Source organism: Macrotis lagotis, chromosome 4, assembly GCF_037893015.1.
Source record: "Macrotis lagotis isolate mMagLag1 chromosome 4, bilby.v1.9.chrom.fasta, whole genome shotgun sequence".
Taxonomy (NCBI): Eukaryota; Metazoa; Chordata; class Mammalia; order Peramelemorphia; family Peramelidae; genus Macrotis; species Macrotis lagotis.
The window spans coordinates 182481410-182553233 of NC_133661.1; the positions used below are offsets into that span (position 1 = coordinate 182481410).

At 40.8% G+C, this 71824-nt stretch overlaps 2 protein-coding genes across 4 annotated transcripts; both read left to right on the top strand.

Moving 5' to 3' along the window:
• Window positions 1–10580: 10580 nt before the first annotated feature.
• C4H14orf93 (chromosome 4 C14orf93 homolog) lies at window positions 10581–38400 on the top strand. 3 transcript variants are annotated; one of them, XM_074234885.1, is made up of 8 exons: window positions 10585–10633; window positions 11077–11219; window positions 28931–29967; window positions 32111–32428; window positions 34760–34821; window positions 35140–35243; window positions 36037–36149; window positions 36762–38400. In XM_074234885.1, exons 3-8 carry the CDS (start codon window positions 29368–29370, stop codon window positions 37176–37178), a joined length of 1614 nt encoding a protein of 537 aa, XP_074090986.1. In that variant the 5' UTR covers window positions 10585–10633; window positions 11077–11219; window positions 28931–29367; the 3' UTR covers window positions 37179–38400. The 3 variants fall into 3 exon arrangements, with proteins under 3 accessions (XP_074090985.1, XP_074090986.1, XP_074090987.1); XM_074234886.1 differs by having other exon boundaries at window positions 10594–10724; XM_074234884.1 differs by lacking the exon at window positions 11077–11219 and having other exon boundaries at window positions 10581–10633; window positions 28900–29967.
• A 2302-nt stretch (window positions 38401–40702) lies between these two features.
• On the top strand, window positions 40703–56659 carry AJUBA (ajuba LIM protein). Its single transcript, XM_074234887.1, has 8 exons — window positions 40703–41948; window positions 44988–45089; window positions 47116–47183; window positions 47361–47423; window positions 48715–48845; window positions 48940–48991; window positions 49775–49843; window positions 50331–56659. The coding sequence occupies exons 1-8, from the start codon at window positions 40949–40951 to the stop codon at window positions 50454–50456; spliced, it is 1611 nt and encodes a 536-aa protein (XP_074090988.1). The 5' UTR covers window positions 40703–40948; the 3' UTR covers window positions 50457–56659.
• The last annotated feature ends 15165 nt before the right edge of the window (window positions 56660–71824 follow it).

Sequence of the window (71824 nt, forward strand, 5' to 3'; positions counted from 1 at the left end):
CACTTGCCTTCTCTCTCATGAATTTGATGAAATAATTGATTTTTTTGTTTTAGTTCCTCTTATTCTACCAATGAAGATAGGCACCTTTTCTGCCACTCACACATTCCTTAAGAGTTGATGGGGATGCTGAAAATGCCTTGCCCTGGGTTCAATTCAACAGCCAATATTGTCAAAGGTTAAACTTGAATCAAGGTCTTCCTGATTTTGAGGCCTACTCTGTCCACCATAAATTATTTTAAAATACTTTTGTTACATCAGTTACTATGCATTTTGATGTTTTTCTGGGACCTCAGGACTTTTTGACATTGTTTGGGACTTTTGATTGAGGAAGTTATTATTTAATTTGAGTAGCTAACATGTTAACATTAGAGAAACCTTGAGAAATACAGTCCATTCATAGAACAAATATTTGTTTTGTTTTGTTTTTTCATTTTATTTCTTTTTTTCACAATTACACTCCTCCTGCCATGAGAACATGTAACAGGAGTTAGCAGAGCCACCCAGCACCTCCAGAGCTCAGCCCATAGAGGGTAAGGGGGTGGGGGAGCCTGCAGAAATATTTCTGCTCTCCCTGGGGCAGAACTCAGCAGTTTGCCCACACACAGATCCAGGTTGCAGTTTGGGCTTCTACACTACCACATTTTGAGTTCCACATTTTTCTATCATCCTATCTTCTCTCCCCTTTCCTTATGGGAACAAAAAATCTGAAATAAGTTGTATATGTACTATCATGTTTAGTAAATTTCCATATTAGTCATGTTGTGAAAAAGGAATTAGAACTAAGAGGGGGGAAAAACCATGAGAAAGAAAATTTTAACAACTGAATATAGTATGCTTTGCTCTGCATTCAGATGTCATAGTTTTCTCTCTGGATGTGAATGGCATTGTCCATAACAAGTCTCTCAGGATTGTCCTTGATCACTGAGCTACTGAGAGAAGCTGTGTCCATCATAGTTGATCAAGTCATGTTATTTTTAATATGTACAATGCACCCCTGGTTCTGTTCATTTCATTCAACATCACTTCATGAAGTCTTTCCAGGATTTTCTGAAGTCTGGTCACTCATGGTTTCTTTTTTTTTTTTTTTAAGATTTTATTTATTTTGAATTTTACAATTTTCTCCCTAATCTTACTTCCCTTCCCCACCCCCCACAGAAGGCAATTTGCCAGTCTTTACATTGTTTCCACACTCATGATTTATTTTTTTTAGGTTTTTGCAAGGCTATGGGGTTAAGTGGCTTGCCCAAGGCCTCACAGCTAGGTAATTATTAAGTGTCTGAGGCCGGATTTGAACTCAGGTACTCTGACTCCAGGGCTCGTGCTCTATTCACTACGGCCACCTAGCCACCCCCACACTCATGATTTCTTACAGAACAATAGTACTCCATAACATTCATAATACCATAATTTGTTCAACCATTTCCCAATTGACAGGTATGCCCTCAATTTTCAACTCTTTGTCACTATAAATATTTTTGTATATGTATGTCTTTTTGGCTTTTTTTATGATCTCTTTGGATGTGGATTCCTGGATCAAAGGATATGAACAGTTTAATTGCCCTTTGGACATAATTCCAAATTGCTCTTCAGAAAGGTTGGATCAGTTCACTTATCAAAAATGATTTGAAATAGTTTTTAAGACTATAGATAGTTTTAATGTCTTCATCTGAAAACTACATGTTCACATCCTTTGAGCATTTATTAATTGAGGAATGACTTGTATTCTCATAAATTTGATTCAGTTTTCTCTATATTTTAGAAATGAATCCTTTATCAGAAACATTAGTTTAGGGGGCAGAGCCAAGATGGTGGTGTAAAGGCAGGAATTCCTGGAAATTCATTCCCTGAAAGCCATCAAATTATGACTCTAGGCAAAATCTAGAGAGGTGGAACCCACAGAAAGACTGAGTGATACAATTTCCTAGTCTAAGAAAGCTTAGAAGACCTCCTGGACAGGTCTGTTCCACTGGACAGGGGTTTGGAAAAAAAACACAGTACAGCCACAGTGCAGCAGAGCCCTCCTAGATGCCTGGATCCATGGCAGAGGGAGCAGTTTAATCATTGGGAACAGCCAGAAGGGGTGATGAGAGAATTCTTCTGGGCCAGAATGAGTGTAGAGCAGAGCACTGGCCTCAGAGCAGCCCTGCTGTGAGAATCTGCAGTGGGAATCAGCAGAGCCACCCAGCACGTCCAGAGCTCTCAGCCCATAGATGGTGAGGGGGTGGGGGAGCCTGCAGAAATTTCTCTGCTCTCCCTGGGGCAGGACTCAGCTGTTTGCTCACACTCAGATCCAGGTTGCACTTTGGGCTTCCACATTACCATAACTGAGCAGGGACCATCCTCAGTTCCAGGGCAGAGGGTGGGCCTGAAGCCTCTTATAAGACCTTAGAGGAATTAAAGTCTCTGTGGATTGTCCCAAAATCCCCCCAAACCTTGGAAGTGCAGTAAATCAGTCATAGGTTGAGGAAATGAGCAAACAGAAAAAGAAGAATCTGACCAGAGAATGATTTTGATCCCCTGGAAGACCACAACACATACTCAGAAGATGACAAAATCAAAGCTTCTGTACCCAAAACCTCCAAAAGAAATGAAAATGGGCTCAGGCTATGGATGAGCTCAAAAAAGACTTTGAAAAGCAATTAAAGGAGGTGGCTAGGTGGTGCAGTGGATAAAGCACTGGCCCAGGAGTCAGGAGTACCTGGGTTCACATCCGGTCTCAGACACTTAATAATTACCTAGCTGTATGGCCTTGGGCAAGCTACTTAACCCCATTTGCCTTGCAAAAAAACAACACCTAAAAAAAAGCAATTAAGGGAGGTGGAGGAAAACTTGAAAGGAGAAATGAGAGCAATGCAGATAAATCATGAAAATGAAGTCAGCAACTTGGTGAAAGAAATGTAAAAAAAAATACTGAAGAAAATAATATTTTCACCGGCCCTGGAGTCAGGAGTACCTGGGTTCACATCTGGTCTCAGACACTGAATAATTACCTAGCTGTATGGCCTTGGGCAAGCCACTTAACCCCATTTGCCTCACAAAAAAACCTAAAAAAAAATAATATGTTAAAAACCAGTTTAGGCCAAATGGAAAAAGCAACACAAAAGGAGAAGAATGCCTTAAAAAAACAGAATTGGACAGCTGGAAAAGAAAATGAAAAAGCTCTCTGAAGAAAATTACTCCTTCAAATGTAGAATGGAGCTAAAGGAAGCTGATGACTTTGCAAGAACCCAGGAAGAAATAAAACTACCAAAAAAATCCCCCAAATTAGAAGAAAATGTGAAATATCTCATTGGAAAAGCAACTGACTTTGAAAACAGATCCAGAAGAGATAATTTATAAATTATTTGGCTACCTGAAAGTCATGACCAGGAAAAGAGCCTAGACTTCATTTTTCAAGATATAATACTAATAACATATAATTATTAATAATTTGCAATAATAAATTGCCCTGAGATCCTAGAAGCAGAGGGTAAAATGGAAATTGAGGGAATTCACCAATCACATCCTGAAAGAGATCCCAAAAGAAAAACTTCCAGGAATATTATAGCCAAACTCCAAAACTCCCAATCCAAAGAGAAAATACTAAAAGATGCCAGAAACAAATAATTCAGCTACTGTGGCTCTATAGTCAGGATTATACAAGATCTTGCAGCATCTCCATTGAAGGCTTGTAGGGCTTGGAATATGATATTCTGGAAGGCAAAAGATCTTGGTTTACAACCTTCATTTATGCTACCCAGCAAAAATTTCATCCTTTCAGGGGAAATGGGACTTTCAAACTTTCCTATTGAAACAACTAGAGTTGAACACAAAGTTTGATCTCCAAGTACAGGACTCTAGTGAACCATAGAGGAGGTGGATGAGAAGGACTAATTATGAGGAATTTAATGATGTTGTACTGTTTGTATTCCTGCATGGGAAGAAGATACTGATAACTCATGTGAACTTTCTCATTCATAAGAACAGTTAGAAGGAGCAGAGCATATTATAGATAAGGCACAGGAAGGAGCTGAATATAATGGTATAATACAGTAAAAAGATGGAAACAATGAGTGATAAAGGAAAGTACTAGGAGGAAGGGAAAGGAGAGAAAGAAGGGGCTAAGATATTTCACACAGGAGTCAAGAGGAAGCTTTTACAATGGAGTGGAACAGGGGAAGGCAAGGGGGGAAAGAGTGAGCCTTCATTCTTATCAGAAATGGCTCAGATAGGAGTATGGAGATAATTGCTATATTACAGCATATTGATAATTGATCTGCCTGACATCAGGTATGATAAAATAGACAATATGCCAGTGAAGCCATTTAGCCCTATGGGCTTTGATGTAAAATGCTGCAGATAGAGTAAGTAACCTTTGAAAGAATGACCCTAGTCTCAACTGGGGTAGGATTCTTTTAAAGGAACCCCTCATTGTACCTGGCTCATTGAAAAATATTGTCTGTATGACTTCATAAGGGAACAGGTCCTCGTGTCTCTCTCTACTCTGTAATAGCAAATTGCCATGATCATTCCAGGTGCATCATAATTAAGTATGAGACATAATGCTTATTGGTATATTTTTTAACTGCTTCAAAAGAGAGATCCATTCTTCAACTAGAATTTTTGTTCATTCTAAACATGGCCAAAGTAAAATAGAAAATTTTCTTGCAAATTGCTTTTTGGACATGTGCAGTTTTAAAATGCTTTTTCAGTGCATTTGTTTATACTATTTTTGAGCTTTTGTTTACAACTTACGTGGCATCCATCAATGAATCTGTGTTGTATTGGAGCCCATGTTCTTATAAAAGGTATTTTGATACTGGCTTAGGATCATAAAGTATAATCCTTGCCCCTTATAGACCTTCTAGATTTTTCCTAATTATTGGACCTCTATTAAATAGCCTTCTCTGTTACAATATCTCTGGTTCTTGTTTTCTCAATTTTTTTCCCTTGAGCTTTGTTTCTTTTAGCTGTATAGCTCCAAGATCAGCCTCTGCAGGATGCCAACCAGCTGTGCCAGCCAATCATTCTCTGGATCCTGCCTTAATGAGGTCCTTGCTGTAATACATTCATCTCCAAATGGACTCTGAAAGGCCTGGAAGAGTCTGGGTCCCAAATAATTTTGAGGTGGGGAATGATGCAGGGGAAAGTTGAAAAGAATTGTGAATGTAGAAATTGGATGGAGATGTAAATTAACTACCACCTACTACTCTTGAGATGTAAATTGTCTTAGAAGTAAGAGAATTATGATTGTAAGGAACAATTTTTAATCTCCTCAAATTGGGTGGAGATCCCCATTATCATTGATTCATTGTTTAATGTAAAATTTGTATCCTGATCTCCTTAGGCTTTACCCTCTATCTAATTATGGGTCCAGTAGAGGGGAAGGGAGTTCACCTTTTGCCCTCTGGATGAGAAGCAAACTTAGTTGGACTCCAACTCAGGGCTGCAGAGTTCTCTGACCTGTGGTCCAGCCCACGCTGCTTGCTTGGCTGTTCTTTTATCTCTCTCTCTCTCTCTCTCTCTCTCTCTCTCTCTCTCTCTCTCTCTCTCTCTCTCTCTCTCCCTCCCTTCCCGTGTCGTGTAACCTTTTTGATAAATTTTTGTTTTATTTCCAAAAAAAAAAAAAGAAATGTCTCAGAGAGGAAATAACATACACTTAATAGAGTTTAGAAATCTGTCTTACCCTAGAGAAAAATGAGAAGAAAGGGATGGGATAAGGGGGAATGGGGGGAGGGAAGGGGGGAATAGGTGATAGAAGAGAGGGAAGATCATGGGTGAGGGTACTCAGATACCACACACTTCTGAACAGGGACAGGGTGAAAGGAGAGAGAGAATGAAATAGATGAGAGTGGGAAGGAATAGAGTGGAGGGAAATACAGCTAGTGATAGCACTTGTGGGAAAGAAAGATATTGAAGCAACTTCTTTGGTGGACTTAAGATAAAGAAGGCAACTCATCCCAGAGACAGAGCTGTTGGAATCTGAACACAGACATAAGTACCTTTTTTTTTTTCCTCTCTCACTATTCTTGAGGTTTCTCATCCTTTTTTTGGGGGGAGAGGGGTGTTTATGCTTACTCTCTCAAGATTATTGTAATAATATAAAATAATTGTTTCCCAACTTTCTATATTCCTTCTAATCTTGGTTGCATTGGTTTTATTTGTACAAAATGTTTTTAATTTAAAGTAATCAAAATTATCCATTCCGCAATTTATAATGTTCTCTATCTTCTTTAGTCATAAACTCCTCCCCTCTCCATAAGTCTGACAGATATCATCCTTTATGTTTAAATCCTGTACCCTTTTTGATCTTATCTTGGTATGGCATGTGAGATGGTGGTCTATGACTAGTCTTTGCCATACAACTTTCTAGTTTTCCCAGTTGTTTTTGTCAAATAATGAGTTCTTAACCCAGAAGCTAGTCTTTGGATTTATCAAATAGTAGATTATTATAGTTATTTATTACTGTTTCTTTTGTAACAAATCTATTTCACTGATCAATTTCTCTATTTCCTAACTAGTACCAGACAGTTTAGATGATTACCTCTTTAGATCTGACTAGACTTCTTCTTTTGCATTTTTTCATTAATTCCCTTGATATTCTTGACCTTTTCTTCCTCCAGATGAAATTTTTGTTACTATTTTTCTAGCTCTCTGAAATAATTTTTTGGTAGGAACAAATGTTTATTAAGTGTACGTTGTGTCCAAAATACTGTGATACATGACGGGAAATTTAAAAAAATTTAGATAAGATATGTTGTTCCCTGTCTTCAAGAAGCTTTTAAGCCCATCCCCCTGATTTCAGGAAAGACTTTATTTAAATCTAGAATAGCTATTTAAACCTTTCCTATTCTTAAACATTTTAAAGGAAAGAGATCCCTCAACTTTTCATTGGATGCTACTGGTATTTAACTGCTCTTTGATATCAGAAGTTCTTAATTTTACTTAACCTAATCTTCTACAGAAATTTGAGTTCTTATCATCAACTTTCCTCAATAGATAGTCTTTCTTATCTTCCTTCTTTGCTTTCTTCTTTTCTTAGAAACCTGTCACTTTCTCCCTTTTCTCTGCAATACCCTTCACTAGAACACTATTCTCTTACACTTCCCATTTCTCCAAATTTCAGTTTTCTCATCAAATTTCCTCTCCCTTGTCTCTGGGGCATACTCCTCAACAGGCTCTGGGATTCCCCCTTCACTAAAATTTCAAAAATACTCTCAATGTCTGATATTGAGAGACTATCAGACCCAGTCTTAATCTAAGTAAGTTACATTTCACTGTAAAGGGAAGTCCTTTGGGATTGTATTAAACAGAAGCAGCTTAAAATGAATAAACCTAGTTTTTCAAAGTCAACTAAGCAGCTTTTCCTTCCTCAAGAAATCATCAGTGAAGCCTAACATTTGAAATCTCAGACGTTGTGGAATAGATATCCAGTAATTTTAAAAGGTGGAATAAGAGTATTTTCTGTGATATTCTCATTATCTTACAGGACGAAAGAGCATTGCTCAAACTTTCTACTAAAGATTTCCCTTGGGTTCTGTCCAACTCTGAGATTTCAAAGGAGGGAAAAAACTAGGATAAGAAATAGCTTTGCAAACTTAAACTGTGACTTCTGCTGTCATGGGACTATAATTAAATTACATCCTAGGGATCCTTGAAATGGGGCTTATAGACATTCTCTCTCCTAGTCACCAGAGCGAAGACAAAGCTTTTCTTAGTATATGGTGTATGAACTCATAACAAGAAAAAGGACAAGTGAACAGCACAGCAAGGTATAACTAATTTTAATTTCTTTCTTTTTCTCTTTTCACCTTAACATTTCTTTATGCCTTACTACTGTCATTGTATAATAAATTTCTAAACTATATTCCTTATTTAAAAAAAAAGGCTCATTTTCTTTTGTCAGGACCCTTAATTTGTCACCTTAATTACTCAGAAAGACAATGATCAGGATGCTGGAAGACTTGTCCTGCCCTCATGATGCTAAAAGTACAGAAAGACATAACAATTCACCAGCTAAGTAGTGTATAAGGATGATAGACTCTGAGGAGAAATTGGGCAATTTAAGATTGTACAACCTTCATTATTGGCTCATCAGGAAGGTTAATGAGTTCCCCATCCTTTGTTTTGGGATATATACGTATACATATATACATATATATATACACGTATATACATATATCTATATATTCCTCTCTGTCCAAATTAGGTTGTGGTCATCTTGGACCTATTGGTTCACAGTAAATCCTCAAGAATAAAACTTTATGTCTAATCTGCCATTTATTTTAACCCTATATAGTTTTAGCTCTTATTCTAAGTCATATTAAAAAATACAGAAAGTCTACAAATTTTGGAAATAGAGAAAATATAAATGCCACTTAAGTTTTAGATAAAAAATAGGATATGTATAAATTTTATAACATGGACTAGGGTTACTGTCACATTAAAAACAAAACAAAGCAAAACAATAAAATTCATACACTCAGCTAGATCTAATTGAGCTGGATGAATAGATTTTTCTGGACTTTCTTAACATTTCATAATATAAGAAAGTTTATAAGAATCTACATATCTGGACTAGGAAGGAATGAAAGCTAATATAGAAGGATGAAGTTTGCTTTCCTCCTTTATATACCCCAGGGATTTTGAATATAGTTTGGGACTTTAGGTTGAGAAAACAATTATTTAATCAACAAGGATTTATTGATCACTTTACTATATGTGCCCAGTATTATGTTAGGAACTTTGGGAGAATGAAAAAAAATTAAATCAAATAAATATCTGTTGAGAAAAGCAGAAGTAACACATGAAATAACCAGAATAACATCCAGGAATAAGTACTTTATGTACAGATTAAGTGTAATATTTGTTCAGAGAAGGAATAGCTCAGTATGGGTTGGAGTAGCAGGAGAAACTAGGATATGAACTGGACCTTAAAGGACAAGTGGGATTTAGATTAGTAGAATACAGACCTCTTCTAAGAAGGCATATACAATAAATTCGGGAGACAATGAAACATCTTCATTAAGTATACAGGCATTCTTTGTTTTATTTGGCTTTGCTTTATTGAGCTTCACAGAAAATTGCCCTTTTTACAAATTGAAGGTTTGAAGCAACACTACATTGAGCAAATCTATTGGCACCATTTTTCCTACAACATGTGCTTTTGCCATGTCCGTGTGTCACATTTTGGTAATTCTCACAGTATTACAATTTTCATCATTATTATATCTGTCATGTTAATCTATGATCAATGATCTTTGGTGTGATTATCGTAATGTTTTTGGGCATCACAAACTGTGCCCATATAAAATAGTGAACTTAATTGATAAATATGTGTGTTCATATGGTTCCAGAAAGAACTGTTTTCCTGTTTCTCTCTCTCTCTCTCTCTCATTCCCTGAGACACAATATTGAAATTAGACCAATTAATAAACCTGCAATGGCCTCTAAGAGTTCAAGTGAATGGAAGAATCAATCCATGTGGCAAATTTCATTGTCTTATGTTAAGCAATTACCATGGCTACATCAACCTTCAGCTATCACCCCTCTGATCAGTCAGCAGCCATTAACATTGATGAAAGACATTTCACCAGCAAAAAGATTATGAGTCTCTAAAGGCTCAAATGATGTTAGCATTTTTATCTCGAAAGAATTTTTTTCATTAATTTATCATTTAATATAAATGCTGACAGAAAGCAGATAAGAACTTGAAGACACTTTCATATATTTACAAACCAAAAGGTGAATCACCTTGAAAAGGTTTTTTTAAAAAGTATTTTTTTCCAAATAATACTAGTACATACTTAATAGACTATAGTATGCTCTGAGAAATAAATAAAGCTTGTGTGACTTGCTTTATTGCAGTATTTGCCTTATGAATCTTCATCTGGAACCAAACCTGCAATATCCCCAAGGTATGCCTAAATTAGGAAATTAGACTAGATAGGGTCAAGTCAAAGCAATAGATCTTGCATTTAATAGGCAATACAGTCATTATAAGTCCTTTTGGAATGACTAAGAATAGAGAATTCTGAGAACAGGCCCAGCTTCAGAGGATTTTGCAACATTGCCTAGATAAAAAAAAAATATGATCAAGTATATTATCTCCATTTTGTAATTTAAAATTTTGTGGCATAGAGGTGAGGCAAGATCATGCAATTAAACCTGCAATGGATGCGAACATTCAACTGATCTTCCTACTCAATACCTGGTCATAGCTCAATTTAAATGGTCAACCAGTTTAGTGGGATTGGAGACTGGAAGAGCTCCAGTGGATTAGTTGGTGACTGAGGCCTACATATTTCTGATAAAGAAAAATAAAGTTTTGGTTTTTTTTTAAAGTAGGTGAAGTGAAGGAGAGAAAGGAATGGATTTGGGGGGGGGGGGGTCTGAGAGGAGAGGAGAGTGGTGCGGGGAGGGGCTGGCAGGGCCAGGCAGCACGCAGGCGGAGGTGGCCCCTAAAGGAGCCCTCTCTAGGAATGCAGCTCCCGGCTGGTGCGTGTGCTTGCTGGCGGAGAGCCCCGGCTCACCACCCCGCCGTCCAATCGGGGCTCTGCAGAGGGGGAGGAGGGAGGCGGGGCTTGCTGGCTCTGGGCTCCGCGAGTCCTCCTTTTTGCACACACACGAATACAAAGAGCCATACGACCTTCGGGTATCCTTTTTCCATTTTTTTTCCCTCCTTAATCTTGTGTGTGTGTATTCAAAATTAAAAAGAAAAAATAGAAAGTTTTGGCAATGCTGGGGTGAGGAAATTGTTGTTAGGGGGAATTTTCTCTTTTCCCCATTTCTGTTTCTTTCTCTCTTTCCTTCTCTCTTATTCTTCTCTTTCCTGGTGAAGGCTTTAAATATACCAGTAAGTTGAGAGAAACAGGACTACCATGTACAACTGTTTGCAGTCAAATTTGGAGGCATTTTTTTTTCCCTCTTAAATTATCACACCTTAGGACAGGTTTTTGGGTTGTTTTTTTTCCTGAAGGGAAGAAAAAAATTTAGTTAAATGTGTATGTATATATATTATATGATACTATATCATATAATATATATCTATATAATATGTATAAAGTCTACTGAAAATTATCTCAATTTCCATCCCAGGTGAAATCAGATCTGAGATTCCCTAACTTCCAAAGCTGTTTGGTGTGCATCTTTCACACTCCCCAGACCCCTAAGAAGCAAAATTAAGAGACAATTGTCCAAGGCCAACAGGTCAAAAATACGGGGATATTTTTATATCACAAGTGAGTACCCTTTCCTTATCCCTTGAGAAAAGATGAGGTGACTTTGGATCTTTATCTGCTGCATATATGTTTTCTTTAGAACATTTGTTTCTCTGTGTCTTCTTGGAGCAAGAATATTTTGAGATTGTGTTCTTGTATATATGTGTTCAGTCTCTGTGTGTGTGTGTGTGTGTGTGTGTGCTGCATAGGAAAGAGTTTATTTTCAGAAGTGTCCATCTTTTGATTTTCTGTGTACAAATTGACTCCACTGTTGTCCATGTTGTGCTTCCAAGATCCACAAGGGTATTTCAAGTAGGCAAGTATGGCTAAGAAATTGTATGCTTTGTAAACATAGACCCTTCTGTGAATTGAAGCTTCTTAAATTGTTTTCATGTGAATATTATGTCTTCTCTTTCAGTTTTCTAAGAGGTCTGATTGGTGAGGAAATAAGTGGGGGGAAAGGGAAGGTACCCAATGATTCAATGGTATTAATCAAGTAATCTAGTATGTGGTTCAAAACCTTCTTTAAGGAACTCTTCTGCCTTTAGAGAAGTTTTTCCTTTTATTATTTCTTGTTTTGAAATGTACAGCTGTGTATACTTTGGCCTTTGTGTGTGGTTTGGTTGGTGTGTTATGAAGAGAAGTACCCTCTGGGTGATTTAACAAAACGGTCGTTTATAGTTCAGGAATTTAGTTTGAAAGACTCTGCAGTTGGCAGAGTTTCAGAAAAATAATCCAGGCAAGTCCAATTCTCAAAAAATTCTCATATGATGGAAGGAAGAGCCAAAGGCAACATAATGGGAGGGGTAAGAATTGCATTTTAGTTATGGTGTCATATTTTTAGATTGAAAATTCTTTCTATGTTGAGTATTCCCAGTGAGAAATATGTGAATTTGGAAGGGACTGGCAAATCAGAGTTATATTGCTAAGATGGAAACTAGACACAGCATCCTAGATATCACAAGGGCCTGAACCACATCACTGTGTTAGAAAAGAGGGGCATTTTAAAGCTAAAAATTATCTTTGCTTCTAATAAAAGCAGTTAAAAAGTCCCCTTGAGTTGGAGACTTCACATGCCTGAGAGGAGAAACTCTATCTCCTCCGGGTGATGAAGACAAAATTGAAATGTCACGAGTGCAGGAGAGCCGGTAGGCAAAACCAGACAAGCATACGGGTCAGCTCTCATCACAATGAATAAGATTTCCAAGCCCTTACTAATGGCTTCATTAATATTTAATACAAGTCCCCGGGAACCCTTGAGAATCTGGAAAAGTCCCTGGCATTTATGATGGAATTTGACCCGTATGACTTTCCCCAACTTCATTTGCCCACACTCTCTTAGGGGGCCTATCCGCATTTGACATTGACCCTGCCACGTGCGTGTTTTTGAGAAGCAGACCAGGGCCTTAGCTTGGGCCTGAGCCTGGCCCCCCGGGCACCGCCCGCGGCTCTCCTCGTTAGCGCCAGGCCCGGGAGGGCATCCAAGGGCTGGGGGACCTAGCCGCTTGTGGCCCTTCGCTCCCACGTCGGGTTAGCTTTGCCCGGCTCTGCGGCCCCGGGCGCTGGCCACCGCAGGGGCAGGCTCCCCCGAGGCTGCCCGGCCCGAGGCCAGGCTGACTGTGTGGGGAGGCCAGGGTGCCCAGGGGGCTCTTTGTGCCCTTTGTTAGGGAATTCTCAGGGAGCGGCGTGATCGCCTCCGTCCAGGGACCCAAGGGATCTGGTTGCATTCCGCCGGGCGTTATTAATGGTGTTCTCCCAACATCACCTCCCCCCTCCGCTGTCTGGGGAGCTGTGGAGGCCATGAGCGCTTCAAGATGGCGCCGGTGGCCATGAAAAAGTCGTCGGCCCGTCGCGTCCCTCCCTGAAGAGGCCCCCTCCCCCCCAGGCCCCTTTGAATGACTGCAAAGCGCAGCCAATCGAGTCCCTTTCCTGCCTCCCTCCTTCCCTCCCCCGCGGCCGCAGCCCCCTAACAGCCAACCTGCGGGAGACGAAGGGCGGGGCTTTCCCGCGTGCGCGCCGAGGTACACGAGCCGGCGGCGGCCGCGCGCGGCCAGGGCCCGCCCCCTTCCTTCGCCTCGCGGGCCCGGCGCGCGCCTGGCTCCGCGTGCCCGCGCGCGGCTCTCCGCGGCACACGCCGTGGAACACTGCGGGAGCGCGAGCGGCCCGAGGCCCTCGCGGTGGGCGCCGGGGCCCGGACTGCAGGCCGGCCGCCGCGGCGCCACCTCCCTGCCCCGGGCCGGCTAGCGCGCCTCTGACAGTCCGGCGTCTCCACCCCCGGAGGCGCCGTGGGCCGGGAGCAGTTCCCTCTAATAAACCAAAGCCAGGCCCATCCGGAGAAAAATCCGGAACAAAATTAGTGTTTGAGCAAATCCTGATTTTTTTTTTTTGGCAGAATGGGGGAGAGGAGAAAATACTCATGCGTTGTATTGTAGCCTGGTTAAAAATGCTCAAAAAAAATTGCTGGTTGGCAAAGACATCTTTCAATCCTTTCTCCCTCCCTTATCTTCCTCAGTTTCCCGGGTTTTCTTTATATCTTTATCCTAATCCCAACTAGGAAGTTGACTTTTTTCAATAATTTCAATCCGGTAAACATAAAAGACATTGCAGTCACTGTGAAAAGCGCTGAAGACAGAAAAAGAGGCAGAAAAAAAATAATTTTTAAGCATTTGTACAATGTAGAAAGCATTTTGCAGTAAATACGTGGTCATCCGCTGGTGATGTTAGCGTCTCCCCTCCGACAGTAAATGCCCCTTGTAATCTAGTGAGTCGTTTTGCACCTGTAAATGGAGCAGCAGCAGGAGCTCAAAAAAAGTCTGTAGACTAAAATGCCTTTTTGCTTATTTTTAATAAGGTTTGAAGTAGAAATGATCTCAGCGCATTTAAGAAAATCCTTTGCCAGCTTGACCCTGAATGACTAAAGGATCTGAGATATATTATCGTGGCTTGAAAACTTTTATTTTTCATAGTTTGGAGGTGAAATCATTCGTGCAGAAAATGCAGACTCAAACTGGGGGAAAAAGTGAAGGAGCTGCCAAGAGTGTGATATATTTAGTTCTAATACTAAACATGTGACTGGTGGAAACGTATGGTTAAGGTTAGGGGCAGTCACAGCCTGAATCACCTAAAAAAGATGAATTTTTATCTAAAATACTAGTTGCGAGAAAATATAAAAACAACATTGAAACATATATTGAGTTGTTAATGCTGATCTGCATCAGTGAAGGGAGTTTACTCTAGGGAATTCCCTATCCTGATGAAATCACAGGCTCAGATTTAAAAAAAAAGAAATAATACTGTCCATATTTAGGAGCTGAAGCTCTGAAATTCATAGGTTGGAAAGAGAATTGGACTAGAAGTCAGAAGACCTATAGTCTTGACTGCCATTTCCTAATTTTATTAACTTGGAATTTAACCTCAGTTTCTCAACTATAAAAAGGGAAAAGTAATATATTTCACTTAATTAACAAGGTTATTGTTGTAACAAGGTTGTTGTGGCACAATTTATGCAGTGGTGTCTTCAAAATTTTAAGATGATGTGCAAATAGGAAGTATTATAGTAAAAGATCTTTTCCAAAACATCTACACTAAAGACAAAAATGTGACTTCAGGGTGATCAGTTTTCTGAATTCACTCTTTTTTTTCTTAAAAACAAATTATGTCTTCTAAGAGAACTATTGGCCTTAAATAATCTATAAAATCAATAAGTGCAGAAATTAGCATTTAAATGTTAATTAAGGAATCCAGACTTTATATGTCAATAACTAGCATTGTCTTATTGAACACACTATGGGTGATAAAATGTGAGTGACTTGACTATGCTACAAAAGTTACACCTACACACAAACATGTCATAAATTTTATATATAAATATATATATCATACATGTACATAAATATACACACAATAATCAGCAGCTGGGTGAATAAAGTGCCAGGCCTGTAGTCAGGAAAATGTCTCTCATAGATTAAGTCTGGCCTTATACTAACTATGTGACCTTGGACAAGTCACTCAACTCTGTCTAGATTCCTCATCTGTAAAATGATCTAGAGAAGGAAATAACAAACCATTCTAGTATCTTTACCAAGAAAATCCCAAATGGAATCACATAGTATTGGGCATGACTGAAAAACAACAGACCTACTGAACTAAGATTTGCAAGGAACTTTACATATATTATCTTATTGTATCCTCTCAACAACCCTGGGAGATACATGTTATTATTCTCGAATTTACAGATGAGAAAAATTAAGAGTGAGAGAGTTTAAGTTCTTTTAGCTTGTGAGTTTCCGAGGCAAGCTTTCTGACCACTACACCATCTATTTCCTCAAACATAAATAAATGTACACACACACACACACACACACACACACACACACACACACACAATCTCCTAAGCATATCCATTGGTCCACCAATGCAAGTAGCATCCATGTAAGATGTGACATCCATAGTCCCTTGGCTTTGCTTTTCTTCTCTCTCTCTGCTTCATGTACCCTAACTGCCCTTGCATCTGCAGCAGATCAATGGTGTTTTTTACAGAACAGAGAGAAGTAGTGACTGACCTTATCTCAAAATGGCAATATGGCTAGTTTTTGCGATTTGGGGAGAGTGGGGATTCAAAATTACATCTGAAACTATAGCTCCTGAGCTCCTAATAGTGTACTTCCCATTTATAGAGTATCAATAACAATGTCTTCATTGACTCAAACATAAAACATTTACTAAACTATAAGACAACAACAATAATAACATTAATTCAACTGAAACCAAAACAATAATAAGACATCATGGTTACTGGGAAGTCCAAAAAAGGGGGGGAGGGGGACAGGAATAATCAAAACATCACAAATCCACTCATATACTTTGTTCCCTGTTCCACCAATACATGCAAGTTCTATGGGGGAAGTGAGCATGCATTTTGGAAACCTAGGAATATATAAATAGGGAATCTTCTGCCTGGGATAAGCTGTAACTGTGGACTTCACATGGACTTTTGCTCTCTTTTATCCCTAGAAACCATCTGTGTCACACAAAACCACTTCAGCAAGTTGCTACCCTTCTGGTCCTCCCTATTTTCTAAGCCAAGAAACTTCTGCTCTCAAGCTGATGAAGCAATTGACAATTCCATTTTTGTCCAACAGCCTCCCTTAGCAGGGGACTGAGGAGTTTAACATTTTTTAAATAAAAAACTAGATCAATATTGAACTTGTTCAGTAACAAGCCATTTCCTTAAGCCAGGCAACTGCAAAGTTGACTCTCTGGGCAATGCAGACAAGCCCAACTAGTTTTTCGGTCCATAAGATTCTGCTTTCTCCAGTTAGCCTCTAGCAAAGCAGTCTTTCTAATAAACACAGCTCACAGCAAAAACAGATGCCAAACCTGTCTCTCTTCATTTCTCCCCCATCCTGAGGAGCCCTAGAGAGCAGCCGGGCATCCTGTAGAGGTTTTAGACTTTAGGTGGCACTAGGGAGCAATAAGCAAGACATCGACCCGAAGTTGGGATTTAGCCTTCCAACCTCTCCAAAGCAGTCTCCCTCCAAAATACTGAATAGTCAGCTTTCTCAGCTGGAAGCAGTTTCCTCTCGTAGTCTTAAGTTTTCTATCCTTGATTTCTTGTAACTCTGTCTATTTTGAGTTTCCCCCATCTTCAACTTCTATAATCTTCCATTGCCTCATAACGAGTTACTTTATGAGGTAAATCAAGACATTCACCTTTCCATTACTACTTTTTTTTTTGCAAGGCAGTGGAGTTAAGTGACTTGCTCAAGGTCCCACAACCAGGTAATAAGTGTCAGAGGTCAGAGTTAAACTCAGGTCCTCCTGACTCAAAGGCTGGTGCTCTAGCAACTGCTCCACCTAGTTACCCCTCTGTCACTTATATAATCTTCCTAGAGTTTCCAAACAAGTTATTTGATTTAGTTTCTCAGTTAAAAATTTCAAAAGTCTAAAAGGAGTCACATGCTAATGACATTATTTCTGCAGCCATCATTAATGCACTTATTGCTCCTCTCAGTACATTCCTCTGAGAAGCAGCTCTTCATCTAATACTCAAAACGATTTGTGTATTGTCCATATTTTATCTGTTTCTTTACAATTTATCAGTTTTACTTGCACAAATGTGCTTTTTCTGATCTTTTGAGTTAACTAAATGTCCATATACAAGAGGGTGATAATACCTTTCACAAACTGACAGAGGCAACATATACACACAGGGTTGGTGAGTTTGTTAGTGTGAGCCATTCCTAGTATTGGAAGGCTTCCTGCCAATGCAGACAGTTAGCAACCCATTTGTGACTTAATACATAAGTAATAGGGAATTGTTTGAAGCACATAGAGGTTGTGACTTTTCAGTATCACAGAAATAATTGTCAGAAGTAGAATTTGAATCCAGGTTTTCCTGATAATAAGACAAATACAATCCACTATACCACCACAATTCTTCTATAGATATGCTGAGGTGGCAGAATGGATAGAATGCAGGACTTGGAGTCAGGAAGACATGAATTCAAATTCTGCCTTAGACATTTGTGACATGTAAGCAAATCAATTTCTCAGTTTCCTCTTCTATAAAATGAAAAAATAATAGCATTTAACCACAGAGTTGTTAGAGTCAAATGAGTTAATATATAAAGTGCTTTGTAATTCTTATAGTGTCATATAAATGTAAATTATTATTATTATACATATATGGAGATCATATAGAAATATAAATAATAAGTTAGCTGGATAAAATTTAGAAGTTAGAGATTGTTTTGCTAGAGGGAATTTCCTCTTTTGGTGATTCCCTAAGTCATTGAAATCAAGGGTCCTATATTGTTCCTTATATTGAAAAGGTTAGATTAAGTGGAAATTCTTTAGATTTAGCATAGAAAAAACAAAAGAAATTAGATTTGATTTATTGAATTGAAGTAGGGGATAAGGATGAAAAATTCAATAAGATATATTAAAAGACAACATGCAGTAATATAGTATTTTAAAAAGCATGTGTATCAAGAAAGAACATCTTCATTCATAGATTTTTTAGGAGGATAGTGTGTAGTGTGACTTTTCTCCCTCTTCTCACTTCAACCTATCTCTGCCCCTAAATCCTGCTTCCTTCCATTATCTAAAGAAGTGCTTATAGTCTTCCTCTCACAAGTTAGCTTCTGTACCCTCCTGTGTTTGAAGGAATCGTGATCCCATATTTATGTCCTCTATAATGTTTTTATTCATTCTCTCCTGACTGACTCCTTTTCTTCTGCTTTTAACCACATTGAAATCAGTAAAATTGTTAAGAGGAAAGAACTTTGGACTGGGATCCAAGAACTTGAGTTCCATTCCTGTTTCCATCATTAACAAACCTCTAAGGGATTGGATTACTCAACTGGAAAACAAAGCAGCTAGATTAAATTACCTCCAGGATCACTTTCAGGTCTAAATTTTTTTTTTTTTTTTTTTTTTTTAGGTTTTTGCAAGGCAAATGGGGTTTAGTGGCTTGCCCAAGGCCACACAGCTAGGTAATTATTAAGTGTCTGAGACTGAATTTGAACCCAGGTACTCCTGACTCCAGGGCCAGTGCTTTATCCACTGCGCCACCTAGCTGCCCCCAGGTCTAAAACTCTAACTCTTTAACTTTAATTATGCTGCCCCTTACAAATACTTTCAATCTTTGTTCTTTTTCATAGTTAAACTTGAATAAATTCAGCCTGTTTCGTCTCCATTCACTTCTTTTTAAATGCATTAGAATGAACTTTAATGTCATAGAAACTTCTTTGTAGAACTTCCAAGACCCTCCCCTCAGCAGTCTCTGTTGTGTTTGTCCTTATTCATTAACCCTTCATTCTTTTTTTTTTTTTTTGGCAAGGCAATGGGTTTAAGTGACTTACCCAAGATCACACAGCTAGGTAATTATTAAGTGTCTGAGGTCAAATTTGAACTCAGGTCCTCCTGACTCCAGGTCTGGTGCTCTATCCACTGCATTACCTAGCTGCCCTAAGTCCTTCATTCTTGAAACTTTTTTTCTGGCCTCCCTCATTGCATTTTTCTACCCCCACCATTTTTGTCTGTTATCAGTAGTTCTTCTTGCAGCATAGTAGATAGAGAGCTGAGCTTAGAGTCAGGAAAAGCTCAGAGCTCAAATCAGCTTCACACACCCATTAGCCGTGGGGTCTTGAGCAAATCATTTAACCTCTGTTGCCTCAGTTTTCTCAACTGTAAAATGGGGATAATAATAGCTCCTACTTTACAGGATTCTTATGCGAATCAAACAAAATAATATTTGTAAAGTACTTGGCCTGGTGCCTGGCTCTGCCTACATAGTAGGCCTACATGGTACCTAATATCTAGTTATTATAATTATAATTATTGTTCTTCACCCTTTACCACTCAAAGAACAATTCTTCCTTTGCTGTTTTCCTTTAGAGACCACATTCTTTCTCACAGTTTCAATTCACACCTTCAAGTCTAGCATTTAATGCACTTCGAAATCTGGTTCCAATCTCTTGCTTCTAGCTCACGCTTAGTTCTCTCACCTACTCTATAATCCTACTAAATTGGACTCCTCATCCTTTCCTGCATCCCTCTTGCCCTTTCCTACCTTCCGGTATTTTTGTTCATGATCTCCACTGTGCTTGGAATGTCCTCACCTCCCCCCCCCCCACTCCCCTCCAGCCATCTTAACTTCTTGAAATCCTCCTTATCCTCAAATACATCCTCCTCCCTGAGGCTTTAGTGGATTACTCTGGCCAGAAGTTATCATTTCCTGGAGGGATCTCTCCCAGAGAGGGCCATCCTATCCCATCAGTCTGAAGTGGCAGTGAAGCAATAAGTTAAGACTAGATTTGTGGGGTACACCAAAGAAGCCCATATACAAGAACTCGGTGCCTGGGAATTTAGATACAGTCTCCCTGCTTTGCCAGGCCACCCCCCCCATCACTTTCCTCACTTCAGAATCCCCACTCTTCTGTTGACCTTGACACTGTCCTTGACCTTGGGATGTCATTTTGCCTTGTTTCTGCTTATCTTTTCCCATATCCTAAGCTTGAATTATTTCTATTGCTCCAGCTGAAGGTTGCTGGAAAAGTCACACAACTATACCGACCTGTCATCTAACAAGTTTATGTAATCCAAACTCAGCTGGGCTCTCATTACCTCTTGGCAATCCTTTTTCTACTCTATGACTATCAAATTCCAGGCAACTGATGGTTCAATGGATAGAGAGCTGGATCTGGAGTCAGGAAGACCTGAATTCAAATGTATCCTCAGATGCTTGCTAACCATGTGACTCTGGGCAAATCACCTAACCTTTTTGCATCCATTTCCTCAATTGTAAAATAGGGATGATAATAACACCTACATTGCAGGGTTGTTGTGAGAATCAAATGAGGTAATATTTGTTAAAAAATAAAACACACAACAAAAAAGGGTCAGTGAATATTGGACATTATACAAATGCTTATTCTCTTTTCTTTTTTTAGCACAGGGTGTTCCAAACTTTTGCTTCTTTCCTCTAGTAATCTATACCACTTCTCCCCTTCTTCTTAGTAGAGGATCTCACCTCATACTTCACTGAAAAAAATTGATACCATCCATTAACATTCTTTCATCCCAAATGCATATTTCTAAAATCCTCAACATGATCCCCTATCCTTTCCTTCTAAGCAAATGAGATGGCCTTTACTAATGCCAATACCTCTGCTTATGACTTTGGTCCCATTTCCTCAAATCTTTTTGAAGATCTTCTAATTTTCAACCTTTTCTTAGTCTATTGTCTCTTATTGGAGCCTTCATTCATGCTGAGATCTCTCTCATTCTTTAAAAAAAAAAATTCACTTGATTCTATTGCCTTGAACTACACCTCTCTGGCTGTCTTCCTTTGTATTGCTTAACTTGAAGAGCCTGTCTATAGTCCTTGTCTCCCTCTCTACCCCTACAACTCCATTTAGTATGACTTCCACCTCTTGATGGAAGCCACTCTCTTCAGGATCATCAGCGATATATTTTCTGCCAAATCCAATGAATTTTTCTCAGTCCTCATCATTCTTCACATATCTTCAGTATTTGTCTTTGTTGATTCCCTCCTCTGAGTTTTCATAACATTGTTTTGTCATGGGCCTCTTTATACCTATAGGACAGATTTTTGTCCATCTTCTTTGCAAAGTCATTATCCATTTCTCACCATTTCTATGGATATACCCCAAAACTGTTCTGGACTCCTTCCTCCTCTCTATTCTCTAAGTAATCTCATTGCCTATAGATTTCACTATCATGTATATGCAGATATCTCTAAAATCTAAATTTATCTAAAATAATATATCTAAGATTATCATATATATGTATATATCCAATCCTTAACTCCCTTCTGAGCACCAAGTCTTATACCCATCTGCCTACTAGACATTTAGATTTCCTATAGACATCTCAAAACTCAACATAGCCAAAACAGAACACATTATACTGATAACACCTATCTCCTAGGGTTGTTGTGACAATAAAATGAGAATATTTGTAAAATTCTTTGCAAACCTTAAAGCACTCTATAGATACTACTATGTTATTATTGTTTCATATTTCTATTGAGGGCAGCACCATTCTTCCATTTAGTCATCCATTTGTAATCTATGCATTATGTTCAACTGTTCACTTTCACTTACCACAACCAACAAGTTTTGTTGGTCCGATCCCCCTTAACATTTCTCACATTCATATCTTCCTTTTTACTAACCATGCTGTACTAAGTACTGGGAAATGCAAATACAAGAAAAGTCCATACTCTTAAGGAACTCAAATTCTAGCAGAATTGTTGAAGTTGTGGAGCAAGCTAAAGAGTGAGATGAGTTGGGAGGGTTAGTGTCCCCGTCCCACCTCATGACTCATTTTATTTTGTATTATTCTATATTTACCTATCTTAAAACTGTTGTAGCTTAATTCCTTGAATTTTGGGAATAACTCACTCTTTTTATTTTGTTTTTATTTTTTTCCTTTTGCAAGGCAATGGGGTTGTGTCTTGCCCAAGTTCACACAGCAAGGTAATTATTAAGTGTCTGAGGTTGCCCCTAATTCACTCTTTTTATTCTTTTTAAAATAAATTTATTTATTTATTTTTTAATTTTACAAATTTTCCCCAAATCTCACTTTCCTTCCCCCACCCCCACAGAAAGCAGTTTTACTTTTTACACTGTCTCTATGCAATACATTGTTCTAAATTGAATGTAGCGCACTCTTTTTTAAAAAAAAATTTATTGTATTTTTTCCAATTACATTCAAAGATAGTTTTCAACATTCATATTTTTCTAAGATTTTGAGTTTTATATTTTTCCATCTCCCTCCCTTCCCTCCCTACTCTTACGGCAGCAAGTAATCTGATATATACATGTAGAATCATGTTTAACATATTTCCATATTAGTCATGTTATAAAAGAAGAATATGGAAAAAGAAAAAAAAACATAAAATAAGTTTTGAAAAGTGAAAATAGTTTGCTTTAGTCTTAATTTAGACTCCACAGTTTTTATTCTGGATATGAATGACTTTTTCCATCACATTTCCTTTAGAATTGTCCTGGATCACTGAATTGCAAATAGGATACAGAGGACACTCTGAAGGTCTCTCTTAAGAATTTTGGAATTAACCTTTCTGGAGAGCAATTTGGAATTATGCCCCAAAGGACAACAAAAGTATGCATACCCCTTGATCCAGAAATACCACTACTGGGTCTATACCCTGAGGAGATTATGAAAAAGGGTAAAAACATTACTTGTACAAAAATATTCATAGCAGCCCTGTTTGTGGTGGCAAAGAATTGCAAATTAAGTCAACGTCCTTCAATTGGGGAATAGCTTAACAAACTGTGGTATATGTATGTCATGGAACATTATTGTTCTGTTAGAAACCAAGAGGGATGGGGATTCAGGGAAGCCTGGAAGGATTTGTGTGAACTGATGCTGAGCAAGATGAGCAGAACCAGAAAAACATTGTACACCCTAACAGTAACATGGGGATGAGGATCAACCTTGATGGACTTGCTCGTTCCATCAGTGAAGCAATCGGACAATTTTGGGCTATCTGTGATGGAGAATATCATCTGTATCCAGAGAAAGAATTGTGTAGTATGAACAAAGACCAAAGACTATTACCTTTAATTTAAAAAAAAAAGTTATCTTATGTAATTTTGCTATCTCTTATACTTCATTTTTTTTCCTTAAGGATATGATTTGTCTCCCAACCCATTAAACTTAGATCAATATATACCATGGAAACAATGTAAAGACCAACAGACTGCCTTCTGTGGGGGGTGGGGTGGGGGTAGGGAAGCAGATTGGGGGGAAATTGTAAAATTCAAAAATCTTTCTTTTATTTATAAAAAAAGAATTTTGGAATTGATTATGCAGCATGGGAGACAACTGGCACAGGACTGCCCAGCATGGCATCCCCCATCAGAGAACAAGGCAAAGGAAATGTGAGCTGCTTAAGTTTAGAGTAAAATCCCAGGTGTTCACATAGACTATTTGTGTCCAATTTGTAGTAGGATATTCCAAACTTGTATTGGTGTGATCAGCCATATTTGGACATACTGTGACTTGTCTCTAATATAGTGATGTCATTTTGGTCTTCTTCAATAACTAAGGATAAGAACCAATCAAATAACCAACCCACAAAGAGGAACTAAGTGCATCATAGCTGATCATCACACAATGTTGCTAGAAATAACTCCCTTTTATAAACACCTAGCACAGTGCCTGATCTGGAGTAGGTCCTTATTAAATATATTGTTAAATGTCTAATGGTTTGTCCTTTATAAAATTTCTGTTTTGGGGTGGCTAGGTGGTGCAGTGGGTAGAGCACTGGCCCTGGAGTCAGGAGTCCCTGAGTTCAAATCCAGCCTCAGACACTTAATAATTACCTAACTGTGTGGTCTTGGACAAGCCACTTAACTCCATTTGCCTTGCAAAAACCTAAAAAAAAATAAAATAAAATTTGTTTTGTTTTCTGCCTTATTCTATGAAATTCTATGTCTCTTAATCATGGTAGTTAAGTTGTTAAACCTATACCAAAAAAAAATTTATTCTATATTTTATATTTTATTCTATAAAATTCTATAAAAATGAAAAAACAAAAATCCTCATAGCTTTTAATCCACTCTTATGCACTTGATATTGTTATATTTTGTATTATCATGGGAGCAGCATGGGAGACAACTGGCACAGGACTGCCCAGCATGGCATCCCCCATCAGAGAACAAGGCAAAGGAAATGTGAGCTGCTTAAGTTTAGAGTAAAATCCCGCACATAGACTATTTGTGTCCAATTTGTGGTAGGATATTCCAAACTTGTATTGGTGTGATCAGCCATATTTGGACATACTGTGACTTGTCTACATGCCTTGTCTCCCCTTTTAGACCATTAGCTTCTTGAGTGAAGTTATCTTATTAATCATCATCTCCTCTGGAAAGAGGTGAGAAACCTTTTCTCTGCCAAGGTGTCATTTGGATATTTGTAACATCATTGACCTCCCATGTGGTCAAACATTTAATTAATTCATCCCTAAAAAGTTCCTAGATTTATTGAATTTCAAATCCTGCCTGTGGTTGTCATGGCAGTGCCAGATCATGGACCTTAACATGTCCTGTTCTAGAATTTAGCACAATGAACCTTACACATAATAAATGCTTTGTAAATATTTATTGGATTAATTTTATAGATATGTTACATCTCTCATTCTGATCATTTACTTGTTATTCAATCCTCTATAGCTGCCTTTAGCACATATCCCTTGCATGTCATGTTGGCACTTGAAACAACATATAAAAGCAGAAGTATGATCCTCTCTAGAACACTAGCACTTTATATAAATTTTTCATTTCTGTCAGTGGCACTGCTTTTCTCCTATTTTCCTGACTCATAGCATTGGAGTTATGAGTGGCTTTTTTCTGTTTTTATTCCCACCTTCCCTTATGCCATCCCAACTGTCCAAAAATCACCAAATTCCACCAGTTATGTTTCCATAATGTCTCTGTTGACCCTTGTTTCATTAAATCCTGATCCTTCACTTGTACCCAAATCCAGTGTGGCTACTCCCAACTGAATTACTTACAGTCATTGCCTAGCTATTTTTCTAGTCACTTTCTCTGTTTGAATTCATTCTATGAATTACTACAAGATTAATATTTCTAAAATCTTTTTCATTATATCTCCTAATTCAGAAATCCACTGATGCAACCTATTAACTTAGATCAAATCCAAGTTTAAGTATTCCAGCTACTTATCCCATCTTCCTTATCTACCCATTTCACCCTTGGCAAAGCCAAGTTGGTCCATCTATCCATCTATCTATCTACATGTACTTACATATTGCCTAACTAAAATTTTCACAATTATAAAAAATACCTGGAGTGCAGAAATGTTGTTTTCTATTTTCTTTTTTTAAATTCATTTATTTATTTTTATCCATATATACATGCATATTTTTAAGTTACAAAATTTCCCTCCACCCTCCCTTCCCACCCCCTTCCCCTCATCTCAGCAGGGAACAGTCAGGTCTATTTTCTTAATATTCACTAGGTACTCCAAAAATACTTGCTGAAAGACCCAGTCATTGTGTTCACTTCCTTTTCTTCCTCAGTAGATTCACTGTTAAATGGATTACTCCACCAGCACAGATTACAATTCCAAACCCTGTATGCCATACTTTATCATCCACACTTTGACAATTTGGGGGTTAATGTGCTGCCACAATATATGGTATCTTGAGTTACTAGAGGTCAACCTTTTGTGTCTCTCTAACCTGAGCTAGGTTGCTCCTTGAAGATCAGGCACATACTGAACTTGTTCTCAAATTCTGTTCAGGACAGTAGGACCAATCAGAATTTATGTTCCTGGAATAGGCTCTGGGAACAGAGAACCCAGGATCATCTTCCATGAAGCATCTACATTTAAACATCAGAAGTGATGCCTCAGCCAGTACATAGCCATAAAAAAAAGGGCCAAAAATTTATCAATTCAAATGTTATTTAATTAGCCCATCTTCTAATGGGGATACCCAGAGAATGTAGTATACACTTATGTGTGTATTTGGATACAGGTTTGCATGCACATGGGTATATGTGTGTATATACATACATATGGGTATATCTATGTATCTATATTTTTATATTGCCTAACTACCTCCAGTAGGGGTAGGGAGTCAGTTAAAATGGTCATGAGGAATTCAAAGGGCAAGGATCAATCAGCTCAAGTTGCAGGAGTGCAATATATAAGAATCCAGAATGGAGATGTGAATACTGAAGGGCAGATCGCTGCTAGCTGAGGGAAGAGTGGGAGGAAGGGACATCACTGGAAAAACTAGCCAAGTGAGGAGCAGAATCACCAGATGTTACAACTGTCAGGTTGGGACCACAAAGGGCTTGGCAGCCTATGGAGCCAGCTGGAAACTGGGAGCCACGTGGTGGCCTAAGCTGATTGAATTTTAATTCCTGGTTCCACCAAGGCTGTACTCAGCCAGCACAGCATTTTGGAGCCACCCTTGCTCCAAATGCAGGCTCCAACTTTTCTCATAGCATTTGTGTTCAAAGGGCTTTCCCCTTCATGGCAGGCTTTATAAAAATCCTGAGAGAAGAGTGAAGGAAGGCTATTTAGAAAGGAAAAGATAACAGAGATTGACAAAAACAATCATCTAATGCTCTGTTTTAACCTTTGGTTTTAATTTTGCTTTAACTTTTCATTTTAAGTTTAGTTGTACCTTTCAGTGACTTTAATGACAAAAGAAACAGTAAGTGGATTTGGGTTAAGCTCTTTCAAATGTGCAGAGGCTGTTTCTTTGATATGGAGGTAGAAAAGAGCAAATTAAAAGCTATTCTTTAATAACCAAATGTAATTAAAAGGAGTCATCAAATTAAGTTTCAGTACCTCAGAGGCACAGACATGTTAGCTGTTTCTAGGATGGGTTTGTGGATTCTAGAAAAATTAGATCTACAAAATGTTAGCCAAATTGTCTCCTGTCCTTTTAATTGTGATTTTATGATAAAATTAACTGAGTAAGATAAAAATATATCTCTTGAGGAAACTCTAAACCTACTTAAATTTTTGTCACGTACTGAGTTCAGGCAGGATTTTTCTTAATTACAATATAGTATCATATAGAAAACAATAAATTTATGATGTTCCTTGAAGTTTTCCCATAACTAGGGGAGTTAGGATTTTGTTTTTTTGGTATAGGTTTAACAACTTAACTACCATGGTTAAGAGACTATAATATGGTTTTTCAATAATATACTAGTCCTTTTATCAGAAGGGTCAAGGATCATGTGAAAATGATACTGGGGTAAAAATGTAGCTAACTAAAGATTCAGGCAGAGCATGAAAAAAAAATCATGTAAAAGACTGACCCTGACCCAGAAGAAATTTTAACTTAAGCCACCATGAGAGGATGAGAAGTAAGGAAGATTATAGAAGCAAGAGAGGTTACATGAGGATGATACATGAGTATATCATCCCAGAGGATGATAAGCAATGAGGGGAAGGGTCTAGGGGTGTGAGGTGTTATTTGGAGGAGGATGTCTCCCAAAGTAGGCTGTCTTCCCAAAGGAAGGGGAGCCTTCAAGATATAAGCAGTAAGGAAGGGTATAGGGACAAGAGAGTTTAAGAGATGAAACTCCCCAAGAATGGGCTGGCCTCTCAAAGAAAGATGCCCAGGAAGCTCCTAGAACTGAGATGATGTTGATTTGCAGTAGGTCAAAGACCCTTTCTGGCTAAGCAGGGACCATTGTTTTGTTTCATAGGATTCCAGGGAGGAGCAAGGTCCTTTACTAAAAATTTATAGACTTCATTTCAGTAAGGTGAACAATGGGTTTGAGGGTAGGGGAAGAAATATGGTCAGTTCAGAGGGTACAGATTAATAATTATAAAACAGATTTCTCTGATCAATATTTCCTCTTCAATGGAAAGTGCTAACGATTGGCAGAATCAAGAGGTAGCATTAATACAAAACCTAGGGATTCTAAGAGATGGAGATAAGGATACAGTGGCACACAGTTGATGCAATTTTCAAACCTCTATTAGGATGCATAAAGGCTGCTTTGATTCTCCAGCTTCTTGTCTCATCCAAGAGTTTGGAGGGAGGAGTAGAACTAAGTTAAATAAGCCAAGTGGTCAGTGTTCCCAAGTTAAAGTTTCCTGACCCATCTCATTTCACTCCTTTACTATCTTCCCATCCCCATTGTCCCAAAATAATTTTGAAAGGGTGATTTGCTGCTTAAGACATGAGAAACACTTATGCTTATGGAATTGCTAAAGTCTGAATATACTTTTAATGGCTACATGTACTTTTAATTTATGAAAGGGGTAGTGTTTCTGGCTCTCCCTGTTAATAGGAAGCAGTAGCAATAGTAACAATAATAATAATATTAAGAAAAATAATTAACATTTATCAATCACTTTAAGGTTTAGGGTTGGAAGGAATATGTTCTGGATCAAGAGAAACAAAATTAGAGTTCAATTGGTCAAGAAATGCCCTTCAAAAGACATTTATTTCTCTTTGTCCAGTTTATCTGAATTTGGAGTAAATATGTCTTATAGATAGCACTATGAGGACAAAATAACCTTTGTGAGGTGTTTTGAACTCTTTAAAGAATGATAACATAGCTAAAGGTGGTATTACTGCAGTTATTACAGTGATGAGAGTAAAGAGACAGTCCTACATTTTTCTTCCTTAATCTTACAATTTTTTCAGATGATTGTGGATCTTCTTTTCTATTCCATAGACAGGTTTTTTGGCAGGGTTCCATGACCGGATCCAGCAAGAATCCTTCTCATCCCCTGAAAAGTGAATTCATCAGAAAAGTTCCTGCCAGCTTTATCCTCATATGTAATCAGTGTTTGTGATACACTGTGGAGTGTTCTGACTCTAAAGTGGCCCAAGTACAGGCAGCCCAGGGATTGCAAATAGAAGATGAAGATGTCCTTCACCCCCCTGGCCAAGCCTAAGCAACAGAGGCACTAAGGAAAACAATCTCCCACCATGGATCTACTTGCCAGCTCCTCGCAGAATCTACTTCTGGTTGTCCTTAAATGAGGAGAAACACTTCCAAAGAGCCCAATGCTTGTTCTCAGTCCTGTGAAGCCAGGTTTAACCCTGGACAAATTTTGGAAAGCTCTACTGGTGTAGACACAAAGGACTGTAACATTGCCTCAGTCAGAAATGTCCTTCAGCGCCACCATCTTGTTTTCCCCACCTAACGGCAATGAAGGCAAGTGTTGCTGCTGTGCCTGTAAAAGCGAACCAAGTGGTGGTGGCACAGGGCCTCCAGGGGGTGACCCTCAACCTTGTACCCCAATCACTGTGACAGGACATGGTTTAGCCGTGCAGAACTCAGAGCAGCTCCTGCACATCATATATCAACGGGTGGACAAGGCAGTGGGATTGGCTGAAGCTGCCTTGGCTCTGGCAAAAGCCAACAATGAATTGTTAAAGCGTCTCCAGGAGGAAGTGGGTGAGCTGAGGCAGGAAAAAAGCCCTTCCACTGAAGAAGGTGGGGAAGATGGGGCACACTGTACTCCACCCGAGGAACCAGGATCTCTCAAGGGGAGTCCTGGTGAAGCCTGCAAGGCATTGTCTGCAGCAGAAGAGGAATGTGACAGTGTGGGCAGTGGTGTACAGGTGGTGATTGAGGAGCTAAGGCAACTGGGAGCAGCCTCTGCTATTGGAACCGGACCCTTGAGCTTTCCATCAACTCAGAGGGATATTCGGCTACCTGGGTGTGCTTTGGCTTCCAGCGAAGTAGCCCCACTGCTCAATCCTGTATGTATGGCAACAAGGAAAGGAGTAATATAATTTCCCTGCACACTTTCCATGCCCAATTTTCTCTTTCCTTTTCTCTCTTTTTTCTAACCCCAAACTTTTCTTTTGGTTATGACTATAATAGAACTGAGTGCAGGGTCAAGTTTCTCCTACTCCCAGAGAAAGTCATCCCTAGAACTTTTTTTCTGAATTGTGATCTCTTTGGCAAGAGCCACTTATGGAGTGTGCATGGTGATGGGGGTGTCCTTCCCTCCCTCTCAATAATTCCACATGGCACATTCTCCTCAACAGCTGTCTCTGCTGCTCCATAGGCTCTGCCTTTCCTGGCGAGAGTGCCTGCCGTGCACAGACGGCTCATTCATATTTTATCACGGGCCCTCTGCTTGCCAAGAGGAGTTCAGTAGAGGGGGTGGGGGGATGTAAAGAAGAGGAGAGGGTGACAGAGGTGGGGAGGGAGGAGAAATACTTGTTTGATAGGGGGAAGATAAAATGAGGAAGAAGAAAAGTTGATGGGAGTGAAATAAATGAGGAAAGAAGAAAAATGGGGAAGAAAATCTATGGGAAGGGAAGAAGAGAGGGATTAAGGAAAGACAGGTAAGAGTAGTAGAGCTGGAAAAGAAGAAATATTAAGAGATGAGAATTAAGTGGGAATCATTCATATGTGTGGGGACAGAGAAGGAAAGAATAGGTTTAATGATCTAAAGAAAGAAACAAGAAAGAGATGGGGGGGTAGAATGTGTTCAGATTTCTTTCTTCCTTCTCCACTACTCATGGTTGTATGTTTGTAAATCTGCCCTGTGTAGAGGGGGAAAAACCAAAACAAAACCCTGCAAAGATATGCCACTTTATTGTATTGAGAGATAGGAGATAGATAAAACTGCCCTCCTCTCTGTCCTATTTCCACCCCACCCTCAGCTTATACATTTTCAATAATGAGCCAGGGTGAAGGAACAAAATATACAGGCTAGAAGGGAAGAATGAAACTCCCAGACCATCTGCTGGTTCTGAAAAATGAATATCTAAACTCCCTTTGTCCCCCCTCCCATATGACACTGCCACTGGCCAGTTCCCTGGTCACAGCTTTGTCCTAAGTATGGGATTGTGGGTAATGGTCAGTTACCCGAGCCTGGTCATGACCATGAATGAAGTGGAAGGTAGTGAGGGACTGAGCTGGGAGGAGCAGGGAGGTGGGGAGGTGGGGAGGTGGGGAGATGGGAGGGGGCCAGACCAGGCAGTGCCCCAAGCTGTGTGTTTTCTTTCAGGCAGGGAAGGCTTCCAAGCCGACAGGATGGAATTAGATTTCACAGCGCAGAAAGCAGCTCACAGGTCTATAAATCTCAGCCTCCTCCCCCGCTTCTTTCTGTGCTTTTTTTCCCCTCACTTTCACTGTTTTGTTTTCTTGGCTGCAGAAAATCCCCCTCCTTTCTCCTTCCCTCTGCCTCCCTCCCTGCTCTGTATGTCCTTGGGTGAGGGCACAGGCAAGTCAAGTGGATGTCAGGTCAATGATATTCAGATGCTACCAGGTCAGGATCCAGGTGAGAACACTGTACTGGCCTAATAGAGGGAATGGAGGGCAAGAGAATAGAACATTCATATAGCTTCAGCAACTCTTCAGTGTGTATCTCCCCTAGAGATTTCTGTCTTTAGCCCTTCCTTTTTCAGTCTCGTCTATCTTATTTCTCCCACTGTCTGTTTCTGTCTTCTCTCCTTCCCTCTCCTGCTTAGTCTCCTTCTCCTATCACCCCACCTTCTCTTAGATAACATTAATCTAAGTGCATTCTTATGTCCAAGAACAACCATCCACATATGAGTAAGCACAAGTAAATATACTCAAAAATAAGCCCCATCCATATACTCAGCCATATGACAACCATATAACAGGAGAGACCTTAAACACACCAAAGGCACTGACCAACCTGCTTCTACTGAAGTCAGAGAAGTAGCTTCTTGGTCATGCGAGACCCCTGTGAGGTTCCTCTGTGCCAAGGCCTCTCCTCCATTACAATTCTGTGTCCATTTCCTTAATAGGGAACAACAGGTGATAAACCCAGTTCCCTGCCTATCCCTTGCTATCCCCTTCTCCTCCACCACCCCATTCCTCTGGACCTTGACTGCCTAACAAGCTGTATTTTTCTGTTCTTAGCTGGATGACTATGTGGCCTCTGATGGGGCAGTACAGCGGGTGCTAGTTCCTGCTTATGCCAAGCAACTCTCTCCAGCAACACAACTGGCCATCCAGAGGGCATCCTCAGAGACCAGCCTGGAGAATGGGGCCAAGTTGCCACCTCCGCGCCCAGAGGATGTGCTCAGTGCTGCGGCTGCGTTGGATACGGCCTTGGAGGATTCAGTCCCGGGTGGAGCTGGGGAGCTGAGATTATCCTTGGGGTTTGCAGCTTCTCCTGGCAGGGCCAGAGGGGGTGGGCAGAAGAATTCCAGGCGCAAGCGAGATCTGGTGCTTTCTGTGAGTGTGCTGAACTTTGACAGTTCTCCTCAAACCTGAAAGGGCAAGCTGCAGGCAGATTGATCTGAAAGAGCAGCAAAGTCCACAACTTTTTTCAGTGATCTTAAAATAATCTTGACAGTCAGGAAAATCTTCCTTATAGGATTATAGCAAGTTGGTATTCCCCAGGAATTCACTGGAATCAGTCTGCAAATGTAACCAGCAGCTTTGGGTAGGTGCCAGGGCCTCTCAGGTTATAGGTATTGAACAGGAAGGACCCACATAGGCTTTTCCTTTAGACCTGAAGAAATTCCATAGATGGGGGCATCTCCCAATACAAACAGACCAATTTCTAGAGCCTCATCTTCAAACAGAGATGCTTGGCAGCTTTAAGAGACTTTTAAGGAATTTGGTTTAAAGCAGGTCTTCCAGAGATGCCTTCTGAAAATGGTCTCAAACCCCAAAGGGAAGGTCCTGGGATTATCCTGTCCAGGTGGATGTCCTCCAGACCAGCAGCTGGCTGTAGGCTAGAGGAGACCTCTTAGGAGAGCTGGATACAACTGAAGTCAGTTTCTGGTTCAACTGATACCTTTCTCTTGACCTGGGAAGAGAGGCTGGGAAGAGGGGGAAAATCCTATATCAGGTAGTGGGATAGCATTCACATTGGACTGTAGTAGAATCTAAATTCATTTAGTCATTACAGTTCCTTCATTAACATAGAAACCCCGAGTGTATTTCTCTTCCTTATGTCTTCTTAAATTCTTCTTATTACAGTATAAATCCATTTCCCATTACAAAATCTCACCAAAGATCCTACATTGTATTTTAGCCTTTCCACCCATTCCTCTAAACACCCCCAACTTAATTTTAGTATCATTTGCCTTTTCTCAGAAAACCTATTTTTCAACTTCTTAATTATCTCTGTGACTTTTCTTTTTACCACTCCTCTCAGGGTGGGGTATCAAATGAAGTCATCTAGGTCTGCTGTTCCTTTGGAACTCCAACTCTGCATTTGATAGGGACAAAAATCAGTGAGTTTTCAGGGTCTTTCCTTCATACCTTTAGCAGTACCCCAAAAGATCTTTCCTGCCAAGGACAGATATATTTAGTCTCTTCCACATGGGTTTCTGGCCCAATACAATTATTATTTCTGACTATTAGAAATGGAGCAAGGGACTCAGAAATGCATTCATGTGTGGTGGAAAGAAAACAGTATTATATAAGCAGAAGAGTAATGTGATGTAGCATAGTGGCTCATGGACCTCATTAGCAATCTGGTGATGTTTATATCCCCCCCTCCCCAGAATATTTTTAAAAATATAAATGAAGATATGGAAGATTAAAAAAAGAAACCAATTATATTGAAATAGTTGTTAAAAATATTTTTAAAAAGAAAAAGGAAGGACGGCTAGGTGGTACAGTGGATAAAGCACCGACCCTAGAGTCAGCAGTACCTGGGTTCAAATCCGGTCTCAAACACTTAATAATTACCTAGCTGTGTGGCCTTGGGAAAGCCACTTAACCCCATTTACCTTGCAAAAACTTAACCCCCCCCAAAAAAAGAACCCCTTAGTCAGTAAAGTGAACTTGGAGTCAGAAGCTGAATGGAACTGTAGATTTGGGGTCTGGAGTCAGAAAGACCTGAATTCATATATAGCCCCAGCTACTTACTAGCTGTGTGACTTTGGACAAGTAATTTACCTTTTGTTTGACTCAGTTTCCTCAACTGCAAAATGGTGCTTAATAACAGCATCTACCTCAAAAGCTTATTGTGAGAATCAAATGAAATAATATTTATTAAGCAATTATCACAGTCACATGGTAAGCCTTTAGTAAATGCTAGCTATTATTATTATTGTTATTATTACCAACTTGAAAAGTAGTGACAGTCCTTACTAGAAGCCTTTGAGCAGAAGCCAGATGTTGATAATGTTATAACAGGGATTCCTGAATTGGACTGACAAATTTGAACTTGGCAACCCCAAAGGTTCCTTCCAACTAAAGGTTCTAGGTCTCAGGCTAGTGGTAATAACACCTAAGATGAATTGGAAGCTCTAGCTGGTCCCTTATCTCCTTCCCTATCTTTTCTCCAATCAGGGGAAAAAAGATCTCCATTGGAAATTCTGGACCTGCCAAGAAAGGACACCTATGTAATAAATTTTACCAAGTGGCAGAAAAGGTTCATTCAGAAGATCCCAGAGGGAGGCCAATCTAAAAAATGTTCCTCCCTAAGTGAATAGTAACTGATTCTATTAACAATATGAGCTAATAAAAACCAACATTTATGATTTGTAAAGCATTTTACATATTCATCACGCATGCTAGGATTCTATTTTTTATATTTTTTTCTAGAAATTGGTCCACAATGTACATAACCACATCACAAATGACAAGAGGTTCAATGGGTCAGAAAGGTGAGCTCCTTCAAAATGGTTGGTACCAGGAAGAAATAACTCTTCTAAAGGAAGGCTGATGGGGGTTGGGGGAATAGGGAAGGAGGTGGAAGGACGTTTGATAGATGGAAGTAAAGTATCCACCACTCCCTAACACAGGGGGATATACTAGGTGACCCTCATAGAGGGTCCTTGGTAGAAATGTAAATGGGACTTTGTTGAGGTGGAATCCATGAATTCCCTGGAAGTCTGAAGGAAATTACTTGGGGTCTACTGAGGACTGGGTGGTTTGCTCTGTCCAGAACACAGTGAAAACTACTTAACTTTTTTTTTTGACAGTATCAAGTCCTCTTGGAACATTTCAGTGGTGAAATTTCTCCTGGAGAAACTCAAGCAGGAGTTGGTGACCAGTCCCCACAATTACACTGATAAGGAATTGAAAGGTAAAGGAAGCCTGGGTAAACTTCCATCTCAGATACCTCTGTTTGCTACTCCTGGTGTCAGCAGAGGAGGAGCATGGCTGAGGAATGAGCTGGTGGCTTTGGTATTAGAATGAGGGCAGGAATGAGATTTACTTTTACCCTCTGGATCCTGAATCCACACAAGTAGCTCCCAAATGCTTATCATTCCTTTCCTTAAAGTTGAAGGTAAAGTTAGGAGATAAGAGCTAGAAGATCACCAAGCATTGGGATTTTGTATTTGTCCCTACCAAATGCAGAGTTGGAGTTTCAAAGGAACAGCAGACCTAGGTGACTTCATCTGATATACCATAAATCTAAGAGTGGTAATAGTAGAAAAGAAATAAGCAGAATGTCCTCTGGTAGAAGTCTGATCCCTTGTCACAGGATCAGAGGATCAAAGATTTAAAAGTGGGAGGGACTGGAGAGGTTGTCCGGTCCAAGCCTGTCATTATAAGAACCTAGATTGTAAATCCAGGCTTTTATCTTGTTGCTTCCTTTTCTGCTTCATCCATAGCTATTATTCCAGGCTAATAAATTAGAAAATTCTGCCACAGGGTGATTTGTAAATCTTAATTCTTTGGGCTTTCACTAGGAGCATATAGTAGGTAGCTAGTCTAAGGGTATTGGTATATGGCTGGGTTGGAGGGAAAAGACCAGACAAAAAAGGAGTAAGTGCTTTCTAGCTCTGGACATTTGGGGAACACAACTTATAAAGGGTCTTGGGTCTATTCTGCCTCAGAGGCCTTTAAGAACCTCTTCTCTTCTCTTATGGTAGGGGCTTGTGTGGCATACTTCCTCACCAAAAGGCGTGAGTATCGAAACTCCCTGAATCCTTTTAAGGGCCTGAAGGAGAAAGAAGAGAAGAAATTAAGAAGTCGCCGATACCGGGTAAGAGTTCCCCATGTTCTCCATTCCTGGTACCAAACCCCTTATAATGTCACACTATGGAATTAGGTAGAGGAAAAAGGAACTGAGAATAGGGCCGACACTCAGGAAAGATAAGGCTGAAGGCCCACTAGGAGAGGAGGAGGATAGAGTTGCTTGCTCTAAAATTGGTCTGAAGATTGAGATCTTACTTGGCCAAAGCCTCAGAGGGACAAGTAAAGCACAGAGCTGCAAGATGCAGGGGAATGTAGTAGAGGGTAAGTAAAGTCCTCTATTAATTGTTTCTTTTATTTTTGCAAGGCAATGGGGTTAAGTGGCTTGCCCAAGGCCACATGTCTAGGTAATTATAAAGTGTCTGAGGCCAGATTTGAACTCAGGTACTCCTCACTCCAGGGCCATTGCTCTATCCACTATACCACCTAGCCGCCCAGTAAAGTCCTCTATTATAGAAAAGGCTCAGAGCTTAGACAAAACAAGAGATATTAGTTTCCAAAACTTGCTTTCAATGCCTTATTCTTTCCTAAACACCCTTGTTCCCCTTGCCATTTTCTAAAATTTGATTCACACACCCCCCCATCACTCATCCTAATTTCTGTCCTGTGATCCTGTTTGTAGCTCTTTGCTAATCGATCCAGTATCATGAGACACTTTGGAGCTGAGGAGCAGCGCCTATGGAAGGATGTGACAGAGGAATTAATGTCGGATGAGGAAGACAGTCTTAATGAACCAGGGGTCTGGGTGGCCCGCCCACCTCGATTCAGGGCTCAACGTCTCACTCAACTTTGTTACCACCTGGATGCCAATTCTAAGCATGGCACCAAAGCCAACAGAATATATGGACCTCCTTCAGAGCGACTGCCCTCTGCTGAGGCCCAGCTCCTTCCTCCAGATCTCTATAATCCTAACTTCCAGGAAGAAGAAGAAGGAGGTGATGAAGATGCACCTATTTCTTCACCTTTTGACCAATCCCACAAAACCTTTTGCCCTGACTTGAACTCATTTATTGAAATCAAAGTAGAAAAGGATGAGTGAATATTATGACCAAAAGAAAAGCTCTGGCTCCTACCAATCCTTATGCCCTGGCATTAAGGGCAATTGGGATTCCTAGATTAACTGGACATTCCTTCCTTTTTGAGAAAGATCTCCATCTTTCATCTCTGATGAAAGTGGGAGCTGCTCATTTAATAGAATGACAGAAGATGGAGTGGGGAGGGGGGTGGTATAGGGAAGAGGATGAAGAGAAAAATTTATATTGAAAAAGTAATACCTGCAAGGGACAAGCAGGAAAAATGCTTCCCCCTACCCCTTTCTTTCTTTTATTGGATAAACAGTGTCCAGAAATAGATAAGGAAAGGACGAAGCAATGGGAGGGAAAGGAAGGGAGGGAGATTTCTAAACAGGAATGTGATGAGTCTACAAAACAAGAGACCTTTTTGTTACACATGTCCAGGCTTCTCTGAGTTTCTCTTTTCTGATTTCACCTCTATCTCTGGGGAGCAGTACTGGTTCTCCAGGTCTTACTCTGCAGTGGGAACAACATTGGGCCAGCCGGGCTAATGTCGCCACCTGGTGGACAAAAATCACTACTCAGTGAATCTGAGACTATAGTCTTGCTTCATGTAGGGCAACTGGAATGATCCCCACTGCATGTTTGGTTACAGCTACTCATGTTTTCCAGAAAATGACATGACCTGTCATTCAAGCTTCCTTGGGGTGGGGATATCTTCATATCACAAAAGGCCTGGACTAGTTCAATACAAATTTAACAAAAAATAACTCAGAGCATTGTAAGAAAGTTCATAAACATTTGGACCTCATTCTATAACAATTCTTGGAGGTACATGATGTATCATCATCCCTGTTTTACAGATGAGAGGTTCAGAGAGGTTAGAAACTGCTCCAAGTTCAAGTTTAATAAGCTAATGTAGGGAAAAGTGGAATTAGAACCCAGATCTTTTGATTCAAAGTCTAAGGCTCTTTCTGATACACTTTACTGCCTCCCTAGACTGAAAAGTGTAAATAGCTTAATTCAGAAAGTCTCTGCTACCTAGGTCTAGGCCAGCCTGAGGAGTCAGTAACCATTATGAGAATTATGCTTACCAGTGTTTACCAGAGGAAGCTCTGATTATCTACCATTTATCTGGAATGGAAACTCCAGTTAGCCACAGCAGTGCTCTATCCTCCCTCCTTTCTCCATACTGGATGAATTTATTAATCCCCTCTTTGCTCAGATTCACAAAATATTGGACTGGAAGGAGACTTACAAAGTCTGTAGTATCCTGCCTATCTTTCCTCAGAAAATGAATTTAAGGGGTTAGATGCAGTGACACTGGATAATCACTAATATTCATTTACAGTCTGCAAAGCACTTTATGTTAATTCATTGAAGCTTCAACATCAACAGTCTTGTAGGGGAGCTACTATAGGTATTTTTGTCCCCATTTTCCAGAGCTGAGGGATTTGCCCGTGAACATATGAAATAATGTCAGAGGTAGGATTTATTTTTATTTTATTTTTTGAGAACTGAGTCTCCCTATCTAGTCCAAATGAGAGATACAGTAGCTATTCACAAATTGATCTCATTATAGGAGCTTTGACTTGCTGTTTCCAACCTGGATCAGTTTGCCCCTCCTTAGGCAGCTTGGTGGTCCCCTTGGTCATAGAGTCTCTCTATATTAGTGCTTAGAGTGCTCACTGCACTTAGAACTTAATTGTGATTTCCTTACTTCCTGATCCAAAGGACTCAACCTCCATGATAGCAGGGATTACAGATGTGCCCCACCACACTGAGCCATAGGATTTAAACCCATATTTTCTTGACTCCAAGCTGCTGAGCAATTCAATCTCTCTCTCTCTCTCTCTCTCTCTCTCTCTGTATATATATATATATATATATATATATATATACACACACACACACACACACACACACACACACATCACATCACACTGCTCTCTGGATAGTTTAGGCAACATTGGTTAAACTGGGTGGACTGACCAGAATACATTTGCAAGTTAATCCCCCCAATTCTCTTTACTGATCCTGATGTCTCAAGTCATTCCTGACCACTTTCTGAAATTAGAGCAATATCAAGCTTAGGGCCTGACCAAAGAAACAGGAGGTCTATCTAACAAAGACTCCAAGAAGAGAGACAGATCATTAGGTACAATTAGGCTATAACAAATTAATTTCCTAAAAAATGAAATTATCAGACAACTTTCCTTCCCCATTCCCTGGTGCTGCTTATTGTACTATAATAAAAAGGATGCAAAATGTTAAATCCAGGAATAGCATCCAGATACCTATTAATAATTTGCACAGTCACTTAATATCTACTGCTAATAATTCATTCCTCCAAATGTTCCTTCCTCAAGCTTCTAGTATGCTGCAAATTTAAGCAAAACTCAATCCGGAAGAAATTGGTGACTAATATCCAGTTAGGTATATTCAGCCGAGGCCACTGTTACTGTGCCGCCTCACTTTGGTTCGTTTGTATCTCTCCTCTGTATTCTTTGTTGCCAGTGTGCTACGGGCTATCTGAAATGGTACCCAGCCTCTCCTTGCTCTTCACTGACACATCAACACCTGAACCTCGAGAAATTCCCCTTCCAGACACCAGGTGGTGCGTGACTCAGTGGCTCGCCTCTGCCTCCAGGTTCTCCAAGCTCTCCCTTTCGGCTCCTTTCCCCGCTAAGTCCCTCTCCCCATCTGCTTGTTTTTTCCCCCCGGCATATATTTTATGCTCTCTGGGTCTTTATGACTGTCCAGAGGTCATTCTCTATGTCAAAGTTTTCCTTCCCTCTCCCCTCTTTTCTCGTCAGCACGGGATCTTAGTTTTGGGGGGACGCCGTCCAGCAGATCCAGCCCAGCCCATCATTTAGTGGATGAAGAAGCCAGCCGGCATTGGAGCCCAGGCGGCCCGACTCGAGGCAGCTCTCTTTCCACACTGCCTCCTTCTGCTATCCTCACACATGTTCTCGCGCCCGGCCGCCTGCCTGCCTCACCTGGCCTCTCTGTCCCACCACAGCAGGCTCCCACGCCCTCCTTTCACCCAGGTCCGTCTCGCTCGTCTGCCCCTGCCCCTAGCCGCTGAGCTCTCTCAGTTTCCCCATCTCGCCCGCTCCAGCCGGGAACAAAGTGACCGCGCTGGCGCAGGGCATGGCTCTCGGCTGGGCTGGCCCGGCCTCCGCGTGCCCCTCCGCACATTCCAGCCGAAGACAAAGAGTCCTCCCGCGGGCCCGGGCTCCCCTTCCTCGAGTGCGGCTGAGCGGGCGCCGCGAGGCTGGCGAGGCGGGCCCGGCGGGCCGGGCGGCGGGCCCGTCTCCAGCGCGGCCAGAGGGCAGAGCCGAGCCCGTGTCCCCTCCTCAGAAAGGGCGGACCAGGGATTCCTGCGCCGATGCCCCCACCTCCTTCCCTTCCTCCGGGCACACCGCGCTCCGCCCTTCTAGGAAAGTAGGTCCGGCCGGGCAGACAAAAGTTGAGGAGAGAAGTTGGAGTCGGTGCCTGAGTGGGGGAGCAGGGGGGGCAGGGGGGCGGGGGCCGGAGGGATCCGGGAGCGGGGGAGGCAGGGCCCGCCTGCAGACACACTGGTGCGGACGGCCCGGCCGCAGCCTCGGGACCCCCCAGCCCCGTGGGGCCTCCGATGGGTGCAGGGGATGCTGCGGGCTCCCGGGCGCCGGGCAGCCGGGCCTCCAGCTGAGCCCCCGAGCCCGTCCGGGGCCCCCCGGGGAGCGTGGGAGCCGCCCCGAGCGCGGCCGGGGCCCGGGGCGGAGAAGGGGCTCGAGGCCCCGGACCCGAGGGCATGGAGCGCCTGGGGGAGAAGGCCAGCCGCCTTCTGGAAAAGCTGAAGCTCTCCGACTCCGGCAGCGCCAAGTTCGGCCGCAGGAAGGGGGAGTCGAGCCGCTCGGGGCCGACTGACGGGACCCCCGCTGCCGGGAAGGGGCGATTGTCCGGGGGCCCCAGGAAGCCCGGGGCGCGGACGGCCCTGGGAGAGCCTGGGGCCGAGCCGCCGGAGGCCGCCCGCGAGCAGGGCCCCCCGGAGGCCGAGAGGGTCCGACGGTACTCCCTGGAGGCGCCGCGCTACGAAGTCCCCTTCCCCGGAGGGGCGCCCCAGCCCCGGGCCCTGGCGCTGCCCGACCTGCGCCTGGAGACCCTGGCCCCCGCCCTGAGCCCGCGCTCCAGCTTCGCCAGCAGCTCGGCCAGCGACGCCAGCAAGCCGTCCAGCCCCCGCGGCAGCCTGCTCCTGGACGGCGCGGGGAGCTGCGGAGCCGGGGGCAGCCGGCCCTGCAGCAACAGGACCAGCGGCATCAGCATGGGCTACGACCAGCGCCACGGCAGCCCCCTGCCCGCCGGGCCCTGCCCCTTTGGCCCTCCCTGCCCCGGGGCGCCCGCGGGCTTCGCCGCCGGGGGCGTCCCCTCCGCCTGCCCGGACCTCCACGCCGCCCTGGACAGACTCTGCGCGCAGCGGCCCACGGGCTTCGGCTTCCAGGAGAGCCGCCACTCGTACCCGCCGGCCCTGGGCAGCCCCGGGGCCCTGGCCGGGGCTGGGGGCGCCGCGGCCGGGCCTTCGGAGAGGCGAGGCGCGCAGCCTGGACGGCACTCCGTGACTGGCTACGGGGACTGCGCGGCCGGCGCCCGCTACCCGGAGGAGCTGGCCGCCCTGCTGCGGCTGGCCGTGGGGACCGGAGGGGGGGAGCCCCCGGGGACCGAGCCCTCGGGGCCGGAGGAGCCGCCCGGCCCCTTCCCCCCGGAGGCCGGCCGGGGTCGGGCCCGGGACCTTGAGACTAAGGAGGACTACTTCGGTGAGTGAGGGGGTGGGGAAGGGGCCGGGGGCTCCACCCACGCAGTCCGGCTCTGGGGGACCCGAGTGGCCAGTTCTCCCTATCTCTGGGCTCCCCGAGTACCCCCCTCCCCTCCCCTCGAGCAGGCACAGCTCTGATCCCTTTGGCCGCTGGAGATGCTTAGGGGCTCCGGAGCGGGGGGGGGGGGGGGCGGGCCGGGCCGAGCACCCCCCCCCTCCATCCTGGTTCCCCTTCCCCCGACCATGCCCGAGCAGGCGCCTGCCCGCCTTGCCCCCACCCCGTCCCCTGTCTCCGCCCGCAGGAATGCGGGGAATGCAGGGGGGGCGGGGGGCGGGGAGGGCAGGCTGCGTGCTGGCTCCTGCCCGGCCCGCTCCAGGTGCCCGCAAGGCGGGGTGGATCGGGTGGGGGGGCGCCTTCCTCCGCACACGCCTCGCGGCCCGTCGGGGAAATGGAGCCGCTGGAGCTGTAGGGAGGGCCTTGGGGCGGGAACGGGGATCCAGGTGCCCGCCCCACCCCGACTGGCCTGCTTTCAGATTCCGAGCATGACTAGTAAGTAGGCCTGGCGGTGCCAGCTTCATGCACACTCCCCCTCCCTCGGGCTGCCCCCACCTTCCTGAGGTCAGGGCAGGAGCCCAGAACCAGGGACTGATGCACCAGCATCACCCAGGTAGTGACTGGAGTGGCTGCCAGAAACGACCAGCAGCTGGACCTAAAGGCCAGAAGGCCTCCACGGCCTCCCACTCCTATCCCCAGAGCTGAGCCTGAGCCCCTGGACTTTCTAAGGGCTCAGGGGAACCCCATTAGTCTCAGGATTTTCTCTCTTCAGCTTATGTTTTAGCAGATAATGTCTTCATCGAAGACTATCTTTTGCCTGGCTGAGGGGGACCCCAGTAGTGCGGAACCCGACTTCAAGGAGCTTATGGACTACCAAGAAAAATACTTGCTAAGAGGATGCTTTTAGAAAATGTTAGACCCTGCAGTCAGATGCTTAGACTTGTGAGACCCAGGCAAAGAGATCACATTCAGATGTTGAATCCTTGAATTTGCATATGATTTGCCTGCATTCTTATCTACTGGGTGGTTTGTCCCCTAGCAATTTTTCTAGTTAAAGGTTTTATTCTTGGTCTTGTGAATTCGGTCTTTTTCCGTTTTTCCCTTTCTCACCTGCCTCTATTGTCATTGATCCAAACTCCTTCCACACCACCCCCATTTGAACTACGAGGGTTCTACCACCCTCTGGGGGAAAGCGGCCGTTCCCAGGAGAAGGGTTTCAGGGATAACTTGAAGCCAGGCTGGCTGGGAGGGTATTACAGAGTTGATCCCCACCCCCCACTTCAAACCAGAGGCTGAGAAAGGAAAGCAGAAGATCTGATTCCTGATCTTTTGGTGGAGAGTGGATAGAGCAGGCAGGCAGACAAGCAGAAATCATCTGGCAGAACCTCTTGGAACACTGCTTTGGGGGCCTGAGGAAGGTGGATTTTATGTAGAAGCAGCCTCCTTAAATCCTTAATGCCTAGAAAATTATGGAGGAATCCTGAAAGGTTGTGATCCATAGGAAAGGACAGAGGTGTGGGTAGTGGTGAGTTAGGAGTGTGGTGCTGAAGAGGAGAAGAGGTGAACATGCCTGAGCACACTCCCTGTTTTCCCATAATTTCTGAGGCTTCCTGGTGAGGTGGCTCTGACACATGGCCCCTTGAGGCATGGCTCTCCTGGGATGGATCTTCCCTGCCAGGGAGGTTGTATTCAGAGCCCTGAGGCTGAGGCCCTGAGCACTAGATCTACCTTCCCCACTGAGGACCCTCCAATATCTTTCTCCATCCTCCTACATACCTTGTATGATCACCCTCTAGTAAGTGCCCCCCTCTCCCCACAAGGTAGTCCTGGCCCATTTTTCCCTAGCTGTATCCTTGCCCAGCTGCTGTAGGGTGGAGGCAAAACAGGTCCAGGCTCATCAGTTGCTGCAGCTGCAGCACGAGGCTCCCAAGCCCCTGGGCGCGGGCTGGGATGGGCCTCAACTTGCAGGTCGCAAGGCTGTGCTTGGGCAGGAGCGCGCCACACCACAGGGGGAGGGGCAGACCCAGGTCCCATTCAGATCTGATCTCCTCTTGGGACTGTCTCTGAACCTGGGGGCCCTAGATTTTACATAGGCTTGGCATGGAGATGGGGACGTTGGGTGAGAAAGAAGAGGTATAAGATTGACCTCGTATCTGAGAGAGTTGCAGCCATTCAACCCCCTTCACTCTCAAACCTCCCCCCCTCCCCAAAAAAGAAAAAGAAAATGGAATGAGCAGAAAAAGTCTCTCTGTAAAAGCCCCATTCCTGACTATCCAAACATATTTTCTATTACTACCTAATTTTCATTCTTATTTTCCATTCCACACCCACTTGTCTCATTGTCCACCTCACTATCTACCCTACTTTTTCCTGACTTCTTTCCTTCGTACTCTCCTTCCTATGTAAAAAAAAAAAATCTATCTATCCTTAAGAATAATAGATTATTAGATCTGGAAAGACCTGAGACATGACTGATTTCAATTTTGTTATTTTACAGAGGAGTAAACTGAAACCCAGATAAACTATCATGCCCCCCAAATCCTCACTGAAGTTTCCCCTGTTTACTTTTGCTCTATGCCTTCTGAATTCTAGAAATTCTCCATCTACAGTTTAGGTCTTAATAATAACATATTGTTTAGGATTGTTTTGCGTGTTGGTCTTTTCTTCTCAAGTAGACCATATAACATTCTTGAAAATTTCTGGGTCTCTTCTCGTGAAGTTTAGCCAGGGTTGGGCATGTCCAAACTCAAGTGATGTGTTTAATGAGTGAACAGTCCTAGTACTGCTGGCTCTGCTTTTTCTCAGCATATCCAGGACTTTCTTCCCTCCTTCCCTGTTTATAAAACCATTTTTCCACCTCTTTTTTTCTTAAGCCCTGTTCTCTGTGCTCAACAGAAACCAGAAAGGGGAGAAAGGTGTGTTACTTGAGGGTCAGAGGAGGAAGGGTACTGGTGTGGTGACCTCTTCTCTTTTCCCTTCTCACAGGCACATGTATAAAGTGTAACAAGGGCATCTATGGGCAAAGTAATGCCTGCCAGGCCCTGGACAGTCTGTACCACACCCAGTGCTTTGTCTGCTGCTCTTGTGGTGAGTGGAGCCCTTCTGAATGGGGCAGGTATAAGGAACTTAGAGAAGGAATAGCAACATCTGGAGTAGGACAAAAACTCTTGATCATTAAATCACTCAGCTTTGGGGCATCTACCAAGTCTCCAGCATCTACTTCTTTCCCAGGTTCCTTCCTCCCTAGCTTGCTTGTCTTTATTTCCCTCTCTTTTTTCTGTCTTCTCCTACTGTATCAGGTAGGCTGCTCCCCCCCCATCTTTTTTCCTCTCTGTTAGACATCCTTTTTTTCCTTTTCCCTCCTTTCTCATGTCTGTCTTCTTTTCTCTTCTTCCCTCCCTCCCTCCCTCTTTCTCTGTTGTGTTCTCTGCCTGCATAGCCTAGGCTCTGGACTCTGGGCTCTGAGCTTTGGGTCCGGGCCTGCAGCCCTGTGCTTGGTGGGGTTTAGTCTTGGGCAGCCAAGTTGCCTGGGGCGACGGTGAAAGACAGGAATGTGGAAGGGGAGGGGGGGTGGGCCTAGGGAATGGGGAGCTGTGGGGGAGCTGGGAGAGGGGTTTTCTCTTGGCTGGTCAGAGTTCAGCCACCTCTGTGGAGCGCAGGCCACTGGGCCATGCCAAGCTGATGACATCACGCTACAGGAATGCCCACTGTTAGCTCAGGAGGCTGTGCAGGGGCTCCCTGTCGGCACTGACTCCCCCTGTTCCTCCCTCACCACCCCCTTCACTGCTGGTCTCCTATTCTGATTCCTTTGCTAAACCTTTAATCTCCTATCTCTGTCTGACTCCCTCTCTTTTTTTCTTTCTTCTTCTCCCTTCCCTCCCCCCCCTTTGATTCTCAGCTGTGTCTTTTGCAGACTGTATCTTATTTTCAACTCGTACTCTTACCTCCAGACTGCCCTTCTTTCTGATTTTCTCTTTAGTTTTGAAATTCATTTTTACAAGCTGCCCAAACAGAGCTATGAGTAGAAACCCTAGTGGGAAGATAGCAGATGTGGGAAATATGCCCATTTTTGCTTTGGGGCCTCTTAATTGCCCTAGCTTCTGCCCCCAATTCCCCATTCTCAAGTTTGCTGAGACTCTTTGCATTAGCTTGTGGGATACTAATAGAGCTGAAGGATTCAGGCTGTCCCTGATCTTTGGGAAAGTTGGGATTGCTGAGATCAAAGGACATCAGGAAGTACAGTCTTCTTTGCCACCAAAGCATTTTATCCTGATTCTAGTATCCTTATGTCCTCTAATAATATAAAAAAAGGTTCAGACGAGAGGGGAGTTAGCTAAGGGGGTGGGCACAGGACCAAGCCAGAGAAGATGGGAACTCTCTTGTCAATCAACTCTCAACACAGTGTAAGGTGCAATTTTTAAAAGTAGAGGACGCTTTTGATGAAAAAGAAAGCTTTTGTTCCTGAGAGGAGGGGGTTGGGAGAAATTTCAGAAAGGGTTTGTAGAAGAGAGTCTGATGCTTGACCAAAGGAAAGGAACATGCATTTATTAAGATCCTTCTATGTGATGGGTACTATCCAAGCACTCTGCAAACATTATCTCATACAATCCTCCCAACAACCCTGGAAGGTAGGTGATAACAATCATCCCCATTTTACAGTGAGAACATTGAGACAGAAGGTAAATTGATTTGCCAAGGGTCACACAGCTAGTAAATGTCTGAGGCTGGATTTGAACTCAGGTCTTTCTGACTCTAGGCCTTTTGCTGTAGTTAGCTGTGCCACCCGGTTACCTCTAGGGGGCCTAGGTGAGGATAGGTGAAATGAGGGCAGAGTGGGATTTCAGGGAAAGGAAGGGGATAATGATAATGACTTTAGGAGTTGGGTGGGTGGTTTAACTCAAGTCTAGCAAGGTGACTAAAAACTAGATCATGAATTCATAGAGAATAGGCTGTGGGGGAAGGAGTAAAAGCCTGGAAAGAAGTGTAATCTGTTTTCCAGGAGGGGCTTTTATTTCGAAGAGGTAGTCTTAGATGCCTCTTGGATTCTCAGGAATCATTGGAATTATATCATATATTCCCAATCCCCCTTACCGCCATTCTTATTGGGTTTCAGGGAGGACACTTCGATGCAAAGCTTTCTACAGTGTCAATGGTTCTGTCTACTGTGAGGAGGATTACCTGGTGAGTCAGGATTTATTTTATTTCATTAGACCTGATGAATTGGCCCCCACTGGTATCCCTTCCTCTTTTCCCATGCAAACTGTACTCTTCATAATGCCCCTTTCATCCTGTGGTCACATCATCTTCAGTTTGATAACAGCATTTTCTCTTTCTCCCCTTTACCTCCCACCCTTCTAGTTTTCAGGGTTCCAGGAAGCAGCAGAAAAATGTTGTGTCTGTGGTCACTTGATCTTGGAGAAGGTAAGGAAAATTTAACTAGAGAACTGTTATTGGTGGAATGTTAAAGAGGAGCCAAGGTGAAATCAAGGGCAACAGGAGACTGAAGAGTCCGGGATGACTTGGAAAGGGGTTGGGGCAGATAGTTTAAATCTTCCTGTAATTCAGTTTGGTACAATGGAAAGAATGCTAGATTGAGATCAAAGGGGTGATGTTCAGATCCTGGCTCTGACACTTTTTACCTGTGTGACCAGGGCCAAGCTACTTAGCCCCTCTGCTTCTCATTGTCCTTTCTGCAAAATGAAGGGATTGAGCTAGATAGCCCCTAAGGTCCTTTGTGACTCTAAAACTCTAGTTCCTATTTCATGCCAATTCTCCAGTCTATCACAGCTTCCTATTGTATGACACTCAAAAATTTTCCCTGATATGACCTGGCTTTACCTATATAATCTTATCTTGCTCTGCTCTTCAACATGCATGTCTGATCCCCTCAAGTTTGTCTTCTTCTAGAAATCCTCCATGTTCATCTTTGCTGGTCCTATTTTTTCCCATCTGCAATGTGCTCCCTCTCTCTCTCTCCTCTTGCCTCCTTCCCCCAGCTATTGTGTCCAACTCCATCTTTACAGGTGTAAATCAAGACCCTTCTGCAACTCACACTGATCTTTTCTTTCTCTAAACTTCTATGGTTTTAGAGAATTTTCAACATAAGCACGAATATCAGATTTCTTAATGTTCTGTAAGGTATCACATGTTTATGTCATTCACCTAACAAACATTTTTCAAACACCTACTGTGTGCAAAATACATGACTCCAGGGGGCTGGGTAAAGTCCCTTGCCCTTTCTCTGATCTTTGGCATTTCAAATCTTCTAAAAGACTCAAATACAACACAGACTATCTTTTCAAGATTTCTTTGGCCTGCAGTATAATGAAAAGCACATTAGGATGAGAATCAGACTTCTGGGACCTTGCACAAGTCATTGAATGAATTTCTCTAAGCTTTAATTTCTTCATCTGTAAAATGAGGATGTGGTTGTTTATAAGGGTCACATTCAAGCTCAGTATTCTAAATTTTTTCTCTTGGATCCTCCACTGAACTTCACTGTGTGTTTGTGTGTGTCCAAGACTATACTGACCCTTAATGCTTATTGGAACAAAAAAGGGAAGAACGAGGAGGCTGGGTTAGGGGGAGCTGGAGGGAAAGGATGCTGAAGACAGTGATCTGATTCCACACCTGGTAGGTGGAATGGTACAAAACTCTGGGCTCACATCCACACTAATCTCACTCCTTTCCCCTCCTGCCACCACTGAGTCAGATCCTGCAGGCAATGGGCAAGTCTTATCACCCAGGCTGCTTCCGCTGTATAGTCTGCAACAAGTGTTTGGATGGCGTACCTTTTACCGTGGACTTCTCCAATCAGGTGTACTGTGTCACCGACTACCACAAGTGAGTTCTATCTGGGAGACTAGGGAAAGCAGATCTAGTGCCTGAGGTAGACCCCCCCCACCAATTTGAACCTGCTTTATCTTCTCTATTCCAGAAATTATGCTCCCAAATGTGCTGCTTGTGGCCAGCCCATCCTCCCATCAGAGGTCAGTATATCTGGGTTTGGGTGGAGCAAGTAGAGAGAGCTGATGTCAATGTTTATGAACCCTAACCCTTCCTTCACCTCCCCCCAAACACCTTCTGCAAGCATTCATGTGGTTGAGACCCAAGTATTTCATGCTGATTCCTAGGTGACTCTATTTTTCACCTTAAAAAACACAAACACCTGGAAATGTTTTTCTTCCTGATACCTTATTAGGGAATGTGTCACAGAACTCCTCTTCATCTGACCACATTTTAAGTAGGTCCAGGAAGAGGGCTGGTAGGAGAGCATCCTTGAACTCACATCTTGGAATATGGAAGAGAAGGAACCTGAGGTCTTAAGCAAGAAATCTGGTAGAGAGACCAGAGCCCACCGGAGCTTACTGTTTCCTGGGCAGGGATTACCTGCCTCCTATCCCTCCCCTTCAGGCTAAGGACACCTTCTCCCATCAAGCTCAACTTCCTTCTTCCTTCCCCTTTCCTTGCTTCCTTCTACCCACGGATGTGCAAGGCAAAACTGACTGAGAGGAAGCCCTTTTAGCCTCTTGAAATGCCAGATGTGGTAACATACTGAATTAGGGCCACAGCTGTGTGCCAATTGGACTTTAGTTGTGGGAAAGGAGGAGGAGGGTTTGCAGTAGCCACCAAAAGGTAGCCACCTTGGTAGCAGTGTGGGCAGGGGGCATTTCTGTGACTTCACAGTCTGAGTGAGATATATATTGGTGTGGGAAGTCCAATGCATTAATTCCTGCCTATGTGGTTGGGTGGGGGTTTGCTTTTTGTTTTAGGGCTGTGAGGAGATTGTGAGGGTGATATCCATGGACCGAGATTACCATTTTGAGTGCTATCACTGTGAGGTGAGTATGGTGTGGGGAAACAGCGAGATGACTTGGGATTAAAATAAATATAATTATTTAGTCCCCATTTTACAGATGAGGAAACTGAGCCTTGAACAGGTAAAGTGACTTTCCCCCAAAGTCACAATAGCCAGTTAGTGGCAGGGCTCCGGTCTTCCAGTTTCCAAGGTCATGTTCTTTCTCCTACTCCATGCTGAAAGCCAGGAAGCCAGATGGCTTCATAGCTGCCACTCCACAGATCCTGACTGCCTGGACTCTTTCCTTGTCTTTTTGACCCCCATCCCTTTGAAGGCAATGGGGCCTCCAGCTCCAGTGGGGGAAGGCTAGCCCAGTATTTCTATGGCAGCAGCGACACCTGGTGTCTGACTGGAGCATTGATGCAAGTTCTGTTGAGGAAGCCCCCACCACCCCAATCAAGGGGCTCCAAGAGACTGGAAGCTTACCGATCGCTCCTCTCCTAGATATGACCTGTGCCCTTGTTCCACAGGACTGTCGAATGCAGCTAAGTGATGAGGAGGGCTGTTGCTGCTTCCCCCTGGATGGACACCTGCTCTGCCATTCCTGCCACATGCAGAGGATCAATGCTCACCAGGGCACTGCCAACTATGTCTGAGCTGCCACCTCCATTAGTTCCTTCTGGCTCTCAAACTCCAGCAGTCAAAACCCTCCCAGGCAGTGAGCAGGGGAGAGCCCATGGGGGTGGAGGTGAGGGGTACAGGAAAGAAGGCAAGGTAGATAGAGAATAAGCTGGAGACCTCAAGAGGCCGATGTCCTATTTGGTTGGAGAGGGATCGTTCCTGGTACCAGAAGAATTCTCATGCAGTGAACCTTTCAGAGCCAAGAAATAGTCCCCATTCTGGGCCTGAGAACAGTGATGTGACCAATTAACAAGGACACAGTCACATCCCAGCTTATGCTGCTTCCTTCAGGACTTCCCAATTTCCCTTGTGGACTTTTCCTGCAAAACCCAACCAGAATTCCTGTTCAGAAAAACTAGGAGAAAGCAAAAACCAATTAAGGGTTTAAACCCTGACCTCGTCCCTTATGCATGGTATAAACTACCCCTGGAGGAAAGGAAAATTAATGGAAACTGTATTCCTACCATGAAAATTATGGGGACAGCCAAGGGACACAGCAAACCTCTTAGCAAATGGGAGAGAAGAAAGTTCTCCAGGCTTCTGGAACTTTCTGTCTCCCAGTGCCACCCATTATAAGGTATCAGGTTGGTACTGGTCAGCTTCCTATTATCCTGCTGCCTGTTTCTCAGGGACTCCGTGATGCAGGCTCTAGGGAGCTGGGAGAGCCCATGGACTGAACTTCTCTTTGCTTTCCCATTCTAAGGCTGGAGGACATAAGTAAAGCTGCCCAAGGAAGACCATTCTAGGATGGGTGGTGTTTAAGCCCCATAGACTGCTGTCCCAGAAAGCCTCTCACCAGCCAAATGTACCCTACTCTTTATGCTCCTGTACTCATCATAACTATCTCACTATCTTCCATCAACAGTTAGTTGTTGTTTCTGTTCTTCAGAGTGTAGTGTCACCCTACTGATCATTTAGGAAGCCCAGGATTACATACACTGGTACCCTACCCCATCCCAGATCTTGGCCTAGGCTCCTGGGAAGTAAGCACTTTGAGACTTGGCCTCTACTTAGTCATGATTCATTCTCAAAATGATGATTCCTTGAACTAAAAATCCCATGTTTTGAGGATGTTCAAGATAACCTGGCCAACTGAACAGGGAGTTGAGGGGGTGGGGACAACATTGGTAAGGACTTTTTCCAGTGGCTGGGAATGAGGAGGCAAACAAGCTTGACTGTTGTCGTGAGTGCCTGGGACCTCTAGACTTGGAGAACAACTTTTCTGTTTCCAGGATTAAAGAGGTCCTGTCCCTCCCCTAGAATACTGGGACTCTAAAATCTTACCATCATCTTTCTTTCAAAGAGGCTGTTTATATTTTTTAGATAATACTTTCAATTTCATTTTTTTTCCCCTCTTGCCCTATAACTCCACACTCCAAGAAGTGGCAGGATGGGCAACATGCACTTTTTGGAAATGCTTCAAATTAAGATCTGTTCTGTGTCTTTTGTTACTGAAAAAAAAATAAGAATAAAAACAAACAAAAAAGATCATGACTGAGGAACACTGACTTAACAACTTTTGACATGAGAGGCTAAAAATAGTTTCTCACCCTCTTCTCAATCTTTTCTTCTCTGCCTATCCTTTGTCTTTCTCTCCCTGTCTCTTCATTTTTGGTTTCCTATTTCTCTTCTCAATATATTTTCTAGTCCTAAGCAGTACAACAAGGAAGAGTTTGGCCTTCCTGATCTGACCTGTATTTCCCTCTCCCTTCCCAGTCTGGCCATGTGGTTCCACATCCCTGCCTTGCTGCACTACCCTTTCTTGAACCAAGTCAGGTTGGCACATCTGGGCCAGAGAGAGACATATGAAGGGCAGCCTCAGGCAAAGAAGCAGTCACAGATACGTCACTTGTTGACGGGCTTCCAGACGTTTCCTGCAGTTGAAAGACTGTCCTTTCTCTTGGTTGCTAAGAGGTTTCTTGTCCTCATTAGCTCTTTTCTAATAAAAAAGCATGGGAGGCTGACCACAAAATAAGTTCCAGGTCAACTTGAATAGGACCAGAAGACAAATGTGAAAAGCAGAGAAATATGATTACTTCAGTTATCTCAGAAACCTATTCTTAAGAATGAATTCAGGGGGCAGCTAGGTGGCGTAGTGGATAAAGCACCGGCCCTGGAGTCAGGAGTACCTGGGTTCAAATCCAGTCTCAGACACTTAACAATTACCTAGCCGTGTGGCCTTGGGCAAGCCACTTAACCCCATTTGCCTTGCAAAAAGCTTAAAAAAAAAAGAATGAATTCAGTAGATTTCAAAGATTCACATAATAGAGCTAGCTGACTGGTACTGCTATGTTAACTCATCTCCATTATCTAGGGTTTTCATCAGAGAAAGGACCTTAGTGCTGTTTCTTTCCCAGAGTTATCAAGAACCATAGTATATTAGCAATGAATTAATCTCTTCCATCACCCAGTAACATCAAGGAAATGAAAGAGTAGCAAGTTATAAAAAAAAAAAGTTGGAGACTATCCTAGGGCAAAAAAGAAGATGAGGCTATTCTAGGCATGCTGAGCCACTTCATAAAAGGCTGTATCAGAATTTCAGAGTTGACCACCTAAGCTAACCCATTCCTGAAACAATTCCATCTACGAAGTACCTAATTTATTCATCCAGCCTTTACTTAAAAACTGCCAGAGGATGCTCATTACTTTATGAGGCAGCTCACTCCATTTTTACAATAGCTGTCATTGCTGGGAAGATTTTTCTGATGCTGAGCCTATATGCCTCTGCAACTTCTACCAGTCATGGTTCTTTAGCTTCGGGGCCAAGGCGGCAGATCTAATTCCTAGTATAAACCTTTCAAATACTTGAAATCAGCTATCACACATCCTTGCCCAAAGTCTTCTCCAAACTAAACATCTCCATTTATTGCAACGGAGTCTCATTTCATGAACTCGAGGCCCTTTATCTTCTTGCTTACCCTTCTCTGCTCCCCAACTTAATAGCTTCTTTCCTAAAATCTGGTCCCAAACCTGAATATAAAAACTAAGCAGTTAGGTGGTAAGTGGATAAAACACTGCTCTGGAGTCAGGAGGACCTGAGTTCAAATCTAGCCTCAGACAATAATTACTTAGCTGTGTGGCCTTGGGCAAGCCACTTAACCCCATTGCCTTGCAAAGACAAAATACAAAAAGAAAAAAAAAGAAAGGTTTGGTTAGCACAATGGAAACCAAGCAGCTGTATCACTTTATGTGTGATATATCGGACCAAGGTAGGGTACAATAGTACCCTCACCTTAAGCTGTGTCTCTGAATATGACACAAATCAGTTTTTTTTCACTACCATGGTACATTTGAGCTTATATTCCACTAAACTCCCCCCTCCCCCACCCCATATGAAATGAGTCATGGAAGAAAGGAATTAAAAAATGGAGGTACAGAATGGAGAAAACCAAGATTGAACAGAGTGAAAAAAAGGTTGCTAGATAGCACAGCAGATACACAGAGTGAGAAAAACCCAAGTTCCTATCTAGGCTCAGATGCTGGCTACATGACTCTCACCTGCCTGTTTCCTTATCTTTAAAATGGGTATATTTATAGCACCTACCTCCCAGGGAACTTGTGTGAGAATTAAATGAGATGATAATTGTAAAGTGCTTTGTAAACCTTAAGTGGCAATATAAATGTTAACTATAATTTTTAAAAAGGCAGCTAAATGGTTCAGGGAGTAGAACACTGAACTTGGAGTCAGGAAGACCTCTGAGTTCAAATCTGATCTTAGACACTAGCTGTGTGACCTTGAACAAGTCACTTAACCTCTGCCTTAATACACTGGAGAAGGAAATGGCAAACCAGTCCAGTATCTTTGCCAAGAAATCCAAATCTTTGCTCCATTAAAGGGCACAAAAAGATACAACTGAGCAAATTTTTTTTCCAATTGATATTTTATTTTTCTAATTATATGTTACAAAAGTTTTTCAATATTCATTCATAGGCATATGCATTTTTACAAGGTACATAAATTCCTTCCATCCTACCTTCTCACCTCCTTCCCTTCAGCAATGACCAGTCTGGTGAATATTGTACATTATACATTTGTTTTTACCATGTTTACAGATTAGTCATTTTCTGTATGAGGAATTAGGACTAAGGGAAAAGAAAGAAAACCATGAGATAGAAAGGAAAAGCATAAGAGAAAATTAAAAAAAAAATAAGTGTTCATTCAGATTCTGTAGTTTTTTTTTTCTTCACCTATAAATGGATAGCATTGTTCATAACAGATTTTCCAAGGTTGTTCTAGTTCTCCAAACTGCTGAGAGGAGCTGAATCTATCAAGTTTGTTCATCTCACAATGTTGTTGTTTATGTGGACAATATTCTCTTGGTTCTGCTCCCTTCACTCAGCATTGGTTCCTGTAATTCTTTCCATTTTCTCTCAAATCTGACAATTCATGATTTCTTATAGAACAACAGTACTCCATAATATTCATATGCTATAACTTGTTCAGTCATTCTCCAATTGGCATGCCCTCAATTTCCAGTTCTTTATCACTACAAAAAGAGTTGCTTTGAATATGTTGGAATATGTGGGACTTTTCCCATTTTTTATGATTTCTTCTGGATAAAGGCCTGGTATTGGTATAGCTGGGTCAAAGGGAATGATTGGTTTTATTGCTCTTTGGGCATAGTTCCATATTGCTCTCCAGAAAGTTTAGATCAGCTCACAACTCCATCAAGCAATGTATCAATGTCCCAATCCTCCCACAACCTCTCCAACACTGATCATTTTCCCTTTTTGTCATCTTAGCCAATATAATAGGTGTGAGGTGATACCTCATAGTTTTAATTTGCATTTCTCTAATCAGTAATGATTTGGATAATTTTTCATATGATTATATATAGCATTAATTTCTTCATTTGAAAACTGACTGTTCATATCCTTTGATCATTTATCAATTTGGGGAATGACTTATAACTTTATAAATTTGATTCAATTCTCTATATATTTCCCTAGCTGTGAAATTTTTTTTCCCAGCTTTCTGTTTTCTGTCTAATCTTGGCAGCATTGGTTTTATTAATGCAAACCCTTTAAATTTAATATGGTCAAAATCATCCATTTTGCAATTTATAATGTACTCTATTTCTTGTTTAGGCATAAATATCTCCCCTTTCCATAGAACTGACAGTATTCCTTGATCTGATAATTGGTCTATTGCATTGCCCTTTATGTCTAAATCCTGTACCCATTTTGACCTTATTTTGGTATAGGGTGTAAAATGTGGGTCTAAATCTAGTTTTTACCATATTATTTTCCAGTTTTCCCAACAATTTTTGTCAAATAGTGAGTTCTTAATCCCAGAAGCTAATGTCTTTGAGTTTGTCAAAAAAGTAGATTACTGTAGTCATTTACTACTGTTTTTTTTAACCTCTCCTAATCCACTGGTCTAATATTCTATTTCTTAACCAGTACCAGGTAGTTTTAATAACTGCCATTTTATAGTATAGTTTTAGGTCTGGTAGAGCAAGACCACCTTCCTTTACATTTTTTTCATCAATTCCCTTGATAATCTTGATCTTTTGTTGCTCCAGATGAATTATATATATTAGCTCAGTAAAATAGTTATTTTATAGTTTGATGGTATGGCACTGAATAAGAAATTTAGTTTGGGTGGAATTGTCATTTTTATTAAATTAGCCTGGCTTAACCATGAGCAATTGACATTTTCCCATGTTTTGATTTGACTTTGTGTGAAAAGAGTTTTGTAATTGTGTTCATACAGTTTCTGTGTTTGTCTTGGGAGGTAGATTCTTATTTCTAGCTCTTGCCCTTAGGCTTTGTGGTTCATATATAGAAAAACTGATGATTTCTGTGGGTTTATTTTATATCCTGCTACTTTCCTGAATTTGTCAATCATTTCAAGTAGTTTTTTAAAATGATATTCTTGGGTTCTTTAAGTATACCATCATATCATCTGCAAAGAGTGAAAGTTTCACTTCCTTATTGCCAACACTAATTCCTTTGATTTCTTTTTTCTTCTTTTTGTTAAAGCTAACATTTCTAATACTATAATTAATAGTAATGGTGCCAATGGGCATCCTTGTTTCATCCCTGATCTATTGCAAATGCTCCTAGTTTACATATATTTATTGATGGTTTTTAGATAGATGCGGCTTATTATTTTAAGGAAAACTCAATTTATTCCTAAACTCTCTAGTGTTTATAATAGGAATGGATGTTGTATTTTTGTCAATGACTTTTTCAGCATCTATTGAAATAACTATGTGATTTCTGTTGGTTTTGTTATTGATATGTTTAATTATATTAAATGTTTTCCTTATATTAAGCCTTCTCTGCCTACCTGGTATAAATCCTACCTGTTCATGTGTATTTTCCTAATAATAATTTGCTATAATCTCTTGGCTAAAATTTTATTTAAGATTTTTGCATCAATGTTCATTAAGGAGATTGGTCTATAATTTTCATTGTTTTGGTTCTTCCTGGTTTAGGTATTAGTACCATATTGATGTCATAAAAGGAATTTGGCAGAACTTCTATTTTTAAAAAATAGTTTATGTAGTATTGGAATTAATTGTTCCTTAATTGTTTCATAGGATTCATTTGAAAATTCATCTGGAACTGGAGACATTTTCTTAGGGAGTTTATTGTTGGTTTCTGCAATTTTTTTTTTTAGGTTTTTGCAAGGCAGGTGGGGTTAAGTGGCTTGCCCAAGGCCACACAACTAGGTAATTATTAAGTGTCTGAGACTGGATTTGAAACCAGGTACTCCTGACCCCAAGACCGGTGCTTTATCCACTATGCCACCTAGCCGCCCCTGTTTCTGCAATTTTCTTCTGAAATGTGGTTATTTAAGTATTTCATTTCCTCTTTTGCTAATCTGTGTAGTTTGTATTTTGGTAAACATTCATCCATTTCACTCAGGTTATCAGTTGAGTAAAATAGCTCCAAATTATTTCTTTAATTTTCTCCTCATTTGTGGTGAGTTCAACCTTTTCATTTTTGATACTGGGAATTTGGTTTTCTTCCTTCTTTTTTTTTTAGCTTTTTTGCAAAGCAAATGAGGTTAAGTGGCTTGCCCAAGGCCACATAGATAGGTAATTATTAAGTGTCTGAGACCGGATTTGAACCCAGGTACTCCTGACTCCAAGGCCGGTGCTTTATCCACTATGCCACCTAGCCGCCCCCTCTTCCTTTTTTAAATAAATTAATCAAAGTTTTATCTATTTTTTCCATAAAACCAACTCTTAGTTTTATTTATTAGCTCAATGATTTTCTTGCTTTAAATTTTATTAATCTCTCCTTTGATTTTCAGAATTTCTAATTTGGCTTTTAATTGAGGATCTTTAATTTGTTCTTTTTCTAGTTTTTTTAGTTGCATACCCAATTCATTGATCTCCTCTTTCTTTCTTTTCTGATTTTTTTTGTTCTTTTTTTTCAAGGCAATGGGGTTAAGTGATTTGCCCAAGGTAACACAGCTAGGTAATTATTAAGTGTCTGAGGTCATATTTGAACTCAAGTCCTCCTGACTCTAGGGCCAGTGCTCTGTCCACTGCGCCACCTAGTGCCCTGATCTCGTCTTTCTCTATTTTATTCTTATAAACATTTAGAGATATAAAATTTCCCCTAAAAACTACATCCCATAAATTTTGGTATGATGTCTTATTGTTATCATTTTCTTGGATGAAATTATTGATTACTTCTATGATTTCTTATTTAATCCATTCATTCTTTAAAATTAAGTTATTTAGTTTTCAATTTTTGCTTTATCTTTCCATAGTCCTTTGTTGTCTATGTCTCCTTTAATTCAATCAGTGTCTCCTCTACGAATTTGAATGCTATAGGTCTAGGTGCATTTGTTTAATGATGTTATAACTTCAAGGTGCCTTTGAATAAGATATAGTTTCCTTTCTTATCCCTTATAATGAGATCTATTTTTACTTTTGCTTTTGCTTTGTCTCAGATCAGATCTGATTTTTTTTTACTTCTGCTGAAGCATGATATATTTTGCTCCAGCCTTTTACCTTTAACCCAGAGTGTATCTCTCTGCTTCAAATGTGTTTCTTGTAAACAACATATTGTAGGATTATAGTTTTCAAGTCATTCTGCTATCCACTTCCATTTTATGGAAGAATTCAGCCCATTCACATTTACAATTAAAAGTATTAATTCTTTATTTCCCTCCATGTTATCTTTCCCCATTTGTACTTTTCTCCTCCCTTTCCCCATTAACTGTTCTCTTAAATTTTAACTTTAAGTTTAGTTTTACTTATACCTTCAACTTCCCTTTTATCAGTCCCTTCTTCCCTCTTCTTTCCCTTTCCCCCCCCCACCCCCCTCTCCACTTCTCTGTAGGATAGAACAGATTTTTAAATCCAATAGGGAATGTATGTTATTCCCTCTTTGGGTCAAATCTATTGAGTAGAATTTAGATGGTGTTCACACCCTCCCTTCTATCTTTCTGCTATAATAGGACATGGTGCTTCTTCACCTGGTGTTACTTATCCACTAATGCCTAGCCTTCTCCTAGCATAGTTCTTTTTATGTTTTTATTGTTTTAACTCTGACTTGTACTTATATTCCCTTTGTCAAAAAAAAATATTATATATACATATATATATATATATATACATATATATATATATATATATATATATATATATATATATATATACACCTTTTTTTCTGACCTGATAGAAGTATTAACCATCAAAGGCTGCTTGATTGTTGTTTTTTTCTTTTGCTGCCCAAGGTCACAGAGCTAGACAATTATTAAGTGTCTGAGGCCACACCTGAACCCAGGTCCTCCTAATTCCAGGGTCTTACTCTATCCACTGTGCCACCTAGCTGCCCCATTGATTGCTTGAATGATTGATAAGCTTTATAGTCATTAAGTGACTCTCCCCTTTTCTATCTCATTAGAAATATACTTTTCAATAGTCATGAATCCTATCAAATTATAATCTTTTTATACTTTATCCCCCTTTCAAGTACTCTCCATGGACACATAATTCTCATGAGCCAAAGAATAATGCAAAGCCAAATCATTTCATGAACCATTTGTATCACCCCTCCCCCCCCCAAGCACACTTCCTTCAACTGTAGCCAAAGCTTCAGGCAAAGTATATCTCTTTATGATGTTTTCACATCCAGTCCTTCTAAGTATACTCTTTCCCCTTCATCTCTATAATACTACAACCATATAATACTACAACTTTCTCCAGCCAAAGTATGGGAGACACTCTCCCATTGTCCCTTTAGGCCCCAACATGAAACTAAAACCCTTGTTAACTAAAGTATGGATTAAGATAAAATCACTTCTACCCTTTCAAGTATGATCCCATCTTCTTCCCCATAGTACTATAAACCTCTAAGTATCTGGTAAAGTCCCTTCTGATTTAATCATGTAAAGAGCCTCTAAGTTCTCTAACTGCTAGGACACCCTGAAAGTCTCTTTTAAGAACTTGAGCATTGATTGTGAGGTATGAGAGACACTGGCACGACATACCAGCATAGGGTGCCCTCAATCAGAGCTCTATGAGCAAGGAAGAACTAAAGGAATTCAAAGGAAACATTAGATATATGTTTAGAGTAAATACCCCCGTGTTCACCTGAACTATTTGTATCTGACCAGTGGTAGAGCACTCTGAGCTCATATTGGTTTGAGCAGCCATAGTCAGACACATAGTAATCTGTCTCAAACATAGTGATGTCATTTTGGTCTTCGATAAAGAAGGGCAAGAACCAACCATTCCCATATTCTCTAACTACAATCTCTTCAACTATGTTCAACCCTTTAACTATCCTAAGAGAAATACAATTCTTAAGAGTAAAAAGTGCTATCTTCCTTTGTAGGGTTGTATTCAATGTAAAGTTTTCACCTAACATTTTTTTTCCATGTACCTTTTTATGTATCTCTTGAGTGTTGTATTCAAAGATTGAATTCTCTGTTCAGTTCTGGTTTTGTTATCAAGTATTATTGCAAGTTCTCTATTTCATTGAACATCCATCTTTTCCCCTGACAGAATATGCTGGATTTTTCAGGGTAGTAAATTCTTGGTTGTAATCCAGGGTCCTTTGCCCTCTGAAATATACTATTTCAGGCCCTCTGACCCTTTAATGATAAAAACTGATAAACCCTGGGTAATTCTGATTATGCTTCCTTTGTATTCACATTACTTCTTTTTTGGATGCTTGCAGTATTTTTCACCTTTATTTGAGAATTCTGGAATCTGTCTATGATAGTCTTTGGAGTTTTTCTCCTGAGATCTCTTTCTGGGGGTGTTCTGTGTATTCTTTTAAGGGTGATTTTTGTCTTCTTGATCTAGTTTTCCCTGATAATTTCCTGAAAGATATTTTCCAGGCTCTTTTTTTTTTGATCTAGGTTTACTGATAGACCAATAAGTTGTAATGGATGTATTTTCTTTCTTTCTTTTTTTTTTTTTTGCAACGCAAACGGGGTTAAGTGACTTGCCCAAGGCCACACAGCTAGGTAATTATTAAGTGTCTGAGACCGGATTTGAACCCAGGTACTCCTGACTCCAGGGCTGGTGCTCTATCCACTGCCGCCCCGGGATGTATTTTCTAGGTCATTTGTTTTTCCTAAAAGGTACTTTACATTTTCTTCAATTTTTTTTCAGCCTTTTGACTTTATTTGACGGCATCTTGGTGACTCATAGATTCATTGGTTTCTATTTGTCCAATTCTAATTTTTAAGGTTTTATTTTCTGCTTCCTTTTCCAGTTGGTTAATTTTACTTTTTGCTGAGTTGTATTCCCTTTTCAGTTACTCAATTTGAGTTTTAGATGAGTTGCATTCCTTTTCCAGTTGGTTCACTTTATTTTTTGAAGAGTTACATTCTTTTTCCAGTTGATTATTTTTTACTTTTAAAGGAATTGATATCTTTGGTCAATTTTTCCATAATTTTCATGCATGGCTTTCATTTCTTTTTCCCATTTTTCTTCTTCCTCTGTTCTTTGGTTTTTAAATTATTTTTAACACTCTTCTATGAGGTTTTGGATTTGAGTCCAATTCATAGACTCCTTTGAGACTTCTCATGTAGGTAATTTGTCACTAGTTTCTTCTTCTAAGGTAGCATTTTTATCATTTCTATCTGTATAGTAGCTTTCTATGGTTAGTGCTCTTTTAGTTTTTTTGCTCAATTTGATTGGTTGACTTGGCTCCTGGGATGTAGGGAGTATAGACCCAAGCTTTTTTGTGCTGGAACTGGGATCTGATCTCTAGTTTATCTCTGGCCAAGATATTGTCTGTGCAGCCCAGGCACTGCTTATGTGGAGGTGTGTTTCCCCCTTTATGTCCAGGCTCTGCCTATGCAGTGGTTTGCTCCCAACCCAGTCCTGTCTTTTGCCCCAGTGTTCCCAGGGTTCAGACTTTGTCAGGGGTTGGGACCCTCCCTTCTGGCTTGTTATCTAGGTGCCTGGACCTGTGCTGTTGTCTAGCTGCCTGCACCTGGACTGCACTGTGACTAAAAGTTTCCCACTAACTTTCCAGCTTTCCTGCCTTGTGGGGCTTTACTTGCCTTCTCCCTCCCCACAAGAGACAGACTTCACTGAAGATCTTCCAGGATGTCTGCAGTTGAAAACTTGTTTCCATTTTTTCTTTTTTTAGGTGAGATCTATAGCTTTAATGTCTGTACAGAGAAAAGCTCCAGGAGCATGCTAGCTTCATACCACCATCTTGTCTCTGCCCCAGAAGTCAAGAACCAAGCAAATTAGTAAAAGAAGGAGATACATAGGAAGAGATTATCAGCCACAAACCTGATAACGAATGGGAAATGGGAGATAGGATGGAAGACAGATCACTAAACCCACTTCCTTTCTTCTCACTTAGAATAAGAAAGATAAAATGGAATGATTGGTTTGAATTAGTCTATTAACCTTACTTCTGGGGTCTGGTGAGTCCCTATTTAACTCTGGGTAGCATTTGATAAAAGATAGGAAAGTTTGATTCTGGGGGAAAGCAAGATGTGAATTCAATGAAAAGATAGTGATAAAATCAGATTTTTTTGGAAAATCAGAGAAGGAAAAAAAATCTGTATGGCAATTTAAAGTTCTTTCATGGGACTAGCTAGGTAGCTAGGTGGTGCAATGGATAGAGCATCAGCCCCGAAGGCAGGAGGAGTTCAAATCTGACCTCACTTAATAATTACTTAACAGCATTGCCTTGCAAAAAAAAAAATTTCTTTCACCCAGGAAGGACAGAGGAAGAAAACTCAAAGAGATCTAGTTAAGACTGAATGTGGGGATCACTGAATGCTAACTCTAAAGATTCTGATTAGTGAAACTGGTTAGTCAAAATTGAAAATTACCCAAGAAATTTTGGAAGAGCTAATTGTTATCATGAAAAAGACTGAACAAGCATTGTGCTAGGTAAACACACCCAGAAAAATAAAGATCCTGCTCTTAAAAAGTGTACAATCTAAGAGGGAGACTAAACCTTTAAAGTAGGGTCTATATTTTTTGGGTGTGTTTGCCCAGCCTATAAAATGATCTGAGGTCATACTCCCCTTTTCCTCTCCTTCCCAGCCTACCCACCCACCCAAAATCAGCTTTATCTTGGAGAAACCACTTACCACCCTTTTCAATTGTTCTTTTCTTTCCTCCCCACAATGGGAGCCTTAAGGTATGCTTCTTGTCACCCATACTTAAGATGATGCCACTCACACTTCTTTGCTGGTCCCATCCCCATCACAACCTGAATAGCAGCTATAGTAGTAGCCTCTTTCCAGTGCCCATTTTCCCCCTAGTAATCTGATAATACCCCATGACTACCCTTTCTTGCCCTGGGTACAAAAACAATTAATTATAGCTCCCAGTGGAGGAACACTTCTGGACATGGGGAATTGTCCATGAATTCATGAAGATGGGAAAGGGCAGATAGAAATGTAATTAAATCCTTTCTTATAGTGAAAAATGAATTGGTATGACTGGTAGATAAGAAAGACAAAAGTCAGTAGCAAGAACTGTTATGTCCATCAAATTTCTCTGTCAGCTAATTTATGTACTTAGCAATTACCTTCTTGGGAAACAAGAGAAGCATGGTACCTGCCCTAAAGTGACTTGAAATTTAGTCAGGGAGAGAAAGAACAACTATAAGCATGTCTACAAGTTGAAATAATGGACAGTCCTACAAGTGGAAGGAGGATACAGTGCCTGGTGGAGTTTTGGGAATAATTTTGAACTCATTGCCTTTCATTTCCCTGAGTATTATTTATGATTAGTTCCCTATCTAGATATACCTCCACTGTCAGTTAGTTGATTCTGAGCAATCAAAACTGGAAAAAATAAAATAAAACAAACCCTAAACACTTGATATAAGATGCCTCCTTAGAAAAACACCCTGTGCTTCAAAATGACCTATATCTGTGTTAAACTTTGCAAGGTTAAGGGAGCTAAGTGAAACCCAGGGGAGATGTTTAACTCATTCTATTGTTATAATTTCAGTTTTATACATATATTTAATAAAAATACTTTGGGACAAATGTGATCTCAGAAATCTACTAAATTGTTAATAGCTTCCCCAGGCTTTTGCTTCCTTCTATGGGATCTAATCAAATATTTTTTTTTTAGGTTTTTGCAAGGCAAATGGGGTTAAGTGGCTTGCCCAAGGCCACACAGCTAGGTAATTATTAAGTGTCTGAGACTGGATTTGAACCCAGGTACTCCTGACTCCAAGGCCGGTGCTTTGTCCACTGCGCCACCTAGCTGCCCCCCACTACACCACATAGTCACTCCTAATAAAATATGTTTTAAAAAATCAACAAGTATACTTCCTTTGGTCACTAAGGTGAAATGCAAATTGTTCTTCATTTATGTATTCCCCATCTTGGTCCTGATCAGTTTCTTTAGAGAGAGACATCAGAGGAAAGTTATCCCCCCCCCCCCCCCCGGCCCCCCTGGGTTAGTGGCACAGTATCCCTTTCAGATCTGGAAAATCTGAGTAAAATTCTTTGGCTTTCCCTTCATACCAGAGAACTTTGAATTATTATGACATTAAATGATAAAATATGTTGGTATCATACAATATTAAATATATTTTATACATCTCTGAGTTTCCAAACCTGCAGCCTTTGCATGTCATCTATGACTTCTGCAAAACTCCCCAAAAAACTCCTGTTAATGTCTTATGCCAGGCACAGCTAGGTGATGTAGTGGATAGAGCATTAGCCCTGGAGTCAGGAGGACCTTCATGATCCAATCTCAGATATTTTATATGTACTAGCTCTGTGATCTTGGGCAAGTCACTTCCCTCCCCCTCAATTTTTCCAACTACATGCAATAGTAGTTTTCAACAATCATTTTTTGAAAGGTTTTTGAGTTTTACATTTTTCTCCCTCCCTCCCCTTCCCCTTTTCCTGACAGAAAGCAATCCAACATAGGCCATAATAATGCTAAATATAGATTCATGTTAGTTATGTTGTGAAAGAATAATCAAAATGGAGAAAAAACAATAAAAAAATACATAAGGCAACTTTTTAAAAATTGAAGACAGTAAGTTTGGTCTGCATTTAAACTTCACAGATCCTTCTCTGGATATTGATGGTGTTTTCTATCATAAGTCTTTTAGGATATCTTTGATTATTGTACTGCTGAAATGAATAAGTCCATCATAGTTGACCATTGCCCAATGTTGCTGTTAGTATGTATAATGTTCTTCTGGTTCTGCTCAGCATCAATTCTTATAAGTCTTTCTAGGCTACTCTGAAATCCCGTCCTTCATGATTTCTTATAGAACAGTAGCGTTCCATCACATTTATATACCACAATTGGTTCAGTCATTCCCCAACTGATGGGTATCCCTTCAATTTCCAATCTTTGCCACTACAAAAAGAAAATATTTTGTACATTTGGGTTTTTTTTAACCTTTTTCATGATCTCTTAGGGATACAGACCTAGTAGTGGTATTACTGGGTCAAAGGGTATGATCTGTTTTATTGCCCTTTGGGTATAATTCCAAATTGCTCTCCAGAAAGGTTGGGTCAGGTCACAACTCCACCAACAATGCATGTGTCCCAGTTTTCCCACATCTCCCACACTGATCATCTTTTTTAGTTATACTGGCCAATCTGATAGGTGTGGGGTGGTACCTCAGAGTTGTTTTAATTTGCATTTCTCTAATGTAATGATTTAGAGCATTTTTTCATATGACTTTAGCTAGCTTTGATTTCTTCATCTGAAAACTTGGGGTGTCACTTAACCCCATTGCCCTACATAAAAACAAAACAAAAACTTTTTTATGCCAACTAAATACATATTGAAACTGTGCCAGGGGAAAGTTGTAATGTGGAAGGGATAACTGTATAGTAGAAAGAGTTATTGATTTGGTATTAGAAGACTTGAATTTAAGTCTGGGCTCTGCCATTATTTTCTGTTTGGTCATGGGCAAGTCACCTAATGTAGCTGAGTCTCATTTTTCTTACCTGAAAAATAAGGATAATGAATAATCAGTCCCAAGAAGCAGAGATTAAAATTGACATATATGCAAGATAAAAGATAAAGTAGGGTCTAGAGACTTCAATTATCTGGTAGCTATTGGAATTCTCTCTCTCTCTCTCTCTCTCTCTCTCTCTCTCTCTCTCTCTCAGCAGAGCATCTAGTTAATTTATGACTGGTATGACTGATGATTGCTTTCTGAAGACAAAGGAAAGGGAACTAATTCTGTACCTAATTCTGACCACTAAGGAGAAATTGGTTGCTGAAGGATAAATGTAATTCAATTTAACATTTATTAAGACTTAAATATAGTGAACCTTGAGAGAAATGGATCCCGATAGAAACAAAAGTATTTAATAAGCACTTATTTGCCAGGCACTATGCTAAGGGCTGAGCAAAAAAAAAGAAAGACAGGCTTCATCCTCATGATGTTTACATGTTAATGGGGGAAGACAAGAAATACAGGGAACTGGAGAAAACCAGAGCATCGGGAGTGGATCTGGGAAAGGGCTGAGGTACATGGTTGGTTCCAGCATTTCCTAAAATGGACATTTGGGGAGAAACTCAGCAATTGGAGGAAGGGATCACAAGGGCAAAGGGATTTTCTAGGGTAAAACAGAGTTCATTATAAATAAGGAAAAGCTAATAATTTTCTGACAAACCCTAGGAGAACAAATTTCAGAGTTCAGAGAAAAGAACAGATTGAATTCCACAGTCTAAAAATCCTATAGGAGAAGTCAGACCAAGAAGAATGGAAGACTCTCAAGAACTAAATTTTGATAAAACAAATATAAATGATTCCACCAAGGATGAAAAGGGGGAGCTTGTCTGAAGAGACCAAACAGATTAGATTTCTACAAGATAAGTGCAGAAGATGAAAGAATGGATAGGTACCTGAGAATGAATACAAAACAGTAGCCTGTTCCTATAAGGAAAATATCAGAAATGCTAAAGGCCAGAATCAGCTGAAGTTTATGTTGAAACCAAACTAATACAAGTATCCCATATGCAAGGGAGCAAAGGGAATATACATTTATACAAATGTCTATTATGTGCCAGGCACCTGACAAATCTTATCTCACAATAACACTGTGAGGTGAATGCTGCAATTATCCCAATTTTATAGTCGAGGAGGCTGGGTCAAGGAGAAGTTAAATGGCTTTCTCAGGATCACACAGCCAGTAAGTGTCTGAGTCCAAATTTGAATTCAAGTCTTCCTGACTCCTAAGGCATTATTCTAGTTATATGTTGGGATTACAATGTTAAATGAGAATCCCTCTCCTCAAAAAGCTTACATTCTTCTATGAAGGATGCAATATGTAAACAGATAAATATATAAATGAAGATTTAAGGATACAAAAGAATTCACTGATAAATAAATAAATAGATCTGGAATAGGTTTTCAAGAATGCTAAGAATAAGAAAAGATTTTTTGCTTTGGGTTTTTTTTTTTTTTAGTATATTGGCATTAAGATGAACATCAAAGAAGGACATAAGACAATTGCTTGGAGTGAATGCGATAGGATAAAAGAACAAAAAACCACTCAAGTCTTTATTTTCTTTCTGTTTTCTCTACCAAAGAGAGTTGCCTTTAGATAGGAAAATATGGAACAAAAATAGATAGTATAGATTTGAAATCCACATTAAGTAATAAAAGACCACCTACCATTCACAAGTAAATTCAAGTAATGAAGTCTGAATAAATAGCTGAAAGGATTTACTAATATGATTAGCTGATTGTTGGTGATCCTTAAAATATCCTTGATTATAGGACTAATTTTCCAACCTAACACATCCTCATACTTGAATCCTTAAATCTTCACCTTGAAGGTCCCTTGAATACTATGGCCTGTCTGTTCATCAATCTTGACTCTTCTGACTTAGATCTTTTCCCTGTTGGGGCTATAGGTTTTCATCTATAAAATGAAGGTGTTCAACCATTTTCTAAGTTCTTTTATAATTAAAATATATGATCCTATGATCTCCCCTACCCTAGTTATCCACAGAAGTGTTCACAGTCTAGACATTATCATCACCTCAAACTATACCAATTCCAAAATATTAGCCCCCAAAGTTTTCCTCCTGTTCCCATGGCCCCATTGGCCATGATCTCATATCCTTTGGTTTCACTCCTCCTAAACCTATTCTCTATCCTTATTTCATTTTCTAGTCTCTCCATTCCATTTTCTCCCAGTCCATCATCCCTGCTCTGGTCTCACTTCCCTAACTTCACAGTCTCGATCCTATAATTAATCAGTTTAATTCTTCTTGAATCTCTTATACCTCTTACAGTTAATCACATCCATGATCCTATTCCCCATCTACTAAAAGTTACTATGAGAAGGCTAGCAATTGTGCTGACTAGGTTCACTACAAATTTATGTTGTCTAATTTCAGTTTTATCCTGATTATTGCATGGCAGTTCTTTTATTCTTCTCTGACTGACTTTCTATACATTACAGTACTATACAGTACTTTCTGTACAGTAGCTGCTCCAAATTATTTGTTTCCTATATTCCCAGAGTAGCACTCCTAATAAACCCCAGTCTCTCAGAAGATAGTTTTATCTTCTTTACTGAGAAAATTCACTTGCTTGGAGTGAATGGGATAAGATAAAAGAACCAAAAAACCACTCAAGTCAAGCCTAGTTCTCTCTTTTGCTCCAGCTTCTGAAGAAGGGGTGACCTTCCTCAATTAAGGTGAATTCTTATATTATGTTTTGGTGTACAGGGATGAGTAGCACTATTTGTTCTTGTGGAAAGGATTCTTGTTCGGTTAAGGACTGAATTGAACTAGATGATCTTTAATGAATATCCCCCATTAAATCAGATTCTATGAATATTTATAATACCTACCTCACATAATTGTGAGGAAATGACTTTGCAAAACATAACCCTATATAAATGTAGTAGAAACAGAAAAACAGAAAAAAAATGCCTTTCATATGTAACCTGAGTAAGAATCAAAATCAGCAAGATGAGCAGAACCAGAAAAACATTGTATATCTTAACAGCAACATGGGGGTGATGATCAACCTTGATGGACTTGCTCATTCCATCAGTGCAACAAGCAGGGACAATTTTGGGCTATCTGTGATGGAGAATACCATCTATATCCAGAGAAAGAATTGTGGAGTTTGAGCAAAGACCAAAGACCTTCAATTTAGGGGAAAAATATTACCTTATTATTATTATTATCTTATTATCTTTTATGTAATTTTACTATCTCTTATACTTTACTGTTCTACCTTAAGGATATAATTTCTCTCTCATCACATTCAACTTAGATTAATGTAGACCATGGAAACAATGTAAAGACTAACAGACTGCTTTCTGGGGAGGGGGAAGCAAGAATAGGGGAAAAAATCATAAAGTTCAAAATAAATAAAATTTCTTTTTAAAAAAAATCAAAATCAGTTCCTTCTGACTATTACTTTTCTTAATCTACTCTTCTTCTATCAGCACCCTCCACTTTTCTTGTCCCCTTCCCCAACTACTTCCCTACAGGAAAATATAGATGTCTATATGCAACTAAATGTGTGTTTATTATTCTCTCTTTGAGCCAAATTCATTGAGAGTAAGGTTCAAGCAATACTCAGCCCCGCTCTCCTTTCCCTCTGACTATAATCAGTCTTTCATGCCTCTTTATGTAATATAATTTATCTCATTTTGCCTCTCCCTTTTCTCTTCTTCCAATGCAATCCTTTTTCTCATTGTTTTTGAAAATATCATCCCATCAAAGTCAACTTTATACCAGCACCCTCTGTCTAAATATACTTCTAACTAATAGAGATACAGTACTTAAGAATTACAAGTCCCATCTTCCCATGTAAAAATGTATATAGTTTAACCTTATTGAATGACTTCTTGAGTATTGTATTTAAAAACTGAATTTTCTGTTTTGCTCTTTTGTGTTTGGTCTTTTCACAAGAATGTTTGAAAGTTCCCTATTTCATTGAATATCCATTTTTTTCTCCTGAAAGATTATGCTCAATTTTGGTAGGTGATTGATTCTTGGTTGTACTCTAAACCTCATATGCCTTCTAGAATATCATATTCCAAGTCCACCAATCCTTTAATGTAGAAGCTGCTAAATCTTATATAATCATGACTGTGACTCCTTGATATTTGTATTGTTTCTTTCTTGCTCTTTGCAGTATTTTCTCCTTGATGTGAGAGTTCTGGAATTTGTCTGTAATATTTCTGAGTCTTCATTTTGAGATCTCTCTTGACAGATGATTGGTGAGTCTTTTCAATTACTGATTTACCCTCTGGTTTGAGTACATCAGGTCATTTTCCTTGATGATTTCTTCAACATTAAATTTTATAAAATTTTCTCCTCTTCCCTTCCTAACATCCCCAAAATAGCAAGTGATCTGGGTAATACATTCAGTCATATTACACATATTTTCATATTAGTTCTTTGATAATTTCTTGAAAGCTGCTGTCCAGATTTGTATGTTTTTTTAATCATAGCTTTCAGGTGATCCAATAATTCTTAAATTATCTCTCCCAGATCTAATTTCTAGGTCAATTATTTTTCCAGTGAGGTATTTTACATATTTTTTTCATTCTTTCAATTTTGTTTGAGACCGGATTTCATAGAGTCATTAGTTTCCCCAATATTAATTTTTAAGGAATTATTTTCTTCAGTTAACTATTGTACCTCCTTTTGCATCTGGACAATTCTACTTTTTAAGAAGCTGTTTTCTTTTTCCATCATTGTACTTCCTTTTCCAAGCTCTTGTCTCTTTTTCTCATGATTTTCAAAATAGTATTTGTGATCCTAAATTTGCTACCAGACTATGTTTGTTTTCTTGTTATCAAAGTGACACTCAATTCATTCTAGCTTCTGTGATGACAAAAGTTTCTATATTTGAATCTATTGGAGTGTGTTTTTAACTCTTTTTAAGAGGTATTGAATAGCCATATCCAATACCACATCATGGACATTTGTTTCAAATTTTGCATTTGAGATTGTAGGTTAATTAAACATTTTGTCCAACTATTTTGTTTTTCCTCAAGTCCTATGTTTACCTTGGGCAGGGAATTTTTTCTGGCAGAATGAATCAACTAAATGTTTTATTTTTCCATGCTCTCACTCTAAAATAATTCTAAAATTCTTAGACTTTACCTAGAACATTCTTACTTTTTTCTTGAAATCAATCTGTTGGACTATAATATAGTTTGCCACATATCTTCAGAGACTTTGAAAGATAGAGTTAAATATTTTTCTGAAATTAGTAGCAAGTATAATACCAAACCTTTAATCTCTAATGTCCCAGCTGTGTGTCCACAATTATCTAAACTCAAGTCTTCATAGCAGGAATTCATTTCTTTTTTTTTTTCTGCAAGGCAATGGGGTTAAGTGATTTGCCCAAGGCCACACAGTTAGGTAATTATTAAGTGTCTGAGTTCAGATTTGAACTCATCCTCCTCCAGGGTTGGTGCTCTATCCACTGCACCCCCTAGCAACTCATTTCTTTAAAGTTTCTATTATTATCAGAAATAATGAACTAGATGACTCCCTAAGACATTTTTTGGTGTGTCATCTTATGCTTCAATGAAATATTTCAATGCTTAAAGATTTTAAGTTTTTTTTGTAACTTTGAGGAAAATACAAAATAAGAATATAACAGTCCAAACTATTAGACTCTTCTGACAATGAATATATTTATTATCAAATCCAAAACTATGATTAAGACTTTCCAGAAGACTCTCAGTGCTGTGCTTTTCAGCAGACATATGCTAAGGCTATAGTTTATGTGGGTCTAGCTATAACCTAAACCTAGGGGTGTTTTCAAGGGCCATCTGGGGAAAGAGGATCATGGGACCATAATAGACTCATAGACCTAGAGCTAGAAGGGAACTTAAAGGTCTTTTAGTTCAATTCCTTCATTTTCTAAATGAGGAGTTAGAGGACAAGGTGACTAAGTGACT

Coding starts and splice junctions, on each gene's coding strand:
- C4H14orf93 (XM_074234884.1), top strand. CDS start 29,368: ATGTCCTTCAGCGCCACCATCTTGTTTTCCCCACCTAACGGCAATGAA. Junction 29,968..32,110: donor TAGCCCCACTGCTCAATCCT/GTATGTATGGCA, acceptor TTCTGTTCTTAG/CTGGATGACTATGTGGCCTC. Junction 35,244..36,036: donor CACTGATAAGGAATTGAAAG/GTAAAGGAAGCC, acceptor CTCTTATGGTAG/GGGCTTGTGTGGCATACTTC.
- AJUBA (XM_074234887.1), top strand. CDS start 40,949: ATGGAGCGCCTGGGGGAGAAGGCCAGCCGCCTTCTGGAAAAGCTGAAG. Junction 45,090..47,115: donor CTTTGTCTGCTGCTCTTGTG/GTGAGTGGAGCC, acceptor ATTGGGTTTCAG/GGAGGACACTTCGATGCAAA. Junction 47,184..47,360: donor ACTGTGAGGAGGATTACCTG/GTGAGTCAGGAT, acceptor CCACCCTTCTAG/TTTTCAGGGTTCCAGGAAGC.